Source organism: Neolamprologus multifasciatus, chromosome 13 (assembly GCF_963576455.1).
Source record: "Neolamprologus multifasciatus chromosome 13, fNeoMul1.2, whole genome shotgun sequence".
Lineage (NCBI taxonomy): Eukaryota > Metazoa > Chordata > Actinopteri > Cichliformes > Cichlidae > Neolamprologus > Neolamprologus multifasciatus.
This window is the reverse complement of record NC_140451.1, coordinates 18134792-18206880: the sequence shown is the minus strand read 5'-3', so window position 1 is coordinate 18206880 and position 72089 is coordinate 18134792. Positions and strand designations below refer to the sequence as shown.

General features: G+C 40.4%; 2 protein-coding genes across 5 annotated transcripts; one reads left to right on the top strand and one right to left on the bottom strand.

Moving 5' to 3' along the window:
- The first annotated feature begins 19042 nt into the window (after positions 1-19042).
- On the top strand, positions 19043-39235 carry golga7bb (golgin A7 family, member Bb). The gene is made up of 5 exons (XM_085182540.1): positions 19043-19173; positions 27098-27223; positions 28035-28187; positions 33042-33143; positions 35200-39235. The coding sequence occupies exons 1-5, from the start codon at positions 19162-19164 to the stop codon at positions 35281-35283; spliced, it is 477 nt and encodes a 158-aa protein (XP_085038666.1). The 5' UTR covers positions 19043-19161; the 3' UTR covers positions 35284-39235.
- Positions 39236-39306: 71 nt separating this feature from the next.
- crtac1b (cartilage acidic protein 1b) lies at positions 39307-68004 on the bottom strand. 4 transcript variants are annotated; one of them, XM_085182537.1, is made up of 15 exons: positions 67844-68003; positions 64805-64995; positions 63292-63488; positions 62787-62923; positions 60257-60413; positions 58207-58341; positions 57434-57576; positions 54488-54624; positions 52976-53058; positions 52592-52692; positions 52330-52498; positions 50589-50734; positions 50322-50364; positions 50071-50214; positions 39307-49800 (listed from the first exon to the last, which is right to left on the bottom strand). In XM_085182537.1, exons 2-15 carry the CDS (start codon positions 64987-64989, stop codon positions 49673-49675), a joined length of 1905 nt encoding a protein of 634 aa, XP_085038663.1. In that variant the 5' UTR covers positions 64990-64995; positions 67844-68003; the 3' UTR covers positions 39307-49672. The 4 variants fall into 4 exon arrangements, with proteins under 4 accessions (XP_085038663.1, XP_085038662.1, XP_085038664.1 ...); XM_085182536.1 differs by having other exon boundaries at positions 64805-68004; XM_085182538.1 differs by lacking the exon at positions 50071-50214 and having other exon boundaries at positions 39307-49795; positions 64805-68002.
- Positions 68005-72089: the final 4085 nt, after the last annotated feature.

Here is a 72089-nt window from a genome sequence, read left to right as displayed (position 1 = left end):
TTTTTCCTCCTAGCAAGGAAATATAGGTGCAGCAGTCAGAGTATTGCTGGAAGGAATCTCCTGAGAAATCTCCAGAGGCCCAGTGAGAAACAAGAACCATTCCGGGCATGGCTGACAGTCCAGGCAGTGGTTGAGGTCAAAGGTCGAGCTGTTTGGGGCCCATCATGAGATCAGACTTTGGAGCCACAGCCAGGACCACGAAGCTGCGTTGGAATGAGAGCTGTGCCAAGGGGGCTTTCCAGAGGCCAACAGAGGAGATTGTGGACAACAGACGGGCACCTGAAAGATGAGGGGAGCGTGCCAAGCTCCATCGACAGTGCAGAGGGAGTCTAAGGATGGCATCATGATTCTGTGAAGAGCACAGGAACCAGAAGCTATGGTGGTGATGGCAGCAGTTTCCTATGAACATCACCTAATGCTGTGCCACTGTACTGTGCATATGATGACACTCTGAAGACTGCTGGGATCTTAACAGCAGTAAGATAACTGGACCCAGCACCCTTTCCACAGAGGGGTTTTTCTGCAGAGCATGGACAATGGAGGAGTCATAAGTATCCCCCTCGCAGGACGAAGGCCTGAAGTGAGGTGATGGGGGTTGGTAGAGGACATGAAACTAGAGTGCTGAAGAGGTCTGCAGCTTTGGAGATAACTGAGACCCATGTTGACAAACAACAAAACCAACTGGTATGTTTGAATGTCTATTCTACATACATTTGGACTCTGGTCCTATGGACAGTGATGGAAACAACTGGAAGAGACATTCATGACGCCCTGCAGAACTTAAACCACTCTGCAGAGAGACATGTGATTTGCATGCCCAGAGGAGCACCACCAAGCTGAGATGTTGTTGAAAATCTTACTTTCTTATTTTAACTATTAAATTAACAATTCATTTGTTTGCTCGTAGGATGCAGTTTGCCATTGGATGAGATCAATGAGGAATGGGATAACTGCTAATACATTTGTTAAACTGTGTACTTTTACAGTAATTTAGGGTGATTGACATATGCTGTGTGTAAAAATGTTTGCATTTACACTGTCAGGCATGAGGTGATCATAACTGGGAACTTTTCTAGCATAAAGGTCAAAAAGGGGGGAATGTTAGGTTTTGTATTGTTGATTGTCATTTATGCTCAGAAATAGAGCTGGGCGATATATCGAGTTTTTAAAAAATATCGATATATTTTTATACGAGATATAAGATGTGACAATATCCTTTATATCGATATAGTCTATGTTACGTTATAACTATACTTGTGGAGCCGCAAGTTTGCCTCTCTTTCGTCCACTTTTGTCTTTACGCAACATTACTCGGCCTCACCCCTCCCTCACTGAACACAACTCCCCCTCCTCCCCCATCGCTTCACCTGCAGGAAGCGACAAGATGGACACGGCAAATCTCCGTTAACGAGTTACTGCGCATCGCCCCGTGCGTGGGGCTGGACGCCGTCAACGTGTTAGCTAGCTAACCACGCTAACGCCATGCAGCCCAGAGGCGCTGCACAGCCTAAAATCCTTTCATTTTCTCAAAAGTTGACAGCGCGCCTTATGTATGAATTCTGGTTGTGCTTGATGGCCGCGAAGCGATTTTATGTGGTACACAGCGCTCAGCAATCTGTCAAAAAATGTTTTAGTACGACTTTGGTAAGCTACGTGCTGCACCGGTTGATGGATTGTCAGAGCATTACGGCTACCGAGGAGCCTCGCGGAGTGATACGTACTGTGCTTCAACGTAATATTACCCTACTGTGTATAAGGACCATAAATGGCACCTGTTAAGAGACGTGGTTACGAAGAGGATTTCAAACTCAATGCTGTCAGTCACACAGTAGAAGTTGGGAACAGAGCAGCTGTGAAATCTGTCTTTGTTACTATGCTCTGCATCTTTTAGTTTACATTTTGACTGCACAATTGTGAGCTTTTTGTTGTGCACAAAAACAACATTGTTTTCTTTTATTTATGGAGCATTATTATTTGCATTATTAAATGCTCATAATTTATTTTTGAGTAAATTTTATGTACATCTATGCTCTATGTTAATAAAAGTGCCCGTGTGACATCTGGGACACAGCTTTGACTAAGAACTCTCTTTTTGTTCTTACTTTATGGCTTAAAAAAATATCGAGATATATATCTTATATCGCCGTCCAGGTAAAATATATCGAGATATGAATTTTGGGTCATATCGCCCAGCCCTACTCAGAAATATCTACTTATATATGCTTAGAGGTGTATAATCAATTGTGTAGTGATAGGATGTGTGATCCTTAATAGTCTGCAAAGGCTTGGTGTAGATTCCAGAGTGTTCTGGAATCCACACCTACATCCTGGGAGCATGGGAGAGGTCGTACATTGTCTTATTGTTTTATGGTAGGATAAACGTGGCTATATCTGTTTTAGGCTAAGTGCCTTTTGTTTATGTGAACTGCTGGACTTTCCAGACCAGTAGGTTTAGGGAAGTCTTTATGGGGTCACGCTCCCCCACACACACACACACACACACACACAATCCTTTGTTCACATGTTTACCTATGTAAGATGTTATATGTTAATGACCCTATGCATATTCATGTAACCACAATAAAAGGAGTGCTATGGGGAACCTGGCTGAGAGTCTGATGGAGGTCAAGTGGTGGAACGACACTTGGCTCCAGGCAGGTCTCCCTCATGCATGAGTAACATGAAGAACTTTGCCTACTTTGGGTCTTGCTTTGCTGTGTAATTATATTGTCTTCAACGTTCCAGCGAATAGGTTTAAGCTACAAACCTATCAGAGTTGAATGAAAGATATTGCCCCATATGTGCTGGATGCATAAGCTACTGGTCCTCGGAGGTTCATCTTATCAGCCTAACAGGGGTGTAACAACTCTGAAGGCCACAATTCTAATACCCACACTATGGTGCCCATGTGGGACTGCTGATAGCTGATTAAAGCACGAAAGCATAAAAAGAACTTTTACTTCTAAAAAAGAAGTGACCGCTTGGTGGACACATGCACACATGCAGGGATTCGGTGTGTCCTCTAGGAGCTTAAGAATTTGTAGGAAATCAAGACTTTAAAAATATATATTTTAATAAGATTTCTTGATCAATGGTCTTTCTGTTTTCAGCTTATGAATTGTTGCCATTATTATTGTGATTGGACTGATTTTATACCTGTCTCCCGTGACTCATATTGCCCCTACGTCAAGGCATGACTGATTGTTTTGTGGTCACACATGCAGTTGATATTTATACCGACAGGCACATTAACATTTTCCTTTTCCCCCAACGTGGGTGACCTGAATAAGTTGTGACTAAAAAGAATTACCACCTGAAAAAAAAATCAGCTTGCATATTTGAATTCATGAAAGTGTTCTTGTGTGCATGCCCTGTATGTGGTTATACTTAACTTGAGCCAAATGAGACCACTGTACATGTACAATGTTCTATACTTGAGCCTACGTTCATGAAAAGGCCATACTATGTTCCTACTGGATGATTAGATGTAGAGAAAGAGCTTCAAGTCGCAGAGGTCCTGATTATAAACATAGCTGTTCCCTGTCAAAATCATATCATAAGCTGCTTTAAATTGAATTACAATACAGCCTGATTCTGGCACTACTGCCGTTTTGCAGACAAACCTCTGTGATTCTCTTATTCTCTCTCTGTGTAACATCATTTTAGATTAGCAAGCTGAACGTGGTCCTTGTTGCAATTCATCTAAATCCATCCAGATGGCGTACGGTTTAAGTTTCATCCGCTGCAATGAAGAGCTATTAGCTGATATGTTCCTTGGATCCGTTCCTTCATTTGCCCTTTGTGGTGATGGGACAAGTGTCGTTCCAGAGTCGCAAGACAACTGTCCTCCACCCTGTAATTATTCAATTCCTTTCTAGTTGTTGACAGGTACTTTTTCCGTCGCTGTGTGCATCATTTTGTTTTATTGGGTGATTAAAAGCTTCTTTGGTCGTTGTCTTCACCCTCATCCCTGATCATATCCTTCTGTGATTGTCTCTGTGTTTGTTTCCTGTGAGAGTGCTCTAATTATCGTTGCAGTCTGGATACACTTTGTGCCACATGACAGCTGGAATTTCTCCTTACTTCCTCTAAAAGTCTGCTGTCATCTTGTACATATGCCACTTTTTTATTGCTGTAATTGTTTCCATTTGATGCAGTAATTTAAACATTACCCTGAATTATGAGCATGGACTAACTATATAGTTCATATGCCGAAAACCAGAAATAGCCAATAAATAATTTAGTGGAAATAAACATGAAAAATAAATATGAAATCAGGGCCCCTTTCTTGCTTGTTTAACTGTGGAAATTTTCATTGATTCGCTTGATCATTGGTGCTGTAAGCCCAGCACTGACCTCAATAAAAGCTCATTCTTTGACTTCAGATGTTTAAAGTGGAATCCTGGCAGAAATCAAACTGCCGCACAGCTACATAACCGCGCACAAAAAGAAAAAAAACTCTTTTCATATTCTCCAAGATCCCAGACATATTTATTAAGGTCCCAAGTTCTCGTGTGCACTCCCAGATCAAATGGTTTCAGTCCTGGCTCCAATAATCAAACCATCCAACATTTTCAGAGCATTATCCTGCTACTCTTGTCCATAAAATGCAAGCATGTGGACACTGATGTTGTACAGCCAAAGTATTTCAACACAAATCCGTCTCCTTCTCACTGTATTGTACTTCTCCTTCTCTCTGCTCTCACCCCTGCTGTGGTCTCACACCTCATTCTCTTCCTTTATTCCCTGTAAATGTCAAATACATTTCTGCTGATGTATTTGACATGTCTGCTAGTTTGTCTCTGTCAAATTTTGGAGATGATGTGCGATTTGGAGGACAGTTAGGAGCTCATGTTCCTTTGAGTCAGAAAACAGGAGAAGGTGTAATTTCCTGAGTCTAAAAAGCTCTAAAAAATAATCCAGGCTCACTCTTACACTTTGGAAAAAATGGCTGCTTGATTAAAGATATCTGAGCCAAGAAGTTCCCAGATCAGGGCCACCCTGTGCAGCGTGGTGCTAAGAGAGCCAGGTTTATGGATCATAATAACAGAAGTACTCCAAAGAAAACAAAAATATAGAATATTTTGAATATCAAGTGCACTTCTCGGATAATTCAAGAATCATAATGAGTGGAGAGTGACGAACGAAGACATCACTTGGTGTAATTAGATGGAGAAATGCTTGGGGGTTTATGTGCAGCCTCACACACAGACACACTAACACACTCCGCCTTAATTAGCGGCATATCTGTATTTGGCCCTTCCCCGTCAGGACCGGGCCAGAGCTCAGAACAGGAGAGGAAGGCTGTCTGAGTGTGGAAAGCGCAAAGCACTTCAAAGCAACAGACGACTGGCAAAGACAGCAAGATGTCTGAGGAGATAGAGAGGGAGAGGCAGCACCCGAAGAGAAACACGGGAAGGAGAACGTGTCTCTAAATTGTTCTCGGTGAGAGACAGAACAACAGACACGAGAGGAAATGGAAGAAGGAGGGGAAACTAAACACACAGCACGTCGAAGCTAATACGCTAATCCACTTCTCTCCACTTTTCTTCGTATCCCATTTTTATATTTGTGTGAAAAATAATGCTTCTAATTAGGGGAAGCATACATTTTTTTTATCATTAAAAGCAATTGAAATGATCATAAATGCTATTGTGCATGTCTAAGTATCTGCATGCCTCTGTCTTTGTTGTTCTCACGCGCTCACACTCTTCAGCTCCTCTGATTAAGCTCAAATAAAGTAGCCAACAGTTCTGGGAAGACGTGGGCAGGCTTCTGCTCTTTGTGGCTGCTTCCCAGTATCTGTGATAATACAACCCTGTGTGCCTTTGTGTCTGTGTGTGTGCGTTATTACGTGTCTGCACTTCTTCATTCATTTGCTGATGTCTATCTTTCAAAAGACAGTGCAGCTAGTGTTCATTATGTGTTCAGCAGTTGTTGTTGTTGTTGTTGTTGCGCTATCATGTCTTTAAGGACAAGATGTTGATGAGCATTTGTTGTTGTATTCTCCATCCCTGTTTAAAGCCGAGTTAATATGAGCTTCCTGTATGGTCAGAGAAGTGGCTGACTGTGCAGCAGAATGAAAAATAGGATAGCAGATTCCTACACCCATCCTGGGTTTCTTTCAGAATAAGTTTGATTGAAAATATGTGCTGACTTGTCAAACAAAGTATTCAGTGTCCTTGGCTGACTTACTACTCCCTTTCCCTCAGTACCACAGAACTGTTTGTATTTAATCATTCTAAATGTATGTTTTGATTAAGTAATTAAAACATTGTCTGTGGCACCGTTTATTAAATACAGGCAAAAACAATCCCTTGGGATGGATTAAGTTCCTTCAGCAACAACATGAACCTTTCATTCTTTCCATTCTATGCTGTTTATTTGCCAAATTTGTTATTTGGAAAAGAATTGCATGCATTATGTATCAGATAATCAGTCACTGATTAAGTTTCTCTTTGGAGAACTATTTTTTAATAAACACCCAAACCACAGCCCTAAATATTAGCATTTCTCCTGGTGAATTGAGTTAACATTGGATTTATTTTTGTCATTTTGGCCTCATTTTTCCTTAATGCCTGTCCACTAGAGGGGGCAGTGAACACATGTGACCTTTGGCCTCTGGTTAACCTGTTGTGCTAGAAGGTCTGATGTTTTTGTTTTCAATCCAAAATCACCACATACCTCTATAACTGTGGAGGAAAGTCACTTTTATAATACAGCTGCAGCAAATAATGAAATTTGCTTTAAAAAGCAGACAGGTACTCTGGGTTCAGTTTTGCATTTAAAACAAACAAAAAAAAAACCTTGCAGTGTTCATAAGAAACGTTAAAATACACTCAGTGAAGGTGAAACAAGTGCTGCCGATGGAGAGTTAGATTACTGTACTGGCTCTCAGGACTCTCAGGCCATCTGCTTAACCATCTGAAGACAGGAAACCGAGCTGGCTCTAGCTTACCTTCCACTACAGACCCCAGTAGTCTGTTCTATACTTCAGCCAGAGCAAGAACTAAGCTTCCCAACAGCCTGGAATTCACTGTGAGCTATAACAAGGCACACTTGGCTTTCAGCCTGAACCTTCACTTTCATTTATGATGACAGCCACTTTCATATGTTAAGAGTGAAAGGGGTGTTGCTGTCTGATTTAATTTAGGAAACATGCATTAGTTTGTTTATCTGAAAAATGATTACTTGCAGCTATCACGCTTATGAAGGGCACATTATTGTGACAGTTAAAATTCCTTCTGGTGTACACCTAAAACATGCGTCCTTGTTGCACGCATGCCACAAGTCCCCAGATCAGCATAGACCTGCTCTCAGTCCTCATTCTGAAAGGCAGATTCTTCCACCCTGTAAACAAACAGCAGCTGGATAAGTGGCAGGTTGCTTTGCGGGATGTTGATGGAATAAGTGCGTTTTAATCTGTACAGAAACTTGGCTGCGAAAAGCAGATACAGAGCCAAACTTCAAACTTTGAGAGGGCATTTTTTTTAATTCTGTCTTTTTCTTTTCTTTCTCCTGACAGGCTCATTTTTCTTCTCTCAGTAGGATGGCTGCAGGTAGCGCTATCATTACACTCTACTCCATTACAGAGCACTCTATCATGGGGCTCTGTCCAACAGCTTTCATGCTTGTTACTGTCAATATCACTGACGGAGCTTTGCAGTGCAAAGTCCTGAAAGCTCATAAATTCTTTATGTTTAACAAGTCAGCCTTTTGTGTCTGGTGTCCTATGGTGTGCAAATATTGTCAGAACACCACACCAGGACAGGAGCTCTGTGTGTACAGAAATGCCAAAGACCCATGACTGCTTTGAAACAATTTCAGTTTCAGAGTCCTCTGCTCAACCAAGCATTCATTCAGGGTGGACACTGGAATCCCAGTGCTCTTAAAATCACCTATTATGTAAGAAGAACAGAGTCTTCTCTCTCCCTCTCCCTCTCCCCCATCTCTCTTTCCAGGCAGAGAAGACTAATGCAGCGTCATCTACCTTCTGGCACGACCCTCTCTCTTCATTATTGGAATAAGGCCCCTTTTCCTGTCATGTTTTCACTTCACTGTGAACTGTGGAGCTGAATACAGATGTGTGTGTGTTTGTGTGTATGTGTGTGTGTATGAGTGTGTGCATGATGCACTCACTTCCTCTCATCATAATCAATACTGCAGACCATAATCTGGGTTAATACCAGCAGGAGAACAATCACAGATGCAGCTTTCATGTAAACTCTGTTTTGCTTTATTGAAATGATTTATATCTGGTTTGAATCTTTTAAGTTGTTGCAAACAATAGTTAGAAGGAAAACAATTCATTTAATACAGTAAAAATTGAAAAAGATGTGTTTTGTTGGGCTGAGCTACACAAGTCATTCCAGACACACACTCCTATATCTTTTGTTTATTCAAATCAGCAATGTATAATCTTAGCTCTCTAATCCAGAACAAACATCAAGAACTTCAAAGCAATCGAACCTGACTGTTTTAAATAGATCAGCTTCTGATCTAGATTACACAGCTCTGTATACAAGAACTGCGTTCAGCTGACATCATCTCTGTAGAAATGAAGGGGGGAAAAAGTTTAGCTGTTGCCTTCATTAAGAATTCTGAGTTTTGGGTTTCTTCAAGCACAAAATGAAATGACATCATTGAATTTTAGCCATGAATGTGCCCTTTTGTGAGTCCGTGGCTGTTGTTTAATAATCATGCATGGCAGCTCTGGTGCTTTGCCCTAAGGGAAGCTGATACTGAATTTGATCAAACAGTACTACACAAACAAAGGCGGGAGAAAAAACGAAACAAAAGACAGTTATTTTGGTCCAAATGGTTTAAATCAAACAGTGCTGAAAATAGATAAACATCAACGACAAAGAGACAGAAACGCTATCAAGTTGGAGAGCAACAGCAGAGTGACTGTTTAGTGAAAGCTACCTCATTGATTATTCATAAATACAGTTTACATTTCCACAGGAATATGAAATAAATCCCCTCATGCCTTAGAAATAAGTTTTATTTTGGGGGACTTTTACAAGGCACAGTAGCAGGCTCTAAGGTGAGAGAAACCACCATAGCAACAAACCAGGCATATTTGAGTTCCACTAGCTCAGTGGGAAGCTCTGAGTGTGTGTCTCTGTGTCCCAGCAGACTGTTTCAAATATGTGGCCGTCTCAAAGCAGCTAGAGCTGAAAGACATGTTGATCATTTTTTTTTAAACAAGGTTTCAGGATTGAATATAGCATGAACGTCACCACGACTGTTGATCATCCTTTAGGATGTCTGTGTAGGTTCTCAGTCATTCAGATCATGGTATTCTAGGAAACTTGGAAAGAAAAGCGAGTTTCTTGATGACTTCTTCTTCTTCATTTCTAAGACCAAATGGTGGAGAGTCCCAGGTATTTAAGCCCTATTGGGAGTTGTCCCTTAAAAGAGTTGTTGAACCACTATTGATCATATGCCTCATCACATGAGCCAAGATGTGAAAGAGAGTGGGGTTCATTATCAGCAGAGGTTTTGGGTAAAGCCGCTGTGAAACCTCGCCTTACCCTATCATGTGACTTATTGAGATTAGCTGATGAAAGATGTGAGTGGGCATTAACGTGTCTGGGAAGGGATCTCACAACTGTATTGTAGTTGGCAGATAGACCTTAAAGGTGCAGATGTACAGCTGAGTCTTGTCCTGTCAAGGTTGTTCTTCTATGTTGTTCCATGCATTAATGGAGTGACGATTTGGCTTCTCCCGTGTAGAGGGCTCAGCACTCCTCACTGCACTAAACAGTATACATTGTGTGGTTTAGTTTGTGTTTGGGAGTGTTGTCCCTGGTCTGAACCAGTTTTGTCTGAGTGTGTGGCTGCGTCTGAGGTACACTGGAATGTCGTGCTTGGAGAAGACTCTCCTGAGTTTCTCTGATAAACCTGCTACATATGGGTTGATCTGTTTCTCCCTAGTTGGTGTCTGACCTTCTTTACCGTGCATCTCTGCTAATTTGATGAAAGCCCAATTAGAATAAGCAAATTTAAGAGCTATCTTTAAATGTGTGTTTTTCTTCGTTTTCCCTTCTGGCTTACAGGGAACGTTTTCTGCCTGTTGTTGCAGGGTCCTGAATACTCCAAGTTTGTGTTCCAGAGGGTGGTGGGAGTCAAAGAGTAGGTACTGGTCTGTGTGTGTGGGCTTCCAGTAAACTTCGATGTTGATGTTTCCATTCTCCTCAATGTGCACGGCACAGTCCAGAAATGGCAAGCTGTTATCCTTTGTGTCTTCCCTGGTGAACTTTAGGTTTCTATCCACTGAGTAGACAGTGAAGGTTTCTACTTCTTGGATTTTGATATTGACTCAGGTGTCATCCACATATCTATAAATGCTATAAATGCTGAAGCCAAGAGCTTTACTTTTCACTTCCTCCATGTAAAGGTTGGCTACAGTAGATGATACAGGGGAACCCATGGTATTTCCATGTTTTTGTCTGTAGAAACCCTCATTGTATTTAAAATATGTGGTGCTAAGGCAGAGGTCTAAAAGTGCGCAAATCTGATTGGGGGTAAAGCTGGTTTTGTTCTCTAAGGAGCTGTATTGCTGTTTTCTGACCTTTTCTGCTGCCTCAGTTGTAGGTATGCAAGTGAAGAGTGAGACCACATCAAAAGACACTCTGGTTTCATCTGGATCCAGTGTAAGTTTCTGGACCCCACAAGGAGATCTTGGATGGTGGCAAGGTGCTTGGAAATGTTGTAGGTGGCTGAGTTGATCCTGTTAGGTCTGAGTGGGAGTCCTTTGTGTAACTTCAGAAGTTCATATATACAGGGGGTATAGCATCACCTGGGTACAGTTGGTGGTATGTAGGGCAGTCAGTTTTCCTTTCCCAGTTCTTGTAGGCAACTGATGACTTTCTTTTTGTAGTTGCTTGTGGAGTCTTGTCTTAAGGCTTCACAGGTGTTGTTGTCACTGACGAGTGTGGTAATTTTTGTGTGATAATCAGATGTGTTTAAAACAACATTGCACCTCCGTTTGTCAGCTGGTAATATGTGGATGTTTCTGTGTTTGCTCAGGGAAGTGATAATCCTTTAGGATGTCTCTAATTAGCATCTAGAAAACAACAATTATGGCTGGAACTGTAGTCTGCATCCTGTTGCTAGCATTAGCCAAAATGGCTTAGGTTAAACTGTCCTACACTTTTATGTTGAACTATTGTACTGCATATCATGCATATTGTAGTTCAATATGCTGATCTAGATATACATGCTGCATGTCTGACTTACTATTAGGTGGTTAACCAACCTTTCCTTTGCTAGGAATTGAACGTGATTTATTAATACACAAAATTCAATCAAGCTATTTGGCAATTAGACTCGTAAAGCCCATCACAGCAGTCATAGGAATTACAGCAGACTCCCTGGACTCTAAACACTGGTGGTGGGGACTAAGATGGAGACTTTGATGGAGCCTGAGTAACATGGAAGAGGAAGAAATGAAGAGGAGGTGGGTTGCACGAAGGCATTGCAAGGGAAAATGACAGATGAACTGTGAGGTTTAAAATACGTGGAGTGGTTGCCTGGCAAGACGCAACCTGCCTCCAAACATTCACGATCCCATTTAGAATGACTGCAATCACTGATTGCAATCTCAGGCAGAGAGTAAATGTTTGCAAATAACTGCCATTAAATATATGAACACAGATTGCCAAAAGTTGCAAGCAATCTGAGCCACCCTGCATCAATGATCATAAGTTGTCAGCGACACATTTCTTTGCAATAGGGGATTTGACTCAACTGGTGGCCAGCTAATTGTATTCCAATTATATACCCATAAAAGTGAGGCTTATAAATCATTGTGTCATTTTGCAGTTAAATCACTTTCCTGAATTATGAATTTCTATTTAATATCTGTGAGGTTCTAGTTAGACTCTGAATCTAAACAGTGAATGAGAATTTCTGTTTAAGGTGTTGGTAGAATTTTCTGATTTATCTTGGATCATCACCACATTATCATATAATTGCCAACTTTTCCTCATTAAGTTGCAAACTTGTAGCAGCAGGCTCTGGCTTTTTGTCATTTTATCGCTATCAAACTTGCTTTGAGGACAGCAGCTGACTTTGAGTGGTCGCAGACCTCGTCCCATTCTTCAAAACAAGCATTTCAAAAGCAACAAGACTGCAAGTTAATTACACACAGTTTACACTGATCATTTTGGTTGCGCACCAGTCTCCAATTACTGTTTTCTCTAGCATGAACGTAACTTTAGCCAGCTAGCTATATTTTATCTGTGGTAGATTGCTCTGGTGATGCTTATGACATTTATGCAGATGAGCTATCATTAGCTAACACCAGCCTGAAGCTTGCGTAAGAACGATTTGATCCCTAGCACCATCCATTCTCTTTCAGGGTCGAGGAGGGCCTGGAGTATATCCCTGCTATCATAGGGCAGGATGCATAAATCTAAAGCCACCCTAATAACTGCATTTGTCCAGATGGGTGTCAGTCCTTTCATTGTATTTCATTCTTGCTAAAATTAGCTTGCCTGCCAAGCTAAAAAGTAGCAGCTGTAGCAGCTGGCTAACTATAGCTTGCTTCACCTCCTCTGTAGCAGCCTTGGCCTTAGACCTTCCCATGGATATCAGTCTCCAAATAGAGTGAGTCAGGGGACATCTCTATAATCTTTTGGCACATTGGCAAAAAACAAAAGTGCCACATTGTGCACTCTGAACACCAATCCACTATGAGAGAATAAGTTTTGTGAATTTAGGATTTTGCAACCAGTAATCTGTTTACAAATCCAGCTTCATGTCAAACAAAGCTTTGGATTAAAGCTAGACAACATAAGCACTCAATAACCATGCGGTAAGGCTCACATGTTAACACTCTGACTCTGTGCTTCAACAGGAAGGGACAGCTATTCTCTGTGTATGTGTGTTCTATTTAAACAAAGCTGAATATGTCTTTATATGGCAGTGCAGCAGTGTGCATATGAAGACCTAGGCAGGAATCTGTTGACTCATCTTTCCTCCTTCCCTCTGGCAGTGGGTAGACTGAGGAGCCACAGTTGTCACCACAGCATACAGTGAGAATAGTAATATCTTGCAGGACGGCGGAAAGCAAGGGAATGCAAAATACAATTTGTGGCATCTAAGTGGGAAAAAGATGAAGTGTTTGTGTCAGTCTCTATCGAAATATAGATATAGAGAGTCTATCACAACCATTGCTTGCCGTTTGTCATTAATATGAGCATGCCATCCTTATGCCTTCATAGTGCCTTGAGTAACAAGCATTACAGCAATGTTTCTGCGCTTTACAATGGAGCCCAGTTCATGACAAACTCATTTAAATCTCCATCGTCTCTTGTCTTATTCCATTCTATTTATTCTTACAAGAATTTACATAGCACTCCTTTGTGAAGCCTCTGACTACCTCAAAGTGGCAAGGGAATTTCATTTGTTGCATGTTATTATCTTCCTCACCGCTAAATTAACTGTATTGTTGCTCATGCGGGATTACATGCACAAAAATGCATCCTCTCTACCTTTCTGTATTCTGTTTGACTTCGCTCCCTTCCCATCACTCACCCTTCTTTCTTCCTTTGCAACCTCTGTGTCGGATAGCTCAGAGCACCTCAGTAATGCTGATGTGTTTCCCTTGATCTGAAATATATTGCATGAAAATCTTTTGTATGCTTCTGGCATGTCGTTCTCTCATCCCAAATGTCCTATTCAGTTCTATTCTAATAAAGCTTACGCTAAGTAAGTTCAATAAGGAAGATCTGTAGTCATACACCTGTCTGTTTCTCAGGTGCTGGCGGCTAATTTAAACTTTACATCACTTCCACTTTTACACACTGCCGGCCTTCTTCGGGCCAATTTGCCTTCACTCCACGTATGTTAAATCTCACTGCGCATCTGTTTTTCTTCCTTGCAGATGCAACCCACTTCCTCCCCATCACCGCCTCTTCCTCATCATTCAATCCGCCATCTTCATCTCCACCAAAAGCATCTAGACTCCTGTCCTAATCTTTATCACCACTGGGATTCTGTTCTGCTGTGATGGGCCATCAGAGTCTAAGCGCCAAATACCTCATATTGAATTCTATACATCAATAAATCACGTTCAGCTCCTTCTTATAATCTCTCCTTATTGAAATATTTTTAGCCTGTCTGGGAATGAATGCATATCTCTATACAGATGGATTATTTCTTTGTATTGCCCCATTCAAGCCCTTGAGTACGACATTTTATGTTATTGAAGATTCTGCATTTTATAACAAGGATGTTCCTTATTTCTTCTGTTTGTACTTTGGCTCAAGCACGACGTAATTGGGAACATGCAATGTTGTCAGCCTCTTTCGTTTATCTGTCTGCCACCCAGTTCTTGCTATTTCTCAGCAAGAAGAAACAAAGGGCTGGATACTCTGAATCACAGCTTCCTCCCCTCTGTCTGTAATAATAAGCCTCTTCCTTTCTTATAATTCTATTCATCAGCTCCTTTCTTTTAACTTCACTCAGAATAAGCATTTTCCTCCTGAATGTCTGCTTAGAGTTGTGTTACGACAATGACATGTGAATCTCCCATATACTAGCTTAATATGCGGGAGTTACCTAGCCAGCATTGACATCAGATATGAGAACATCCTCTGGCTTTAAAATGGAAACGTCTTTGACTCAGATCCGATTGCTAGCAGAACCAGACCAATTGCTGAGAGGCCAAAAAGACACTACATAAGCCAATGGGTTCTTACAAAAGATTGAGGATGTGTGGCAGACTGAAAAAGACAACTTGCTGAGCTTTATTTCATTTGACTATCCAAAATGTTGGGAGGCATTTGAGAAGATGTTTATTTGCTTTTATAGATTCCAAGTTAATACATTTTTTTGGGTTGAGTGTTCTCATTTCCTGTCATGATGGAAGAGAACAGGATCTCTTTGACTGTCTTACAGCCCAATTCTGTGCATAAGTGTGTGTGAGAGAGATTCTCAACTTGTGGTTAAGTCAACAGAGAAGGGTGTTTGCAATGGCACTGAGCCCAGATGTGCTGGAGATACAAAATACGGCATGCATGAGCGCAAGTCGCATGCATTACACCCTTGTAGAGGTAGCATGAGAGACGCACAAGAGTAAAGTGAAAATCTGTACTGACACTTTTATGTACTGGCATTTCAGGACAACACAGTCACAAATCCAGTGACACACACATGCATAAAAAGGCACAAATAAAGACAAGACTTTCATGACAGCAACCAAGCACACCGACAAACTGATTTGTGTAGCAGTGAGCCAAACATAATGCTCAAGAACAGTGTTATTCAAACTGGGATGTTAATAAGTGCATGGGGACTAAAAATCCTCAGTGCTTATTTTTTTGTCCATTCACATGTCATGTCATATGCAATGTACTGGTCACTCTTCCACATTGCAGGTGATGATTTGATTAACCTGACAAGTCAAAACCACTTTAACCAAGAAACCCTGACAAAGTGTTTAATTCTACCTTAACACTGCAAGTTTAAGGACATGGGAAGAGAAAAAAAAATAGCTGATGTTTTCTTAAGCTCTTATTTTCCTTTTCATTGCAGGGTCAGTATCACCATCTTCAACATTTCACAGCACAGGGTCCAAATAGAAACTGGCAGTTCTGGAGCGAAGCAGAAACCAAGAATGTTTTGCTGAAATAAATATTTCATGAAATACGAAAAGTGAAAAAGACAATATTTGTGTGCAGTCAGTGTGTGTCTATGTACAGCACTATGGGTCATTATGATAATTTAGGGCTGTGGCAACGTTATTATTTTCTGCTGAAGTGTTGATTTAGACTCACACTGAAATAGCAGAGTGAGATATTATATGAAGATGTCTTCTTTCATTACTTTCTCAATATGAATAGGAATGCATATGTTCAGCCATGATGGAAGGTTTAACGCAACAACCCTGTAATTTTCTACAGCTCGCTTATATCCGCTGAAAACCCAAAAGATAGCTCAAATCCCAATACCTTTCCTATCTCAGTCATCTTAGCATATCAGTACATATGTGTCAATCCTGTGATCAAATATAAATGCTCACACAAGCACAAAATAGCCACCACAGCTGTCCGCAACAACATCACATCATCTCAGCCCCACCTTCCTTCTTAGCCATGGCACAGCATAGTTTGGTTATGTTAGACCATTAATTCAATGCTTTAGTTCAGCATGAAATTTCTCAATAACTATCCTATCCGGGACTGTGTGACTGTATGCTAGGAATATTTATGGTTAACTAAGCTAATCAAACCCCTCGTCTGGGGATCCTCAGCCCTTCCCATGAAGGTGGCACGGATGCCCCTCCGGTGGTCCTCCTTGGGCTCTTGCACTCTGGGGCCTCTGGATGTCTGGGGCCTGGATCTCCTCCATGCCTGCTTCATGCCCTGGGGGACGGGGCTATGGCTCTCTACATCCTCTAGCAGACCATTACATGGGGAAACCATTTGAATACAAGCGCGCCGATCCACACAGGTGTGTACATGGGTGTTCACTGTTCGTAGACTTAAATCACACCTTTCTTGGCTGCTACTTCAAAGCACATTGTGCGCTGTCTGTCCTGCGTGCTGCACAACAACATTCAATATTTAGTATTTACTGCTGTTCACACTTAGCTAGATTAATGCGATGGTGTTGTGTATAGTATGTTGCTTTGTTTTGTTTTTTTTGCTTGTTTTCTATTCTTTTTCTCTCAACAGGTGATCCCGGAGATATTTTTTCTTCCCCCCTTTCTCACTGTCCCTCTCCCCTTCTGTTTTTCTTTTCCTTCCTCTTTCTTTCTCCCTTTCCTATCCCTCACTCATGTCTGTCCCGTCTGTAACAACTGAAAATAAAATAAATAATAAAAACAAAGGTCGATCAAATGGACCAATACGGCAATGCCATGATGATCCATTTGGCAAAATAAATCCATTGGGTATCCTTGTTGGTCTTCAGACAACAATTCTGATGGCTAAAGAACCAAATGGGACAGGCGAAAAAAAAAAAAAAAAAAAAAAACTAAGCTAATCAAAAGCAAATACTGTAATCGATTTAGGTGTGACCATCCAATTCAAGATCATCGAATGAGACTTTCCAGCTGACTTTAGTCAGTCCAACAGTCGGGAATATGCACTACTTAAAAAGAAAAAAATATAAATAAGATAAGACTTCATCACAGGTCATTACAGATCATTAGAGATGATGTTGCAAGCAGCATAATGTTTGCCACAGATTCTTTGATGTCTATCAAATGTGCTCAGAGTACATATGCTCTCATCTATAAAGAAAGTAAGGCACCACTGGTAGACCTGCAAGTGCCAGTGTCTGCGAGTGAATTCAACTTGAGCTGCACAGTACTGGTCTGTGAGCACAGGTCTCACAAAACATGGGATGTTGAGCTCTCACGTGCCCCATGGAGTCTGTTTGTCAGAAAAATGGTCAAGTAGCCCATCAGAGGTCATCGTAGAGGACTCTGCCAGCGCTCCTCCTTTACTTCCTTTTACTGAGGCGTAGATACCGGTCCTGCTGGTGTGGTCCCTCTCTTCCACGTTCTTTAGACTGTGCTGGGAGACCTTCTTGCAACGGCACATTTGGATCTGCCATCCTGGAGGGGCTGGACTACATGGGGGTGCATGTACCATCATCGGGTGTGTGATGGGCATTTCTTCCTGTTGCAGTGTAGGAGTTTCACTGCAATGTATTCCACTTCAATATGCACATAAAGTTTTACACTAAAACCCACATCAGCTGAATAATAGGGTGTTTCAGCTCAGGCAAATGGTGCGGTCAGTGTGCCTAATCATGTGTACATGTGACTGAGCTTAAGATATATCAGAGACTGTCATATGGAGAACACACACACAGATTCACATGCAAACAAAACATGTGAATGTGGATATAAATAAACACAGCCCAAAGGAATCTGTGCCAGTGTGTGATTAGATACGCATCTTTTCAAGCAATCTGGAGCAAGCAGTGGGATCTTGGCAGATAATATTAGTTTTGCATAATTTTCATTTTGCTAGAGCACTCCTGTCTTATTTTTGGATTCTGTTTCCATTCACAAGAGTTGCTTTCTGTTGTGTCTTTCTAAATATAATGTGTGTTTGCATTGCCTGTGTTTGATTTGAGGGAGTTTGCCAAGGATGCAATGTAAGCCTTGGAGAAGTCGTTCATTTCAGCTCACTGCATTCATGGTGTCAAACAAAGTCTTTTTACTCCCTGCAGTTCTTCATTCTCTCATTTTTATGTAAAGAAAAACATTTTCAGTAGCACAAACATATAAGTCTTTATCATGCTACCACATTTTAGTCGCATTTTTGAATTTTAAGCCAACCTTCTAAATAATTCACCTCAGGTAAGACCTTGGTGTGTCCATGACCTGGAAGAATTTTCTGTTTCTTGAAGGGAAAAATGCAGCAATGCGGTGCATCTGAATGGGCTCTGAATGAGAAATGTTGAATACGAGTATATCTTGATGGTGCATTTGACATATGGACTACAGTATGATTCATATCTCCATCATAACCAGTCTCCCTTAATCAGATAAGAGTATAAGAAGTGCCTAGATATGAAAACACGGTACAGTATGACTGAACAGAAGTATTTCTGCATGCTAGCAGTTAGGAGTGAGTCATCTGTTTAAAAAAACAAACTTTGCTGTAATATTCCCAGTGGAATCACTTTATCATTCAATGTGATGATCTAATACTCAATGACCATTTTTATCATCATTATTAATAATACTCCACGCTGTAGAAACAGGACTGAGATAAAGTGATTGTTGGGCATCCTGACTGGTCACAAACAGAAGCAGCAGCCAGGGCACTTTGTTTGAATTATTGATAATCAATGTAATTATTAATATAGCCCTAAAATAAAAGGGGGGCAAAAAAGGAAAAACTAACCCAAATAAACTGCTGATGCTTCAAAGTAACCTCCGTTTGCTTTCTGAAACTGTGACTGAATCTGAAAGCAGATTATTCTGGATAAACAGAAATTCAGATTAGCATAACCACCAGTGACCGCATCCCGCCGTGAGTCTCCAGCAGGAGCGCGCGCAGTCACGCACACACACGTGCATGCGGGCGACCGCTTACCGGCGGGCTGTAGTTGCGTTGTCCCAAACAGCACGCGCAAACGGTTGCCGTTTTCAGCACGGGACATATCTCGCAACCCACTCACTGCAATATGGCGACAGAGGTAAGGAAATTCTTTACATTTTCTGTGAGTGCTTTATGAAAAAAGCTCCAAGATGTATTGTGCACCTCCCGTTGCTGTTTTTCTAAGAAATCCAGCTTGAGAATTGCCGTCTTGTAACTGAATGTCTTACCTATTGTGCCTCCGATTTCTGTGTCTTATCGTGTTTCGGGTGAACGCTGTTTTATTTCAATCAAATCAGCCGACTGGATCTTGAGAGCTGTGTGAATTTGAAGTCGTGTAACATTGTCCTTACGTCAGGACATTTTTTTTCCTTCCCCGGCTTCAATTTCTTCTACTTTAATCAGTGTTTAGAAGCTGTGACTAATATCGTCTGATAAACAAGTGTTTGTTTTCCTTTCCCCCTCCAACACAGATACTGCTTTCTCGGGCATTGCCTGATAAGAAACAGAAACCAGTATCACTCAGACAGCTCCAGTAGGCTCAAAGCGGAGGAGGCTGATGACAGTGGTAATGATGATGGAGCAGTCAGCACCATGGACAGGGACAGCCTAACCATGTCTTTGCCTTGGTCATACTTTTAAATCAGCTCGATAAATCTTTATCCCTGCCACACACTTAACTCTCCACTGTCCGATTTCCTTCACGCCCACAAAAAACATAGAAATTATTTATTCAAGAAAATGCAGAGATCCCATAACTGTTAGTGTTATCGGTTAATATCACAGAGCACAACTGCTGGATAACCAGCCAACTGCGATGACTTATCAATCCCCAGCCTTGTGTGTCAATGATTATATGTTTATGTAAAGATACATGGAAGTCAAAAATATATTAAACAGACACACTGTGCTGTGTGCGAATTAAAGTGTCATTTTCTCAGTACTCATGGATCAGACTAAACATATCCACAACCCAACTACATACCTGTAGTTTTGTGACTATATGTAGCACAGTTGTGATGCTATTGCACTCAGAAAATCAGTCACAGAGGTACCTGCCAAAATACCCCAAAAGCCATCAGGCTGAGCAGCACGTCTTCCTCTCCGTCAGTTTGCATCACCATATTGGTGAAGACATTATCATAATCATGATCTCAGGAGACAGCACATTTGGTTATATTCATACAACAGTGTGTTTGCATGCGTGTGGCTGTACATACATGACCATCCAACTTATTTCTGAGTGAAGGTATAATTCTTAAATAGTGATTCTGCAGGTAAAGGTGCAGGGGATAAGAAGCTTGGCAAGATCGATGCATATATTTTTTTCGGAGCCTGCAAGACCCTGGCAGAGTGTCCCTGACTTCCATTGGTGGTCTGCCAGTATCCCTGTCCAAGCCCCATCAATTACACACAGACACACACAGGCACACACATGCCTGCACAGGAACACAACATGCACGCGCACTTAAACACATGCAGTGTATGCACCTAGGACAGATTTAATGTCCAAAGCCCATCAATTATCCATGCCATATTTAATGCGAACAGGCTGCTGCAGTTTGTAACCATCGGTGATTTGAGTCTGAGATGAGCACCACAGTTTGCTTCCTATCCATCTGCCTCTCAGCCTGTCTCTACCTCCCTGTCACATATTATATTAGAACTCATTCTATGACATTTATTGTTTGCCAAGTCAGCAAACGACTGCATTAAGTGTTGAGTAACACTCCGCTCATTCTGCAGACTGTTTATGCTGCATGGACACTCTCTGGATCCATTAAGTCCACTACTGCCAGAGTTTCCTCGCAGACTGTAGGTTTACTCCAGCTTGAGTATGACACTGTTAAGAAATAATGTGCAAAAGCACTGAAACCCCCACAGAGACCTGCACAGACTTAGCTCCCCACTGAGAAAAGGAAAGAAAAGTCGTCCTTTTTCCTGAAAATTATTTCTTCTGTAAGCTTTGGTCCAACAGTTACTGTTCTTCGACCTAGATATCATGACAGTGTCACAGTTTTGTCAACACTGTCTAAACATTATTGATTTGTAGACCTCTGGATAACCCAGCTTGGCAGCAAGCCTTAAAAACTCTGCTCTCAATGGCAGAGAATCACTTATATTATGAAGGGCTGAAAAGGGAGCTGACTGTAACAAAACATGCTGAAAGGCTGCAGAAAACAAGAATGAAGTGAATGAATTTGGGTGCATTTACTGTGCTGTAATCGTCTGTTTGCAATGCCTGCCCACTGGCAACACTCACCCGTGTCGTCTGTATGCGCTCCCTGAGTCGGAGTGACTTAACTAGGAAACACGTCAGAGCAATGAGGCTCACAGATCTACAGATGCAAACTGCAGGAATTAAAGTGTGGGTTTAATTCTGCATGTAGGACTGAAAGAATATGACAGAGAAAAAATGATATTTTTCTCAGTCAACAGATTTCACTGATGCATTTTGCGTTTGATTTAAAAAAAAAATTGTCTGCTCAACTTGGCAGAGTATGCTCATAGGGTATGAAAATGCTCTTTTTTTGTTCATCGTATGAAAGTCCTTCAAGAAAATTATTCACAATAAAATTGAAATGAACTGTGTATAAGGGGACAGCAATTTATTATTTAGTAATTTAGGATATGTCTGTCATTGCCATGCAGTAAAAATTATCTATGTGGTTTTTATTCATCCTTGTTTACTTGATGCAGTACCTTTCTATGCGCTTGTTACCTGGTGATGCACGTTTTTCTGAAATCTAATCAGTGTGCAGGCAAAAAAATATTAAACATAACGTTAAAGATGGGTGGGTGGAAATAGAAGTCAGACAGCGTAGCACCATGCAGAGCTTCTTAACAGAGGCCTGTGTGATCAGTATCACACTTTAACATTGGTGTCTGCTTCTGCACTATATTTAGATGCAGGAATAGACCAGATTCGAACCCTTGGCTACCATAGAGGAAAAATAAGCAGTCGACCAAGACAAACCTGTTTGTGTTCAAGGTATAAATATACAGAGATACTTCTGCATTTCATATCACCACCAGAAGACTAAGAAATGTTTTTTGTGTTCAGTAGTATAAATGAAAAATAGCTGTTTTATCAACTGGAAGTAACTCTCGAGTGAGTATAAAACTGTCATAGATAACGAGTCAGACCCATCCACCTGCGTCCTACTGGTCCAGGTACTGGACGCTGTCTTTAGGGGTCAACACAGTAACTTATGTGAGTAAGTCATCAGCCCTCATCTCACCCTACCCCTAGCATCCTCTTCTGTCACACTAACCCTCCTTCCCTGCATCCATGAATCCTCTCTGTGGTCTTTCCTCTGTATATGTCCAAACCATCTCATCCTTGCCTCTCTAACCTTGTCTCCAAACTGCTCAGCCTGAACCGTTCTTCTGATATACTCATCTCTAATCCTGTCTTAACGGTCACCATGAAAATCTTAGCATTTTCAACTCTGACACCTCCAGCTTTGCTTCTTGTTATTTCGTTACTGATACTCACTTGAAACCATCCATAAAAGCAGATCTCACTACCATCTTTTAAACTTTCCCTCTCACTCTCCCTTCTGTCCTTTTATTACAAATCACCCCTGATACTCATCTCCACCAGCAGACTTGGTCTAGTAAATGCAGGTCATAAAATATCAGGAAATATGGCAATGAGTTTGACAAAGATGTTTTATTAGTCTGATTTCCCAGTTTGACGGCATAATTATGATTATTGATGTCACTCAGTCTAAAGGAGCTTTGGCAAGAAGACAGGTTAAAAGGTTAAATATGTAGCCTCTTATGAGACTGAATTTGCGAGTGTTTCTCCAGCTTTAATCTCATCGGCCTTAGTTGCATGGAGTGCGAGATTGGGATACTGTGAAGCCTCATGTTTAGACAAATCACAGGGAGGGAGACACCCGCTTTTCTTCTTTTAGTGTAAGTTATGTGTAGTACAGAAATGTAAGGCAGAGGTCAGTTGGTCAGGACGGGGCCAATTGTCCTGCTGGCCTGGATGTGACAGTGTGAGGCAAGCCAACAAGGTTTACTCAGATGACTCGTGACTGGGTGACTGGACTGCTCCCAGAGAAACTGTCAGTGAAAACATGGTGTTACCCTGGTATTCTGTGCAAGTGTTCAGGTATTAGCAGGATGAAAAATCCGATGTTTCTATTATTTTTTCAATTAAAACCACAGGATAAGCATTGAGTCACTCCTTTACAGGGGTGTTTTTTTTTATGTGAGTTTATTTGCATAGTAGCTTAATAAGTTGCAATGTTTTAAATCTTGTTTATTTCATACTTTTTCCATTTTATTTGTCATTTTACATGTTCTTCATGCCCACTGTTAAAGATTTTTTTTTATTTACATATGTGTTTAACCAGCCCTGGTATGTGCATTTAACAGAACTTTTCATTTTGTTCTTTTTTGATTAGTGCACCACATCACAGAGGCCACTTGACAGTTTTATTTATATAACACTGATCATTATGCATAAATTCAACGTGCTTAACACAGAAGATAAAACTATAAAAAGCTGTGTAGGTTCGCAATGCTTTAAGGCAATGAAAACAGCAAAATACAACTGAACACACAACCACACACATAGCTATTGAGGGTAGACACGTGTGAGCAAAGAAGGTTTTGAGTCTGTGTTTGAATGTCAGTACAAATGTAATTGATCTCAAGTCAGCAGACAGTAACTGCAAGCACCCTCAACATACTTGGATCTGATTCTAGGACCATTTAAAAGATCTCCACCTGATGACCAGACAGGTCATAAACAATGAGCAAGTCAGAGATATACTGGCGGCCAAATCATTGAAAACTTTGTCAACTAATAGAAAAAGAGACCTTTTGGACCAACAACAAATATTTCTGCCTTGTCTCCATTCAGTTCTAAAAAGACATCTAACGTATGTACATGCATGCAGTGCATGTATGTATAGCATCACATTCACATGCACACGTTCAGAAAAGACGGACCTGCGTGATGTTAATGAGTCTCTCTTGTGGCCAGCTGATTCTGACTTGGATAAATGATGCTCAGCTCTGTGCTGAAACTGTAAATTGCTTCTATTAATAGAAGGACTTGTTGTTCATCATGATAGCCTGAAGATAACACTAGAAAGAGTGAGGGCTCCGTGGTGGCGAGAAACAGGGAAAGCAAAAAAAAACCCAAAACTGTGTGTGTGTTTTGGGGAGGGGGGGGGGGGTGTATTGAAAGCTCTGGCTGTGAGATGGATGACTATGGCTGTTAGCAGACAAAAATAGCAGCTTGGATGCTATTCCTGCTCGTGAGTGATACACCATATATAGAGATGAAAGGCTGGCATTGTACTAGGTCTGGCTACTACCAAAAAGATGCAGTGTTTTTAAAGTAACTTAAACTTTATTATTTATCAGTAAATACTATACTTAAATACTAAGGTCTATAAGATAAGCTCTCTTGCTTGACGTATTTCAGCTCCTCAACAGTTTGTCTTCTTTGTCTTTTTTTTTATGATCCAATGATCCAAACTGCAGACGTGGAAACATCCTGATATAATATCAGTAGAATGTGCATGTCCACAAGGCAGCATCTGTTGCTCCAAAATCTCAATATATTATTTAGCATTCATAGTGTGCACAGATGTGCAAGTTATCCTGGCCATGTGAACTAATGCACTATGGCATCATTAAGGGAGGCACTGATAACAGGCTGGAGGGCCCTTTCCTTCTTAACTCTGAGGATTCACCTTAATTTATTTTAAATTATCAGAGGCTTAGGTAAGACAGTAGTGTTTCCTGGATATTGTTCATATATTTCCTGTTCTTGGTTACATGTGTTTTGTGGATGCACTGACATGGTTCTGAGACGTGTTCATGAGCCATGTAATTACAACACCAGCATGTAATTAAAAAAATGAATGTTTTAATTAGGTGTAGTTCCAGCTACTCAGTATTGTCTGTGACATTTTGCTTGATTTATCATCCACCACATTACTGACCACAGATAATGAAATCCATGAATTCTTTCTTGCAGTTTCATGCTAAGAAGTGCTATTGTTAAATTGTAACTAATCTAACTATTTCCATCTGCTGCCTTTCCATTTCTGGCAAAGATTTTTAGCATGACATATCTTTTCAGTCTTTTGTGGCCTCCATTTAAACTTTTGTACATTTTTTAGACTTTTTTAAAACTCAGTATCATTAAATATGCTCTTTTTCTACTATTTACAAATAACTGCAAGGTTGAAATGATCTGCAAATTGATTTCTCTAGTGACGTATGCACTGTATCCCAAATTTTTGGAATGTCTTTCTCTGCCTCATGCATGTACAAGCATGTACTTGGATAATATATAGGTCACAGTGACACTGCTGTAACTGGCCGAGCCTTTAAAAAAAAAGAAAAAACTTAACAGCTGCACAAATGTTTAGCTTATCATGTGAACCATAGTGTTTTTATAAAATGATTTCAGGTTCTGTCTGAAGTGAACACAACCTCATATTTCCCACCTTATTTTCTCTCCTTCTCCCTGCCTTCTCCTCTTCCTGCATACTTTTACTGTATCCCTAATTACCGTCCTCTTGAGGACAGTAATTTAGATCAGCAGGGGATAAGTTTACAGTGCCCCACTTGCTTGTTGCTGTATGCTTTTAATGTAAATGACTGATTGTAAAACATACTGTTCACCAACAAAGTGCTGTAAAGACCAGTCTTTTAATGTTACAACATCAATTTTGATGTTGGAAGACAGCAATGAGAGTGCCAGCTACTTTAAGTCAAAGATGTTGGTGCATTAACGTCGCAACAGTTCGAACTTAAACTTAAATTTTATTGTGCAGCAAAAGCCTTTTTACACTTTCATTTATGCAGTCCTGTGAAAAACTAAGAACATTCCATGATTCAACAGCTTGTAAAGCCACCTTTAGCAGCAAGAACTTGAAGTATTTTGTCTTTTTCTTTTGTGTGACTTTATCAGTTTCTCACATCATAGGAGAGGCATTCTGGCTCACAGTGTCTTCATTTCACTGAGGTTTGCATGTATTCACTTATACACAACTCTCATGATGTCCCACTACAGCATTTAAGTCAGATTGTGGTCTGGACTTCATCTGAACCATTGCAACATCTTGATTCTTTTCTGTTTCAGCCATTGCTGCTGTGCTTGGGATTACTTTTCTGTTGCACGACCCAATTTGGGCCAAGCTTTAGCTGTCAGACAGATGGCCTCACATTTAACTAATGCTTTGGTAAACTGAGGAGATCAGAGGGCAAAGGAGGAGATCCTGTTGCTACAAATCAAGCTCAAATCATCAACCCTACACCACCGTGCTTTACAGTTGGTATGAGATGTTTGTGCAGATATGCTGTTTGTGCTTTTGCTGTCATCTAACCTCCAAAGGACATTGTTCCAGATATCTTGTGGTTCGTTCAGATGCAGTTTGGCAAACCTAAGCTGCACAGCCATGTTCGTTTTGAAGGGAAGAGTCCTCTTCTTGGCAACCTTTCCAAACAAGCCAAGCCAACAAGGGTTGCAGAAGACATTAGCTTGCTCTAAAGAGTTTCTGAGCCCAACTTTAGAGGCAGATTGAGGAGCCCGAACATGGTGTCACGGTTCGATATTTTACAAAGTACAAAAAAATACAAAAAAATGTTCATGCCTTTTTAATTTGTCAGTGGATCTGCGCTCGACAGTGCAGCCTAGGCGGAGTAGTCGAACACAGATCAACTGAGCGCTCAACACAAAATTTTGTATTGTTCGATACATATGTGTACCGAACCGAAAGCACTGTATCGAACGGTTCAATATCGATACGAGTATTGTTGCACCCCTAATATATATATATATATATTATATATTATATATTATTATATATCTTATATATATATATATATATATATATATATATATATATATATATATATACATATACATATATATGTATAATCTTCTCTTATTATATCCATAGAGTACTGTACATGAATTGAAATGTATTCTTGACCACAAAATTAATTTTTCTGTTTTTTTCTTCTCTTTTGTAACTTCTTAGTTCCACAACCTTCAGGAGCTCCGGCACAGTCCATCGCTGGTCACCAAGGTGTTTATACAGAGAGACTACAGTGAAGGAACTGTGTGCCGATTCCAGGCCAAGTTTCCCTCAGAGCTTGACAACAGGGTGAGTCCAAACACACACTCAAATACCTAGACAAAGGCAATATAACCCCCCACTTCATATAACTCTAATTTGACTGATACAGAAAGATTGATGGCCCATACTGTAGACTTGTCTATTAAGCTAAACTCACAGATAGATGCAGATACACTTAAAACAACACTTATGCATATGGGATGCTTCTTAAACCAGGAAACTTCTCATTCCTGTAACGCTGGTCCTCAAACGCAAAAAGCTAATACTTGAAATGCACACATTATGCATAATAATTACAAGGGCATCATCCACAGATGGATGCAAATGTCTGTTGTATAAGTAATATATATGTTTCTCCCCATCTAACATCTCCTGAATGTATGCATGTGTGAACAGTTAAAGCAAAAGTAGATGCCTTTAGTTAAAGACTGTGTGAGAGAATGTGCTATTTATTTAAAGAGCAATTTTACTTTCTTTACCTTGCTTTAATTAGTGAATGGCCATATGTAGGAGTATTATTGCATATTTGTCTAACAATTTGCATATGAAGCAGACAATCCACACAAAGAGCAGAGCAAGAAAACATCAGTTGTCATCAATTTACTGCAAATGTTCTCTGTCAGATGGAAAAAATACATTGCTGACGTAGTTATAAGTAATTGTTCATCAGGTTTTCCATATTCTGTAATCAAAGTTGTTGTTGTTTTAATTCCTTGAAAAAATTGTATTTTGGTTTGAGTAGAATCCAGGCAGCATATTTGGCAGGCTAACAGAACATATTTCACTTGTGCCATTCTTACAACCGCTGTTGGTCTTGTTTGTTTTTGTTTATAAGTAGATTGAACGAACTTTACTTGAGGAGACGGTGAAGACCCTTAACTCTTATTATACTGAGGCTGAAAAAATTGGAGGTCAGTCGTACCTGGAAGGATGTCTGGCTTGTGCAACAGCTTATATCATCTTCCTCTGCATGGAAACGCGATATGAAAAGGTAAGAAGTCTGTGTACACAAAATATTACATTTTGAGTGGAAATACTGTATAATCACAACTTTTTTGTAACTTGTCATCTTTTTGTTTCAGTTTGCTGCTTTTTATAGCAGTTGTAGCTTTAAAATGAGTTAAAATTAGCCTTTTAAATATAAAAATACAATTATTATTCCATTAACCATCTTTAAGATGGTCTTTAAGATGGTCTCATGCTTTCTTGCTTTGTGGTAGATCTTTGTTCTGTATTCATTGAGATATTTGAATGCTAATCAATAAAATCAAAAATCAAAAAAATCAAAAGATCTGCTGTAGATAAAACAACAGACTTTTGCTGTAAATTTAACCATTCTTTCAGTTTACTGCACAGTTCGATTCAGCCACCATCTATTCCTCAGGCTCACTTTATGAGCTTTTTTTATGTTTTGTATGGAGTTCAGTGAGCATCTTCTATACCTGTCCCCCTTTTTAAACCTGAAACCACATCTTGAACTAGAATGTGTCTTTAAATTGCAGCACAAGACAACCTGTATTGCACTCTCTTCTCTGGGTATAGCGAAAACGCCATGCAAACCCAAACACAGTTCACAAGTGATAGCACATTATTCATGCTGCACGTATCCCACATGCCTTGGTAGGAGACTGAGGAACCTGGAAAAAAAAACAGTAAAAGATGCACACAAATGCCTCAGTGGACAGAGCCCAGAAATTCAGAATTTGAGATGAAGGTGAACCTTTTAATGTGCAGTGATGAACTCCACTTACAGAAGTGTTATTTTCTCCTCTGTGTGTCAATTTCTATTGAATTCAACTCTTTCCCACTCAAAAAAACATTAAGCCTCATCCGGCTCTTTAAGAAGAGAACACACAGTTCTAGGAGATGCAATCTCTCTCTCTGTCTGTCTGTCCACCAGAGTTTAAAACTCACTCTAAAGGCCACACAAGTGTGCCGCTGGATAAGGCATGGCACGCCAGCTGTCGCTTACCTAAAGTGCAACCAAGATGCCCATCTTGACAAAGGGCAGGTGGTTAAAGCTCCGCATGGCTGTGTAGCTGCTTGTTAGTCACTGAAATGGAACAGGAACACACGCACACATAACACAATCGCATAGGCAGACACAGCGAGCGTGATTAATCCTCTTGTGATTTTGTGTGTACCTGCTGCCGTTTTAGATAGAAGTGGAGCTGCATGAAGTTTTCAGCATTCCTCTCTGTTCTGATCTCTGTCACCCGCGGCATTCATCTCCCTTGTCTTGTTGCATTTTGTAAACATTTCTTCATCAAAGCACTATGAGGTACTAGGAGCTTGACCAAGAAGTACAAAAGGACTTATTGCTGAGTTGAAGCCATGCAGAAATTGCCTAGTCTGAGGCTCTTTTCATGTCCCTGTCAGCTGGGTGCTGCCCCATTAAGATCCTGAGATTCTATCAGTTTCTCAGGAGAGTTGTTTATTTGCTTGCTTAACTCAGCCATCTTGGCTGAACAACATTATGACTGATGATGATAAAGTGTACCCACCCAAGTTGATGCTGCATGTTCATGTGCGTCCGAGTCCCACAACACAGCGCTCGCAGATCAGGGTGCAGATTCACTGGAGTCCCTTGATGCTTACATATCACACCATCAAAGGACACTGATTGCTCCCAGCATGTCAGAACAGATACATGTGCGTAAAAACATTCACAAGACTTCCCTCATGCATACTTTGTGCCCTCCATCTTCTACTTTTCTTCTCGTATTATTGACAAGAATGTAGCTGAACATACAGTATGGGTTTCTAAAGGACACGTGTACACACACATAAAATCCTTTATATTGCATTCAGTAGCATAAGCAGGGGATTGTGCGTATGCTGTCACAAACACAAAGCTTTTCCCAGAAGGGCTGTCACACACACATGCCAGTACAACACAGGCACAGCTTGGATACTTGACTGTCATATTGTTACACCGAAGAGGATTGAGCTGCCCCGAGAGCTCGCTAGCAAGTGAAAGGATTGGCCTTTTCCCTGAACCACAGTAAACTGATTAGTCAGGGCTCCTCTGTGTGTCTCTCTGCCACTTTACCGCGATGCTTGATTCTCTTGGAGTTTGTAGCAAAGGAAATGGTTTGTGTTGCGTTAAGAAATGTGTGGATATCTTATAAGTCAAATATTGATTGCTTTGTGCTCAGCGCTATTTCACATGGATCTCACTGATTTAAAGAACAGCGGGGCAAAACCGCTGAATTTCGATGGCTTCAGTTCAATTTCTTTTCACAGAGAAACGCAATGTCCTAATGTTTTCCAGACATTTTATTGCAAAAGTATCTTTTTCCAATGGGAGACGAAAAAATATTTCTTCTGTTGTTTAGTCTCCACTAACAAGGGTCACTGTATAAGCAGCTGGGCCTGCAGCTGTATGAGGCCTTTGACATACTAGAGGAGCACAGTGCTCAGTGAACTGCTCAGTGTTGTTTTAATCGCTCTAGGCTGTGTGCTGCAATGACCTTTAGCTAACTCACAAAAAAGGATGTGAATTTGTCATGTTCAATAGAACCATTTTCACACGTACTGCAGCTCGGAAACTTTGAAGTCATTACGCAGCAGAGCTGTACTTAGGAATGCAAATGTAAGAGTTGTGTTGAAAGAGTCAGTGAAAATAAATTTCTGGGGGTAATAATAGATGAAAAACTTAACTGGTGAGCTCACGTAAGATATATTCATTCCAAAGTATCACGTAGCATTGCAATACTAAGCAAGGCAAAGCAGGTATTCGACAGAACATCACTTCATATTCTATACTGTTCACTGGTTTCACCATACTTAAGGTATTGTGCAGAGGTCTGGGGCAATAACTATAAAACCACATTACATTCACTTTTTACTCTTCAAAAAAAAAGCAATTCGAATCATCCACAATGCAGGTTATAGGGAGCATACAAACTCACTATTTTTGCAGTCTGAAATATTGAAAATTGACGATCTAGTGAAATTCCAAACAGCACAAATTCTATTCAAAGCAAAAAATAAAGAACTGCCAGGTAATATTCAGAGTATGTTTTTTTTGAAAGAAGGAAGTTATAATTTAAGGGGTTTTTGTAACTTCAAAACAATGAAGGTACGTACTACAAGAAAAGGCTTTTGTGTTTCTGTTCATGGAGTGAAACTATGGAACAGTCTGAATATGGAATTAAAGCAATGTCCAAACATAAAACTGTTCAAAAAGAGTTATAAAAATATGATCTTCTCGAACTATAAAGAAAAGGAAAATATTGAAATTAAGTGAATGTCTCTATTTAAAAAAACCCAAAAAACTCATGATGTGATATTATAGTATATAGTATATCAGAAATCTGTTCACTATTTTTATTACAAATTATATCAGTAAGGAAGCTGACTAAATATTAAATGATAATTTATGGCAAAGGGGTGGGATTAAATAAGTGTTTACTTCTTCCCACTCCCTTTCAACATGTAAATTAATCAGAACGTTTTTTTTGTATGTATTTTGTATAGTATTTTTTTTCTCTCTTATTTTCTTTTCTAAATGTACCTGTATATTGTTCACATGTTGAAATAAATTACCAATCAATCAATCAATGTCTGAATCAGCAGCACTGGACATTACAGAGTCTGCACCCTGCCAAATATTATAAAATCTGTGCAATGCCCTTGTTAAAACAGGGCGGGTAGTATTTAGGCGGGTAGAAGAAGTCACAGCAAGCAAATGCTTCTCCTGTCTCCTCCTCAGACCTGAGGAAATGTACAGCATCTCTACAAAGTCATAAAGAATTTAAATAAGCTCTCTTTAATAGAGTTGTACAAATCGGTTTACATGTGTAGTGGCAGCAGCTCTGTGGGTGCAAATGAGGCACAGAGGAACACGGCGCTGGCCGACATGACACTGGCAGAGTTTAGGCGAGCCGTGGTACATCAGCATGATTTGTTCCCATGGAGGCATAGCTAAGGCTGAATAAGCCGTTCTAATAAACCCACTTTAGCTAATAGCTGCCTGTTTGGCATTACTGGCCATCAGTCTGCAGACATTTGGTTGCTATCAGGTTTCGTAGACACTATTCAAATCTCCAGATAAAACGGTTTGTGCGCAGTTGCAATGAATGAGAGAATGTATACAGACATGCTTGTTTGAATCTGTGTGCCAAAGCATGGCCTGAACCGCACAGATTCACTCCACTGCTGCTCTGTGGTTTTCGCACAGTTGCTGCAATGCTCACTTGCAAAACCGAGAAAAACGTCCACTGCCAGTGCAATCTAAATAAACTGTCCACTTCATATTTTAGAGCCTTGACAGTTAACCAAGGCATGACATTTAGCCTTAAAGAGAGCCATCTTTTGAATTAGGAACTCGAGCTTCCAAATGGAAAAGTTCAAAAGGAGAAAAGCTCATTCTCATCATTTTTAGTAATTCAATTCATGCAGCCCTGCTTGACATGAGTGGCTTGGAAGTATGCAGAAAAAATGGCTGCTATACTTGGAGCATAATGGAATTACTTTAAGTTTGGATTTTAATGCGCAGGAAAAATAAAGCCAGGCAATGATTTGACAGAGCTGGTATCATATGCCGCATGCTAAGTATGCGCAGGAGGACTGCAAATTAGTTTCTTTCATTTTTCATATTTTCCAGAGGTTAAAGTAACTTGGGCCAATTTAACCTCTTTTAGATACCACGTGTAACACAGAACGCATCCTGAAAAAGTAGTCTGCAGGTACTGAATCTCAGTTCTCTCTTATTATTTTTTTATGGGAGCCTGATTGTCCTGCTTGGGTTTTCATCTTACCTCCAACATTTCTAATCAAATCTGGATTACCTCCAGAGGTACTTGTTCTAATACCTCTCTGCCCCCTTGTTTTATTCCAGGTGCTGAGGAAGATATCAGGTTTCATCCAGGAGCAGAATGAGAAGATCTACGCTCCTCGAGGTCTGCTGCTCACAGACCCCATAGAGAGAGGAATGAGGGTTGTATCCTCCTCCCATATGTTACTGTAATCTCTGTGCAACAAATAGATAGTGGATAAAGGCCCAGACAGGACAGCTCAACATTTATAAGACAGTTTAAAGATGGCGTGGAAAGACATTGGTTAGAATTATTGAAACTGATGGAAACATCTGGATTTGATACAGCAAATGGATGAAAAAAACTTCTTCATAAATTACCATCAGGATGCCCATGAACAAGACACTTAAAGTCCAGCTGCTGCAGAGTAGCTGTTCAGGGGCCAACTATTTTTTTATCGTGAGTAAATCTTAAAAAAGCTCTGAAAAAAACAGAAACCTCTTTACTTTAAAATGGAAATATGCAAATAATAAATAATATTAATGCGGTCAATCGGAAGTAAGGTTTTATATCAAGGCCTTTTCAATGATTTCCAAGTTTTCATGTGGCTGTTCTTTTAGAGATGAATTGCTACATTTTCAGGAGTGGACAGCACTATATCTCCTTTTGACAGCTGGACTGATACCAACACAGACACATGGAGAGAGTGAATGTGTCCAATAGACCATCACACAGTCCTGGCCCACACTGGCCCAAAGAAAGAAAAAAAACGGGCTCCAGGTCAACCCATTACCAAATATTAAAAGACTGAGTGGTTATGCAGAGAACGAATGGTTGGAATTAAAAGGTGATATTAATAAATGAAGCAGACAGTCTCAAAGGAGAGAAAACAATGGAAGCAAAGAAATCAGAGACATACAGAGAAAGTTATTATCAATAAAAAAAAGAAGAGGCCTACAAAGAAAGTAATACATAAACAAACAAAGGGAGAGACGCAGACAAGAGGAATTCTGGAAGGAGAAACCCAGAAGGAAGAAATTCATGGCAGACTATTGTTATGTTGTTTTTTTAATAAGCTCAGATTTCCTTGATGCAGAAGGAATTTTTCAAGAGACTCTGATGTGAGTTCATATGGTTCAGAAGCTGTCCTCCTATTGGGGGCATGCTTACACTTTCTAAATATTCTGTTATCTCTTATTTCAGATATGGTACTGTCTAATATTTTCCCCACTGCTCAGCTTCCTCACCTTCATGTAGCTACAAACACAAGTAAACATAATATAGACGTGTGCCAGAGACAGGCCACCATTAAAATCCACTGACTACATTAAAGAGTAGAGCCCATAGGCTTGACTCTCTCTGACCTTTTCAATAGAATAGTAGAAGCCTTCACAAGTAATTAAGTTTAGCCTCGTGAACATTTTATTAACAGTAAAATCAACATATGATGATAGTAGAGTAGCGCTGTCTAGTAAGACCATTGCCAAGGTTTATGAATGTAAGCAGAGAGTTCAGATAACTTTGATTCATACATTTCTGGACAGTGACACGCTTTTTGTCGGTACACCACCACAGTGGATTTTAAGTCAATCAACAAGATGTGATCAGGGAACAGAGTTTCTGCTTTAACTAAAAAGCATTAATCCAAAATTATTTTTTAATCATTGAGGAATTAAAAGCAATTTTTAAACATTGTCTCCCATTCTCCGTGGCTCAAAAGGAATTTCACTGTTTCCTGACAAGCAGTTCGACAGCTAGATGTTCCCTTGTTATTTTATGACAATCTAAGCAGATAAAAAATCTGGCGTTGAACTAGCGTTTGTAGCCGTTCACTGGAACTCGCTGATGTGCAAAGAGCTGCAAGTTTATGCAAGAGAAGGAAGCTCTTATTTAGATGAAAAAGAGAGAAAGCAAAATTTCTTCTTTAAAAGTAGGAATCCACTGGCCAGCACAGTAACAGGAGAAGGCCACAGAAGGCTACTAAATTATAAGATTGCAGAGTTCTTTCCACAATTAAGAAAAACAATTTCTTTGCAGTCTGCAAACAAGAGAACCCTTCATGAATTGAAATACAGAGGATTTAGAACAAACCACTGGTTACACTGAAGAACAGTAAGGTCAGATTAGGCTTGCCGAAATTGTTGAAATACCTTACTGAGGTTTCTAAAACTGTATTGCTTTAAATTCTCATGGAATTTGTCGACAACGCACAGTGATCCTTGACATTCATCAAATTTTCAGCTTGAGATCAGCGTGTTTGAAGACCGGGGCTCGGGCGGCTCCAGTCCCAGCAGCACCATGTCGTCGGGCAGCAGCGCTCGGTGACTGGAGGGGCAGCACCAGGCTTACGGATACCACCACAGGGGCAGCGGCACACTTACCAACATCCGCATGCTGAAACATGAGAGCACCAGGTTCTAGGACGAGTGGAAAGAAAAAGGCGAGGAGGTGATTCACAACATTCATGCTCTCTCTGCTGGGGCCGACAATGTATCACCTCCAGAAGAAGAGCTGGCTTAAAAACACACCCTGGATACAAAACAGAATAAACACAAGTGCAACAGAACCCACGCATACTCTAATCGTTAGACACGTAACAGCAACCAGAGTTTCTGTGAAGAAATATCCTACACTCTCCAAGAGCTATCAAACTAAAATACTCATTGATTGTTTTTGCTCAAATTTTTTTCCATTCACATTTTCTCTCATTCCATCACATCTGCTACTATGAGTCACACCATCTCTGCATTGTAGCTGATTCTGCAGACTTTCACTTCCTTAGACTAAATTTCAGTGCGAGACTTTTTCAAGGAGAGGTCACTTTGCCTGTCTGTTTATGCACTGACATTGCAATCTTAGGTTTTATGCAACATCTCTGAAATCTGAAAGGAAGGAAACGGCCATCTTACTGGGAGAATCGTAGCTGTCTGTTCTTGCTAAATGACTGCATTCATCTCAGGTGGTTTAGGTCAAGCTGCTTTGAATCCTGGCAAATTAGGCCAGCTGTGGGACTGCTTGGTTCTCTGCTCCGTTCACATACACTTGGCTTCAATATCAAAAGGCTAACAGAGAGCACCTTAAATTATTTATTCTTCTCATTCACAACAGTGGATACAAGTGATCCACATCACAGCTGTAGGTCACGCTCAAACACACTCTGTTTCTCACTTTCTTTCTCTCGCTTCCTGCATATTCACATACTTTCACATAGAAATGCACACAGCCATGTCATTTACTGCACTCGAAAAAACACATATTAGCGAGGGGGAGTGCACACGTGCATATACACAAATACACACCTGTAGATTGTGGCCAGGCATCGCTGCATGCAAGCAGATTCTGGTAGACTTGGAGTTGGAGTCGACCTACGCCTCAGCTCATTTAGAAAACAAGCAAACCTCATGCCCTTGAAGGCTGTGCCATCTATTCCAGCTTAGCAGAGATCATTAAGAAAATATCAAACATCAAAGAGCAGTACCTTTAAGAAGCCACATAGTCAGTCTGACATGTTTGGTTCAGAAGAAGAAGAAATCGAAAGACATCGGTCTTTTATCTCTACACCTGTTCCACGCATGAAATAGCGTGGATGTTATTGGCAAATGCATATTTATATGTGAGTATAGATGTGTGCAAGAGAAGTTCAATACCTAAACCCACACAAAAGCAAGGATTTAAAAAACTGTCTATTGACTTCAACTGATAAATACCACAATATGTCGATGCAGAATAAAGAATTTTGTAAGATAAAGAATAAGTTGTAGATCCTTTTAGATTAAAAAAAAAAACATTACGTTTGATCACAAAATATCCATCTATCATCTATCACATCTATCTAACTACTTATTCACAATATCACACTACAGTACAATACAATGCAGTGCATAAAAACTATTTCTCCTTTGGGAAATGAAACACTGTATGACTAATGTGTATGTGTGTGTATATGTGGAGGCTGTTAAGATTAAATATGATGCAGCGAGCATGCTGATTACCAACAGACAGCAACAATGCCCACACATCTTCCAACAAAAGACAAGGCCTTTCAGAAAAGTTTGTCTTGACCATGGTTCATTTTCATTTTTTATTTCTTGTTACCATAGTGTTGGTCTTCATCTTTTTCCGTCTTCAGTCTTTTTCTCTATAAACACATACATGTCTCTTAATAAACCATGAGAGTGTAGGTTTTGCTTATTCTTTAACACAGTGGGCTAGAAGCAAACTGCTCTGCAGAGAGCCCTTGCATGAAAATAGCCTTGTGCACTTTTACCAGAGCCATGTCGAGTTAAACTAGTCACTGGACAGTCATTGCAGAAACGATTACACGTTGGCTTCATTCCAGTAAGTAGTTTAATTTCAACATAACATTTTATTAACTAGTTGATTGAGATTTTTACCACAGCAGTTGAGTTCAGTTGTGCTTGTGTTAAGCCTCCTATGCTTTTTGATGCCTTCATGTTTCATCCTGGTGGAATGGATATCCAGCCTGGGGCTGATGGACTGACCGACTTTAAAATGACTCAGCACTGCCAATAAGCAGATAAAGGAGCTCATTAGACAATGTATAAAGAAAAAAAAAAAAGAGCGTGCAACAGAGTGTAAATGAACTGTACAGGAGATGAATTGTAATGTACATGCTTGTCAATGTTTACCCACACAAACAAGTGGATAGGGATTGCCATGACGCCGTTTTCTTCCCCCCCAAAATCACTGATGTCCAGTATCAATACACGTTTTCACAATCTGTCTACATCTGGGTATGAAGTGGACGATCAAATTGTCTGTACAGCATGAGCTGCTGTATAGTATCATATGTATCAAGTCTTAACAATGTAGCTTATGATATTGTTGGTAATTATAACAATATTGTCACTTTGTGTAGGAGGTATAGAAAAGGGTGGTGTTAAAGATCCTCAGGGGAAATGTGCAAAATACATAGGCTAAGGTTCTTGGAGAAATCACATTTTCTTGGAGCTTTGGTGAGACTATTGTTGATGTGTGGGATTACAGACTAGTGATGGGCATAATGACTCTTTTTTAGGGGAATACAATTTGTCAGTTCACAGAAAGGTAGCCTGACAAAGTGTCCATTCACCCTCTGATTCCCAGTTCTGTCATTCTGTTTGCTGTTTCTCAACTCCCAGTAGAACTTCAGTGCCATATGCTCTCATTTAGTCTTTGGCAGTGCATTCATGTGAAAAAGAAAGTACACACTCTTTCAGTTTCACATGTCAGGATATAATGGAAAGTTTTATCTTTAGCAGGTCTTAAAATAAACAAAATACAACCTCAGATCAACAGAAATACATGAGATATTTTACAGTGTTATCGTTTATTAACAGAAATATATCCTTAATGCAGACTGTGTTAAAAACACAGCCCATACTGCTTGCATAGAATTCAGAGAATTCAGATCCAGGCGCTGCTAATCAAATGTACATGATTAATGGATCATCAGTGAGTGTGAGCAGCAGATGCTTTGGTAGTTTGATGGTCTGAAGCATTCAGGTATGTGTTAACGCAATGCCAAGAAGGAAAGACATCAGCAATGATCTTGAAGAAGTAAATGTTGCTGCCAATCAATGTGGGAAGCATTATAAGGCCATTATCAAACTATTTCAAGTCCACCACACTACAATGAGGAAGATTTTTCACAAGCAGAAAGCATTAAAGACTGTGTCCAGTCTTTCCAGGATTGGAGATCCCAGCAAATCTACTGCAAACTCAGAGAAACTACAGAAAACCAAAGAGTTACACCTCGGACACTACAGCCATCAGTTAGCATGTTATATGTTAAAGTTCAGGAGAGCAAAATTAGACAAAGGCTGAACAAATATGACTTATTTAGAAAGGTTTCCAGGAGAAACACTCTTCTCTCTGAAAATAATTTGCATGGCTTAGGCTTGCAAAGCTGGATCTGAACAAAGCCTTCTGGATCAATGTGCTTTGGATACATGAGACCAAAGAGGAACACTTCATGCTAATACAGTGGAGGAGCTTGTAGCTTCTTGCGTGAGCTTGTAGCACCTTGCTGTCACTGAGTTGACAATGAACTCTTCTGTATATCAAAAATATTTTAGATTCAAATGTTGGACAGGCTGTCTGATGGACATCTAAAGCTTGTTCAAATTTGATTCCCACTACAGCCCGTTACAACAGAATGGCTGAAAAAGAAAAGAATGAAGGTGTTGCAATGATTCAGTCCAAGTCTAGACTTTAACCCAATTGAAATTATTAAGAGAGCTCATCTCAGTCAAATGAAGCAATGTGAAGAAGAGTGGGCTTCAAGTTACTTCAAGTTGTTGCTTATTTTTCCACACACTGCTTCTGCATTTTGGCTTAATTTTTTTAAATAAAAAAAGTCACAGTGTAATATGTCATGTGTTGTTGTGAGGTTGTATTTATATAATTTTAAAACCTGGTAAGGAACAGATGTTTGTTTTGTTTTTTAAATTTATCCTAATATGTAAAACATAGGAATCAGCACAAATAGCTTGGAGATGCTGGTTTATAGCTTTACTGATCCTCCAGCAGTTGGTCCACTGTCACAATATGGCTTTGAATGAACAGCTTCAAGAAATGTCAGATTTCCATCAAGTAAAATGTTCCCCGCAAGATGAATCGTAATAACTTTGTGATAAATGAACTTTTTATTTAGCACCATCATCGGGTTTCAATTTGTTCATGAGAAAACACTAACAGAAATCCCATCAACATCATCTCTTCTTTGAGATTAGTGTAAATTACTAGATGTTACTGTGGTAAGAATTTTACCTACTAAAAATTAAGCGCTGCCATTGTGGGAACGTTACCATGCTAACACTGGTAATTAGTTTAACCAATTAAGTGCTGCTAAGCACAGCCCCACAAAGCAGCTAGCATGGATGTAGGCTTTTGGTGTTGTTTTAAGTGTGTCAGTATGTGGGCATGTGTGTTGGTGTAGAGTGATCAAAAGTATTGCATTTATTTTCAAGAAGAAGCACTGTGTGCTATTTTATACTTAATGTAGCTTGTCCTTTCAGGAATGACTGATTCATGAAGACTGCCAGTGGAGTAAAGATTATGATAAAGCATTAAATATATTATTGTCAAAAGATGTCCATTGAGATACAAACAAATGATCACAGGCGCGAGTAGCCTTCACTTTGGATCCTTGAGCCTCAGTCAAGCTACTTATCAAGATAACCTCAGAAAAACAGCCATCTAATGATGTACAGTTCATTTCAGTATGTAAATTCTACCATGATATGTATTTATCCTGTACTGTATGTGGGACTGCAGCTAGTTCATTTAGATACACGGGCTCATCGGCAAGAAGTAACATGTGTGTATTATGCTGTTACAAGTGAGAGATTACTCAATAGTGCAATATGATGTCTTCCTAAAAATATAAAGGACAATAATGATGTGTAGAGTCTGGCACCAGCATCTTTGACTTGCTTTGAGATGAGTTGTTTTGCTTCAGGGAGAATAAAACCGCATTGATGTTTAATACTGCATGATGTGTGTGTAAACAAAGTGAGACGACAAGAAGTGAAGTCCCTGATCCACAAAGTCTCCAGCGGTGCTGCTGCGAAAGAGGAATTTATATCTTATCTTGATGCTAATTGTGTGTTTACATTAGCTTATTTACATACTAATTAAAATGGATTTATGTACTTTTTACATGTTTTTTTTTTTTCAAAGCTGATTATTATTCAAAGCCTGCTGAGTGAAGTTTTAACTGTCTCCAAGAGATGAATAAAATATCTGATGAAGCTGATAAAAAGAACGTTGCCTTTGACTCCAGGCTGCTGTTTGTAGCTACAGTTCATGTTGTTTATAAGATCAGTCTGTGCTGTGTCTTTGCTTGTTCGTGATATACGATCTCTCACTGTCTCTCTTGTACGCATTGCTGAGAATAGCAACAGGAAGAACTTGAGTTGGTATAGGATACTCTTTGAGTTTGGTGCAGTGGTCTTGAAATTTGTTTTATGTGTTTTTCTAAATGTCCGTGCATTTGTTTTGACTGAATAACAGAATGGAAAGTAAATTTTAATACAAAAAGTAGTTCACTCTACTTATTTAATCCTAAAATTAACTCTTATGGTAAAGGTGTGTCTGTGTGATAAAGTTATTGTGTCCTGGTTAGTTGAAGCTCCAATCACAGTCAGAGTTGTCTGAGTATTTCAGAACAGGGATCTTCTCTACAGTTTGAAAAAGCGTAAGCTGAAGCTTGCTATGTTAAAGTGCCTCGTTTATGTCAAAGGTCAGAAGAGACTAGGAAGACTGCTGCAAGCTGATAGAAGAGTAACTCATAATTGGCATATTTCAGGCTCATAATTGCCTATAATTTAAACACCACAACCTACCTCAGTATTGTTGCCAACCATGTCCGTCCCTGTATTACCAGAGAGTGTTACCAAATCTCAATCTGACCTTTGGGATGTGAGCAGCAACTGTGCGATGCTATCCTGACCAACATGTTAACAGAACCTTGTTGAATCTATGCCATGAACATAGAAGGCCCAGTGCAAGCAAGGTGTGCCTAATAAAGTGTCCAGTGAGTGTATATGTATATTGACTTTTTCTGTCTCCCATGCAGTGCAGAGTGGGCAGTGAACAGAAAGCTGTAGGCAGCATAAAGTTCAAAACTGAACCACGAAGGTTAATCTGACACTGAATATTCAGCTGGTAGGCTGTTTTGTTCACATACCACCCAAACCATAACCTAACCATTGTTTGCATAAAGTCGACAATTTCTATAAACATTAGTCTTTATTTAGCCAAAGAATTGTTCGATGGATGCGTGACTAATGCAAAATTGTCCGTAACTAATCGACCCTTCTTCATTACAACAGTTCAGTAACAGAACAATGAAACATTGAAACATCTGCAACCATCTAACAATGAAACATTAAAAGTTTGTCGCTTACCAAAAATGTCACGGTTTTCTTAAAATTGGTATTAATTTATGAAGAATTGTAACATCAGTTATCAACTAAACAGCTTGATTTCAAATTTTCTTCCTAACTCTCTCCCCTATAAAGACGGCATTTGACAAACTTCCCAGCACCATTAATCATGAGCTTTGACACCTCAGTATGTATCAATAAATATGTGGTTTGATTACCATTTAAATGGTTTTATGGATTTTTCCAAGGGTAGCTGCACAGGCAGAGACCACTCTCACTAAGTTCAGATGCACACCCAGTCATTTTGTTCAGTAAGCACGCCTGAAATAAGACAGAAACCATCAAAGGGTTGTTCCTTGTAAGCTTTCAAAGTGCAAAGAGTTACCTATTTATATTTTCAGGAAAATGTGCAGTGCTTCATCATAAATAAGTAAAAGGATTCCTGTGCACATCCAGTTTTCAAAGTTTTCAACGATCTAATGAATATTTTTTTCTTTCATCTTTTTTTTTTTTTTGGTGCGCACAGCTTTTTGTATTAGTGTCTATTTGTAAGCATGATTCTGTGTGTGTGTGTGTGTATAAGAGGTGTACAGTAGATCCATCATAGCCTGCTCATAAGGCCATAAATGAGCGATAACATCCTGATTGACACTGAGGCTTAGTTAAAATCTCAGGAGTGTAGACAGAAGGAGGAGCGGCGAGAGTGGACTGATATTTTCTCAAAGACAGCAGAGGAGTGAAGAAACATCTCAACACCTGCGGACAAAGGTCAGCCTCACACTAACGAAGCGCAAGCAGCTCTTTCCTTCAGCACAGATCCCCCTTTTTCATCAAACTTTTAGGTTTTAGCTAAGTTTCTTTTGTCTTTCCAAGTTTAAACATTTTTTATTCTTCGGCTGCACAACGCTGTTTTTCTGTTTTATTCCTTCTACCCCCCTCCTGCTCATTCCTTGTTCTCCTTTTTTTAAAAAGGGGGGTGGAGGGGGTCTGCTTAATCTTTTCCACTATTTCTTTTCTGTCTTAGTCACAGATGGCGAGAATGGAGAGTCGCTTTCCGGCATTGACTGGTTAAAATGTTTATTCCTGCAAATGACAGAAAATCTATATCCTGTGTTTCAGGCATATTTTGACTGGCACCGGTGCCTGGCAAACGGAGTGCACCGGTTACAGTGAAGTTTACAATTGTGTGCTTGCATGTAATGCATGTAATGTGTTATATGTGGAACCCCTCGAGAGAGAGAGAGAGTCTTGGCCTCAGAGAAAAGTCCTGCCTGTAGTGACATTAAAGGATGTTCACGCCTATTTTCCGTTCTTGACATTGGTTTGGGACCGGATTACAAACAAATACACGTTTATTTCAGTTCAATCACAAAAACTGGCATAACAACAGGAACTCAGTTAGGTAAATTAACCCTGGCAGTCCATCCCAAACATCCAACTGTTGGCTGGCACACTGGGGCCTTCCAAACATTTATCCGCATCTGTCCAAATTTCAGGATCACAGTGACTTGCTATTCTGAATGAAAACTCTGTGATGCAATGCACAGAACGACCCAGTGCCCAGTCTTCCTTTCAAAACTCAGACATTTTGTACACAGAGTCCCACCCACGAGGACTCTCTCAGCTTATTGTTTGAACGCCGGATGTTGTAACTGATTTTTAACATTTGTTTTGAGATTCTGGTATGAAAACCACAGCCCTTCAGGAGCTCTTTGAAGAGTGGAAAGAGGTAAAACACAGTGGAAATGGCAGGATTTGTCTCTGTGTGTTTGGCCACACTTGATTTGCTGTGTACTCTTTAAAGTCGATTTTTCTGTTTTTTTTCCTCACCATACTGCTGCCCCGCCTGTTGGCTTTGGCACCAATATCCGCTCGGTTTATTTAACCTCAGTGTGACTGACAGCTCTTGTGTTGTGTTTGCTGCTGGGCCTCCCCCAAGCACAGCCCAGAATGCTACATAAAAACACAATGTGAGAGTGGAAATGTGTGGTTCCAGTTAAAAATGTCACTTAGGATCACATTGTTTAATTGTGAGACAGCGCTTATTACGAGCACTCCTCCTTAGATCTACCGCTAAAGGAAAATAAATGTTCCCGTGTCAGTCCCTGCCCTCCTAATAGCTTTTAAATGAGTCAGGGATGAGATCCCGCCGAGCGCAGAGTTGAAACACAGATAATCGCTGAAAGAAGGAGAGCTGTGAAACACATGCATCTGTTTTCAGCAAACTCGAGGCCAAAAGCAATGATGAGAAAATACACAGAGCAATCGCATGATCGGTGTTGTGAGTTCAAAGCCCTCCAGGGGTCATTTAGTAGACAAATGATTAGGCTAGGAGAAACAAACAGGTAAGTAAACGGTGCAATGCCTGAAGAAGTTTTGTTTCCTCACATTACACCAGGACTGACCGATGTGCTCCATCGCCTGTGCTGCCGATTACGGGGATTGGAGACTTATTTTTGTTAGTTTGGACCTTTGATGAGTACTAATTACTAAGAATTGCCATTTAACTGATCTGGAGAAACACTCTAATGTTCAGCAGTGTGAGAAGTTTGAGGTAAAAAAAAAAACCTAATCACCTTGTGCTACAGTTACACTAGGGAAAACAGTGATTATAGAAAATGCAAGAACAAGAACAAAATTACTATGACCATGTGAAAAAAAAAACTTGCATTCTTGTTACCTTTGAAATAGTTACTTCGAAGATGGGGACCAGTTGCTGTCCTCAAAGTGACTTTGGTGCATCAGGACAGCAGCAAAGCCAGAGTCAGCCTGAGAATCCAGCTAGAATGTCATAAATTTGAAAAGAAGTTCTGAAATTCTTCCAAAAATTGACATAGACGCTCAACAAGACATGCATGACATACAAGTTACTCAGACTGATAGCGATGTGTCCATTTATAGCTTGTCTCCATTTATAAACTAGATTGTAATTATTTGAAAACCTTTGCCAATCTGTCTGAGAGTGACCGCAGTTAGTTGGAGTTGGACCGCGTTTGTTTGGAGACAAGTTGCCTCCCAACAGATGACCTGTGGATCCGCCTTGTGACCTAAATGGTGGAGGGTGATGGACGCTCATTGATTGTTGCAACTACTTGCAAATGATCGCTGAAAGAGGGAAAACATTTTTTATTCCAGCCCCACTGAGATTTTAGGTTATCACAATTTATCCGAAGAGAGGTTGAAGCAAAATCGAATACCCAGTGTGTTTTGCTTTGATCTAATGTTGCTATAGTGATGTGGCCCCAAGGTTTCAGCAGTAACTCCTGTGAGTGTATTATCATCAAAATGCAGAGACAAGATTAGAAAAACAGATTTTTAGCCATTACTTATGACTATTGTGCTATGTAAGAAAACCTTTTCTAACCCTTTCTTTGCAAATTACCTATTTTGCTCACAAACGGGCTTTTATAATAACCTACAACCTCTTAACAGTCAGCTGCTGATGCCGTTCATGCTCAAGTGGTTGTTCGAGTGCCTTAATCTGTAATGTCACTGACTTATTTTAGTGTGCAGGCTTGGTTAAATTAGTCGAATAAGTTTAAATGAAATGACCTGAGATGTGCTCGGGCAATTACAAGCAGGGTTGATAAAGTTTTAATTTTGATCTCAGGCTGCAATGAACCGGAGTGCACCCTTAATGGAATGAAGCTTGTGCTGGCCTGAGGAGAGTTTGCACACAGCATTATTATACTCATGAAGCTCTGAGAAGGCCGGCCTGTTGTTTGCACTAGGGATAAGAGAACATAAGCATACATATTCTCTGGCTGCAGCTAAAAACAAATGACCGCTACAGTGAAAACATCCACATTTATGCAGCTTTTTCCGTTTGCAACCTTCCGTTCCTTTTTTCTTTTTCTATTCATTTCGGTGCAGTACAAATGTTTTCTTAACATATCACTCCATATCTGATCTTCTGTCATTTTCTGGGAAAGCTTCCTAGTGTGTGAACATTGTGCATGTACTGTTTGCAGGGTGTTTCGGCATTGGCAAGACTGCGGAAAAATAAGGCACTTTGGAATATGTTTCCATGTGGACAAAATCCCTGCACACAAACCGACTGAGCACATGAACACACACACACTGGACTCCCCTGAAACACACATAAGCGAGCATTTTGTTCCCGGTTTTATTTTGCACAGCGACATCTCTACTCTCAAGTTCATTCCTGCAGAGAGAAAAACAGCTGGAGCCTCTGGGATGTAAATAACGCAATGGCACTGACCATGCCAGATACCACACACACACACACACAATCACACTCAGCTTCCTCCCTCAAGTTGTTGGATGTTATTCACAGACAATCTCTAGACACATTTTGCAATTTTAAGACTCACAAAGTGATTTTTTTTCTAATTACATAGTTTCCCACTAAACACTATGCTCTAAGTGTATCTGATGAAATCATGTGTGCATGTTCATCCACTCTATCCAAAAATGTTTTTGCTTCCAGGTACATTTGCAGTGGTTGAGCAACTAATTCATCACAGTGAATAGTGTGCTTTTATTTCTTTCCAGTCCTTCCATACATAGAATAAGCTGTGAATGCAAAGACACCCTGCATGTTAGAGTAGATCGAGTAGACACAGTAAATACGGCACACAGCATATTTTAGCATGTACATGTCGACGGGAGTTGCCATTTCTATTTACCAGAATCCTAACTTTTCTCTACAAACTTTCCAATGAGCTGAAATTTTACAACCCACTTCAACACAGCTATAGGAAAATATATATACTAGATGTCTTTTTTTGTTTTGAGCACTGTGTACTTTAAATATGATAAACGGGGTTAAAAAAACAAAAATATATTTGCACGCTGTCCTTTGAAAGTGTGCAAATATAATGAACACTTTCCGATCCTATTATTTATGCAAACTGTGAGCTTACACAAGTCCTTGTTCTGTTCAAGTCAGACCCAGCAGCGTGCAAGAAAGTAGAAAAAGTTTTGCGTTCTCTCCTTACAGTCCAATAACAGCTCAAGAGGAACCTCAGTTGAACCTCTGACATAATTTTTGAGAAAACATAAAAATGTTTAAGTGGACTTTGTCTCACTGAGCACTCAATCTCAAGGTTCTTTGGCTTTCATGAAGGGTGTCACAACAATGTCAGCATAGATCCAATAGGGATCTGTGGTGATTCATTTTAATTGCTTTAACACATCCATCATCATTTGCTTATTAGTTTTTCATGCTCCGAAGCCTCCTTATTTTCATTAAAAAAGAGAGAACTGAGTTCAGCTCCCAAAACCTCTGAAATGTGTGATATTTACAGGTGGCATCTGGAGTTTGGGTCCAGCCCATTAAGAGGCTCAAGGACAGATGTCACGGGGCAGAGAGTAGCGCTGGAGCTTCAGTGGAATGTGTGAGGTTTGTGGTTAAGAATTTCCAAAATATATATAACACTTGCCTCAGCAAGCGAGTAGGGATGAATCCATGAATCATACAAAGACATTCGCTTCTCTGGAGAATTGCACTGGCCAACATTTAATAAGGAACATTATCCCCTACTGTGACACTGATTGTGGTTGAACACTGGATGAGTTGAGGGTTGTGTTGCAACAAGTGATGTGCCCCTGCAGAATTATATGGAAGCAAAAACCTGTCAGTCAACGCGCTGTCATCGTGGAGTGGAGGAAAATGCTTTCACTTTTTGGTCGTCTTTTTTGTTTTTGGCCAAAGTATTTATTCGTTTCCCAAACGCTTCAAGAAACATGGCAATAAGGCAAAAAGATCGGTAGCTTTTAATAAAAATGAAGAGCTCCATATGTTTTATGTATTTTAGTCCGCTGTAGCGAAGGTTTCACGCGGAGCTATGTGAAACCTCACTGTGTGCAAATCACGACTCATCAAATAGCCACTTTCTTCCTTTTTTCCATATATTTGTTTTTAATGTCATTGTCAACAAATCCTTTAAAAACACCAAAATAAAGAATTCGATCGTATGCCTTTGTAACTGAGCTACACATTTACCAATGTGCCTTCATTTTATGTACACGGGAATTTTTTTTTTAACAAGTCAATGCCTCGTCCCACTGCAAACCAAATCTGCATTGTACAGTCAGTATAAATGCCAGCATACCACCGTTTTAGGAAATGATATATTAAGAAATTCATTTTTAAAGCTAAACTGTATATTTGACCTTGAGCCACAATGTCACAGATAGGGTAGGGGACTTGAAACGTAATTGGGGACATTAGGGATTTTGGTCTTGTAAGAGCAACAAAACTACTGAATGCCACTGCAACTTGTCAAGCTTTATATTATGTGGAAAACTATTAGGAATGCTTTAGTGCACTTAAAACTTAAAGCGGCAGTCTCAAAGATTATTATTATTACCAACCAGGTGCCTGTGGCATCATTAGCGGTGAAAAAAAGCTACCTTTAAGCAAACTGAGAATTTTCTGCTGCCACATCAAAGGTAGAAGGTTTGCTTTAATGCTTTCTGTCACAAAGCCTCTGCAGGACACGGTTCTTGTTTTTGACAGGGTGTAATTTAACCCAAACTAGGATTTTATCTACCCCTAAAACCAATGTAAAAGGAATAAAAATATTCAGTGACTGAATATTTTTGCTCTTAAAATGCATTCGAAGGTGGTTGCTACGAAAAATACTCGGCAGTTGTTTGGATTAATCATCTATCTACTGTCAGAACTAAAACACACAAAGCTTGTCTCAGTAGTTTCTCGATTCCAACTGCTCCAAACTGACTGTGGTCTGGCTGTGAGCACTGGCATGATGGATTCCCTGTGGCGGTGATATTGTACAAATATCCGGTTGCAAAAGAAGACCTGTAGGAGTCCCAAAATCAGTCAGGACTGAAATCTTGAAGACTGCTGCTTTATTTTGAACACTTTAAAATGTAAGAACAGCAGCTTTTACTGCATGTTGAGTTCATGATTGTAATCACAGTGTAACAGAAGGAGAAACACCAACATAAATTAAGGTCACTGTTCAGTTCAGTTTTAGGTGTTTTCCTTTTGCCATCATGTTCTTTGCACATGCCTATGGTGATATGTTTTAGTACACTTTCCAAAAAATGTAAAATCTGCCTCATCCTGTGCTCACACGCACGCACGCACACCTACACACACACACACACACACACACACACACAAACACACACATGTGTTTGCCTTCTTCTCTGTACTGTTGTATAATTCATGTGTAACAAAATGTAACCAACCATCGGAGACAGATGGTCTGGCATATGTTCCCCAATGCGACTGCCTCTTTGGACCCAGTACACTGAGGCTCACTCAGCCACGCAAACACATTAATACACACTCAAAACATACAGTTTGGAGACCTGGTGTTCCTCGGCATCCCAGTAAGCGCATAATAAGAATGAGAGTGACATTGTAAGGATTACCATAGCGGCATTTTGGATATACAGATGGGGCTCAGCATGTCTCTAATGAATGTGGTCTGTGGAGCCAGTAGATCTGTTTGCTGTATGCGCAGCGGTTTCTATGCCGAAGCTCCTCTTATTTACTTGGCCTTGTTTCAGGTCCCACTAAGATAAGTGCCAGGTGATGACGTGAGGACTCTGTGGCACAGTTAGTTCTGAACCCTGTAGCTCCCAGCGAGCATGCTCCCTGTATGTTTCTTTATAGTCCAGAGGGGGCCGGGAGCCAAGAGGTGACACAAAGCAGCGGATGACCAGGAGGCGAGACTGTAAATAGCTGATGGGTAAAGATAGCATAGATCCATAGAGGAGAAGGTGAAGAGGAATTTCTCTTTTTTTGTTAAAAGTTTGCTCTAAGAGTTTCTGTACACCCACTTTTAGTAGTGGAAAGAGTTAGGAAGGGGAGAAAGCAGTCACAGCTACAGCAGTCCAGAATAGAGATGAGTAGAGATGAGTGGTAGCAGAGAGACGGGGAGCAGCCGGAAAGTAAGGCCCGAGCACTTGCGCTCCCCAGAAGACCGCGTTCCTCCAAAGTAAGCCACCTGGGCTGCCGAGAAGAGAGAGAAACAAAGGGCAGGGAAATGTTAGCCGACATGTGTGTCTTTGTAGTTGGAAGACAGCTCATTCACAGGAGGGTCAGTCATGCAAGACAGTGGGGTGCAGAGAGAGGACACGGTTGGAGGAATGTAAGCACCTCTAAGCCTTTTATTCAAAACCACTGTAATTAAGACTTAATGCATCTCGATCTCTGGTAGTGCTTCTTTTGTTCTAACGATCTTGGTAATCCGGATACCCTGACTCTGCCAGGACCACTCACCCACACAGGCTGACCCATCGTCGTTGGGCTCAAAGCCCTGGTTGCATCTTCTCTTGGCACGGCACTTATAGCTACCATAGGTATTGGTGCAGACAGGGCGGTCAGAGGGACACACAGAGGGGAACTGGGTACACTCATCTTGATCTGAGGGCAGGGAGAGGTGAGGAAGGCAAAGACACTTGACGTGTGTGAGGATTTTTAAACAATAGACAAGCACAGAGTTTGAAGGTGGATAAAGTGCCTCAGCTTACCCGTGCAGCGGCCATTCTCATTCAAAGCAAACCCGTGGCCACACTGTAAGAGACAATTAGTAAGAAATATTATTTTTAATGAACTCTCCTGTGAAAGATCCTTAAAACTGTTGCACTATCCCAACAATTTACAATAAACAACTTGATGTCGATTGTTTCTTGAAGTTGGTGTTGTGTTTGTAGTAGCTTTGTTATTCGGACAAAATGAATATTTAGTTTATTGAGAATAAAAAACATGCTGAAACCCACTATGAAGCACTTGTGTACCTCTATTTCCACAGTAGGAGTAACTTCCTCCTCGTCTCTTGGATAGTGGATCTCCTGCACTGAGTTGATCTCTGACGGCTCGAGGGCCCGGGCTACTGAACGACCATCTGGCCAGAACACCTCCACACTGGTGGCCACATCCTTGCCTATTCAGAGAAGTAGAATCTGAGGTAGTTACAGTGCATACAGAAATATATGACCACTGATCACTGAACCTTACAGTGTTGAGGTTTGTCAGACACATGACTAACCACATGGCGGTAACTTGTCTGTCATTTTAGATGGATAACAATCTTGGTGACAATGTATGGTCAAGACATCAGTCCACAAAGGAAACATTTGTATTCTCCAACCAGTTGGCAGGTGGTTGCCTAAGGTTGTTGCTAAAGCCCCAGTCACACAAGCCTAAAGACTGCTCCCTTAGCAGCCTGTCTTAGTCGGCCATAGTCTGTATGGGAGATGCAAACTTGTCTGCAAACACTGTCCAGTAAGGTGTAGTAAATCTGTGCAAACTGTGACACAAACTGAGACTTTTCACCTTCAAAGTAAAAGCTGCACATTTTGACAGGTCAGCTGAGGCACAACTTTTACTTGGGAGGAGAACGTTCTCCATTTTCCAGTCTGCACTGCACTTTTCCAAGTTTCACTACAGCACAGCTAGTAGTTAGCGAATGTCTGCAAACAAATCCCCATCTTTCATGCAAATTATGGGCACCTGCAGCAACCAGGTAACAACCACAGCAGTTTACAATCACACAGTTTTCTGTCCCAACCACTGGTTGTATCACATCCAATACAAGAGACAATTCTTGAGCAATGTACACATGATGAAACGTGAGAAACCTCTATATATTGGTTATCTCTTTCCTTTCTTTTTTATTGGCTCATGTTGTACATGCACTCTCCCCTCTTCGCTCTATTAACTGTTTTCATCGGGCATAGAGAAAGCCCCTCTCCAGAGGCCCTCTGTAGCCCTTAATTAAAGTGGCATTTCTTATGTAAACAGATCTGGAGTTACCTTGCCAGACAGACAGTCCACTCAGCAGGTGTGCTGCCTGAGAGCCAAAGAATATTTCACCTGTTCTATACCCACGTGACACCGTCTCATTTTGTTGTGGGGAACAGATCTCACATGTCTAAGAGTACTGACACTTTTCACCCTGGAGAAGGGAGGTCTCTACTAAAGCCACAATTGTCTGGATAGTTTGCTGCTGGAGTGTATTATGAGGGCCACCAAAGGTGATGTGAGCTTGGACAATCCTGATATTGAACAGACTCAGTGAGCAGAGCCAGGGAGGAGTAGTGGGTGGGTGGGCTGTACAGCAGGCCTGTATGGTAACCAGCTGACTGTCCTAGGGAAGAGCGGTCAGAAAGAGACAGAGAGCTAGTTCCTCACAACCATGGCTGGCTTCCATCTGCAGCACCTGTCCTCCTCCGCTCTTCATGTTTTGCCCAATCAGCTCCCTCCCACAGAGAACTTTTGCTCCCGTGGGTGCCTAATCAGGCTGAATGTATTAAGACAATGCTTTCCACATGCTTTTGTTTTCTTCCTTGCTGCTACTCTCTGCAATGTTTATCTGTCTTACTGCCCATTCAAACCTCAGAAACCAATTTGAGAACAAGAGAAGCAAGCTATGAAGAAATGCTTTTATTAATTTATATTAGACTGAATTAACATTAGATGTTGCATCTGCGGATCAGATAAAACAAGTTAAGTGTGTATTTTCTGATATTTCCTTACCGAGGCCAAAGTGGGCAACAGGCTCCATCTCACAGAGGTACCCTGAGCCGCCATCAATTATTCTTGTGTGTGGGCCGCTCTTTTTTGTATATACAACCACTTTAGCTCCTCTGGCAAAAGCGCCAAATTTTGTCCGGGGAATCACTCGCAGCCATGAGTTTGCATTGCCCTAAGAAAAAGGCAGAAAAAGGGGAAAAAAAAGAGGGAGTAAGGCTTAATGTCACACTACCTATCAAGTATCACATGTCTCACAATCGCTCACCTGGTTGACTTTGTAGACAGAGAGAGGCTGTGCTGCACTTTCACCGTGAGACACCAGCAGTTCCAGGCGCCCATCCCCATCAAAGTCTGTGGCTACCGCTCCTGGAGATTCATCACAGTAATGATGCGTCTAAACACTCGAGGATACATTCCTCATAACATTTATTATCCTCATGCAGGGACATAATCCAACAGTCATTGAACTAATAATGTGGAACCAATTCTATTTTTTCCTATAATAAAGTGCATGAGGAAACTCAGATTCTAAGTGGAGCTCTAGTGCCATCTAGAGGTTTGATGTTGTAATAGCAGAGGAGATATGGTGTAGTGCTGCTTATCATTTTTAATAGAGCTGTATGACAGCTATCTTTTCTGCCATGCTCACCGGTTCCTCGTCCTTCAGGCTCTGCTGCATCCCCGATATTCAGCTCTTCTATCTGGGGGTCTCCATGTTCTCTCCTGCTCACCCTATCGAAGTAGCACCACAAACATTACCCTGAAATCACTGCAAAAATTCTAAGCTGCTATAAATGTAGTTGCAGTATAGGAAAGATCCAAATAACACAAGGCTTTTCTGAAACTCGTCACTATGCTACAATTCACTGTTTTGTTTTGTTGTTTTTAAACTGACAACTGGAAACTCTTTAATGTATAAATTACACAATTAGATTAAAATATGATAAGTTTATACTTGATTTAATAAAAAAGACAATGAATTGTTCCAACTGCTGATATGCGTAGTGATAATGTCAATAAATTAGTACATAGTACATATAATAGGCACCACTCAGACTACTGACAATATTCTATTATGAGTAGATTTTGAATAGACAATTACTGTAGTGGAATACTTTACAGTGACCTGCAGTCTCCTAATCAGAAGATATAGTGCATAATACTACACATAACACAGAAAACTAACATAAATAATGCACATAAATCTCAGCAAACACAAATACAACAACCAGAAGACAAGAAGAAAGTTAGATATTTCCAAACTTACATAATTACTGATTTGTATTAATGAATTATTGACAAATCAATTCGTAATTTGTCATATCTCTGTGAAGCACATTGGTAAAAATGTATTGAGTTTACAAACCTGTATCCTTTGTTAAACATATGCACATTATCACCCACCATGAACCTGCCTCCTTAAAATAATTAGCTATCTTGGTACACTAATCTGCTGATCCTGACTATTAAACACTTCAGCTAAGCTAAATATTGATTAGTTGTGTTGAATTAATTAGTTTGGGCTTGTTTTTATTTCAGTGCCAGAGAATAGAGTTTGAAAAAAGCTGATTCATCTTCGGAGCAGACAATGGCAGAGCCACAGGCCATGGAGCTGTGACCCCTGTCAGACTATGCCCAGAAAGACAAATTTTCTTTCGATGTCCTGGTGTGGAGGAATATTCAGCTCCAGGAAATCTGTGGGGCTTAAATTGATTATTGATATTCAGAATAAATTAACCCAACAGCTCCTGGCAACGTTCATCATGAGTTCTGCATCCTGTTCAGATAAATATGCCAGATCAGATTTTTATTCAGGAAGATGGGTTCATTCTACTATTAAGTCCTAACAATTGATATGTATCATATATTACATTTTAAGGGCTGAGTTCATTAATATTATCAAGAGAGGAAGCCAAACCACGAGCCAAAAAGAGACCTAAAACTGTCTTAATGAAAGATTCATTCATGTGTGGAGGAGGAGGCGGGATGCCAGACTAGATAAGTATCCTTGGCTGGGAATTTTAAATTCTTCTCAGCTTCCATGCTCGGCTTTAGAATATTAAATCAAGACACAAGAGTATTCGGTTAAGCTTCTCATCAAAGTGATGTTAAAAACTTACTGTCATACTTGAACAAAATCTGAGAGTGTTGGTGCGAGTACCTAAAAAGTCTGTTGGCGGAGGGGCCTCGGTAAGCGATGTTATTGAAGAACACCTCCAACTCGTTGTCATTGTCAAAATCTGCAGCGATAACAGTTCGAACCGGGGAGGGCATGGAAAACTTCTGGGATGCTATGTCCTGGGGAAAAAGGTAACATCACTGAAACACATGCATGCATTTAGAGAAGCACAATGCATGCATAAGTTGAATGCATTTCAATTATTTGGATGAAACTGGATGCTGGATACTGCATTTTAACTATTTGGATGAATCTGGATGAAACCTACTAGATAAACTGCCTAGGGTACCAGAATTATCAGGATTTATATATCTTTTTCCGTATTTATAGTTATATATAGTTATATAATATATTATATAGCATGTAGCAGCTGATCTCAATTCTGTTCTCAAAATTCTGTTATTCAGACTTAATGTACTTGAGTTGGACCAATTTTATTAATTAATAATAAATCAACTTATTTACTGCAGTTGAGTCCAACCCATGCAAGAGTGTTGAGGCAAAGTACACCCTGGTGGACAGGTCGCCAGTCAACCACAGGGCTAGCACAGAGAGGGAGACAACCATTTGCACTCACATTTACATATTTATGGGTAATTTAGAATCACCAGTTAACCAAACCCCACTAACTGCATTTCTTTTGACTTTGGAAGGAAGCCAGGGTACATGCAAACTCAACAAAGACAGGCCCTGGCCTAGTAGTGGATTCAAACTCAAGACCTTCTTGCTGTGAGGCAACATGGCTAATCAGCAAGCTGTCACTCCATACTTAAAAAAAGTAGGAAAGCTATGATTACAAGGTTTGATGTTGAATTTTTGTTATATTTTTGTCCTTGACAAGTTAAACTGCAATAAATAGCAATAGCATACACGTGGTGCATGTGTATGCTTTTCTGCCTCTTATAACCACAGTGATTTTCCTGTCCTTTTTTTTAATCTTGTTTAAAAAGTTGCTCAATTCCACTGACTAATCAGGGTTAAAGGGTTTTCCTTTTCTTCAACAAAAGAACTGTCTAGATATGAGAACAACTTGTATAAGCAGAAGAGGTTTTCGAGGTAAAAACATTGGAAGGATGTGTAATTTTACATGAACTTGTTTTTACATGAACCTGCTGTGATTACATCTCGTGGTTCCTTAGTCCATTTTGTTCAATGTTGTGTGACCTGATGCACTCACTCGAAAGACCGTTTCATAACCTCAAGGTTCAACCTTCAAAATATAAACATGTCAATCAGTGTCCAGTGCTTGTGTCCGGGCTCTTTTTACATCCTCTGGCATGGGGCAAGTCGACAGCAGCCCTCGTGCCCCACCTCTGAAAAAAGTCTGCAGCAGAAGAGTTTTTGCATGAGAAAGTAACAGATATCTCCCCGCTTCAGTGACACAGTGATAAGTCGGGAAAGAGTTATAGAGCAGCCCTTCACTCCCCCCAGTATTTACTCCCTGTTTTAATTATAAGGCTCATAAAGCTGCAGGGGTGGGGGCCGCCCACAGTGACCTTCTGCTTCTCAGGTGAAGGAGAGGGGATGGCCAGCTGAGGCCAAGAGTGAGGAAAGCAGGGACAGCTCCGTAATAAGTGCCAAAGACAGTAGGCGCATGAATAAAAGTGCCTTCAGGGAAAAAAAGGGCTCTCCCCAAAACTAATACAGGGCTTCTAAAGATATAATCTGCATGGAGTTAATTAGAAATAAATAGTAAAATGACTAAATTTCCTTACACTGACCAATTTTTATTTCAGATTACTGAATGCAAAAGAACTCCAAGAGAACTTCTACTAAAACCTTTCTTCTTTTTAAATATATATTCATTGTGTGTATGTGTGAGCACAAGTGTATGTTAAACCTATTCCAAGGAAACTCTCTGCAATAGATTTTAATTAAAGCACAAACAGGCCTAATCGGCACTTTCCACTGCCCAGGCAAGCTGCTGGTTCAGCCCAATTTAATTGGTGGTTTACTGAAGTGATACAACAGCTTCATTATGCATGCCAAAGGTCAACACGGCTAGTAGGAGTGTCAGCTTGTGTGGGCGAAGGGGGTCTTAAATATGTTTTGGGGTTGTGATTTAACAATCTTGGTTCAAAAAAAAAAAAACCCTTGTCAGGCTAATTCAATTTGTCTTTTGTGTTTTTGCACGTATAGGCGTAACAGGGTTTGAGTGTCTCAGTGTGTGTGTGTGTGTGTGTGTGTGTGTGTGTCCTGCTGATGGAACTATCTCTGGGCAAAGCATCACACATTAACCCCTTACTCAACCTCTATAAAGATGTCTTGGGTGACATTTATCCCCTAGGTAAAAGATGCGAGTGCAGGTGGTGGCAGATAGATCACCGAGCCCGAATCCTCTACAGATTTATGCAGCAGGGCCTGTCTCTGACTTCGCCACTCTAAAACTTAGTACCCAAACAGATGCGTGCTGCTGGCTCCCTTGCACACACTGTCTGTAGAGTCATTGATTGAGTAAATCACTAACCTTGCGTCTTTAAATACCACTCAAACGCAAAGTGGGCAGCCACTGAGTAGTGTTAATTCACTCGCCAACCATTTGGATTGATAGTACTTTGATTCACAGTGACAACAGGTCTGATTTGTTTTATTTGTGCTCCTTGTTCATTAGACAGAAGAACAACAACCTCTCTCTGAAACTCTCTACAGTTGACAGTGACAATCTGAATGGGCTTTTTGGGTCCTTCACTAAGTAAAATCATATTATTCAATCGATTATTACAGTGAAATCACAAGCACAGCAACTTTTGAGCACACTTTCCTCAGCAGATCACATGTGGAGTGGAATGTGTGGAAATGTGAGAATGCCCATGCTTCCACTTATCATATGTGATCATCTGAAGTAGGTCTTTATAAGGTATCTGGCAGTCGTGTCGGTTTGATGCTAACTGAGCTGATTTTCTTTGCAAAGACCAAATTCGGGCCCACCTTAAACTTTTGCTTGCGGTTACTGAGCTGCATGTACAACCGATGAGGTCCGTTCCAGTTCCCGTAGACGATGTCCGTCTTACCGTCACGGTTGAAGTCTGCAAGAGCCACCCCTCTGCCGTGCTGCATGGGGTCTTCTACACCTAAAAAGATTCGAGATGTTCCCAATCTGTTTCCATCATCTGCCATCAATATTTTCAAAACCAGGTAACCCTGACCAGTGCTGCTGCTGGAACTGTGTCATTGGGTACAATACAGCACTTCAGTGTCTGATTTATTAAACAACAAACTGGTGACATAAAAACGATGAAGTGCTACATTTCTAATGTTTAAAATCAATCACTGAATTCATGACAATCACTTTTTTGTCATCATGAGATGATGGTAAAAAAACAGCTTCTCTGATAAGCTGATGGCTTTGCGCTTCACCTGCAGAGATCAAACACATACTTTATCACAATGAGTCATTACAGAAAAGGAGGCCTCACCAGTTATTATTACTATAGTGTATTTAAATCATCTTGATTTATTTATTTTTTTAATAAACTTAATTTATTGCTTTCTCATTCTGTGAGGTTTCATTGCAGTTGACAGCTAATTAATCATTAAAAGCCACAATATTAAAATATATGGTTTAACAAACTTAGATTTTTATATTAATTAGGTTGAAATATTTTAGGAATCATGCATGACTGATATTTATTCTATACAATAACGCCTCTCGCATTTATGATCCAGGCTATGATTTGGTAAACTGCACGTGATCATCTCACCAGCCTGCTGTGCCACATCCGTGAAAGTTCCATCGCCATTGTTCCTGAACAAGAAGTTTGGACCGTACTCATTGTCGCAAAACACATCAGACAGAGTCTGACTGACAATGGGCCCCACCACGACACCTCTTCCTCCTGCACAGAGAAAGACAAGGGAACAAGACACACAGCGGTGGGAGAATTAGGCAGCTCAGAAGAGGGCTAGCGCAACATTTGGGAGGAAAAAAATGAAGCAGGATATGAGGAACAACAGAGAGAGCAGAGGGAGAGAGATCACCGCCTTAACAAAAGTGAAAGGGAAGAGATTATTACTGTCTTTCCAGGTCATTTCCTCTGAGTAGGGCAGCTCTTTCTGCTGACGCAGACACTGACTCTGATGGGTTACATACACACAAACACAGGTAAACACACCTAAGCACAATAAGAAATTCAAAAACACAAAGAATCTTTTGCATTAACCAAAAGCAAACAGTAATTTTCTCCTTATGTAGTGATTTTTGTAACTGTTACACTTGAAGGTACACTTTTAGCATCACCCCAGGATTCTCCAGTGACATTCTGTAAAGTGTAGTGCTTCATCTCAGACCAGCAGAGTTTAATTATGGAGTTGAAAGGGCTTTGATTGTCCTTCCAGTATGCAAAGTCACAGCTGCAAGTCATGACTCGCTGCTGATTTACTGGCCCGCTCCATCAACCCAGACAAATACCACTCAACCCCTACGGCCATAAACCACTAATGTCTCTCTGGAGATATGTAACCATTAGATATACAACTTCACCGACTGCCCCTCTCCTCTGATTAACGGCAGTTTGATGACAAAGCCATCTATCGTACATCATTCACAGCAAATGTGAGCCAGCTCATCTTCCCCCCTGGTGGATCAGATGATATCCTGCACGTGAAAAAAAAAATCCATAGATGATGAAGATTCATGCCGGGGCGCTCACATACAAAGTCACCTCGTATTTCCAAAACTCACCAGAACAAGGACTTTTCAGTGATTATAATAAATTATCACAGGGGCAGCATTTTTTTTCATCATGACAGTCTCTTTTATGAAGAAATTAATCATGGTAACATTTTTGCATTTACTGTTCTGTTCTTCTATATATCACAGACCTAAATTGATGCACGTGATGACGCGGGCTGCAGTGACACATTTCAACATCCTTTAAGTGAAATATTCATTTTGTTTCAAAAAACAGTTCTAAGCAACACTTTTAATGAAAATAGGGGGTTGATTTGCAAATCAGTTACACCCTTAACTGAAAAAGGACCAAAAAAGAAGAAACACTTGAACACATGATTTTTTTAAGCCAGCGTCACCTTTAAAAAGAAATTTAAAAAAAACATTAAAGCTGGATTTCGGATTTTGTACATTGTACAACCTTAAAAAATGTATTCTTTTTTTCTTGAATGAAATGTTTTTGGGCTTATTTCAAATTTATTAGACCACCATCTAAGGTGGTGGTAAGGTTTACGCCACAACTGTCCTAAATCAATAGTGCTGCTAGTTACCAAATACAATGTTTTATGTTCCTGTAATGATTATTCTGCCAGTATGTGAAAACCCTTTAATCCAAACAATTAATGCTAAAATATAGTTAATGCCATCCATGAATTTTCTCAATTACTGTCTTACTAAAACGGAAACTATTTAATTTGATTTAGATGCCAAGATTAACAGTTGAATTTCATGGTTAGAATAGGTATGATATATGTGTTTGCCGCCCTTTGCCTTTGATTCCCTGTGACTTTGGCTGGAGTAAATAGCTGACAGCGCCAAAAGAGCCTTTACATCCTCTTTCTTCTTCTTCCTCTCAAGCCCTTTTTCTCTTTCTCGCCTGGCACTTCTCTAACCCCCTCTGACTCGCCCCTCGTCTGGTTCCCTGTGTGTCGCGAAGTCCTATATTTCAACCTCTGTGAGTACAACAAGCACATGCCCCTTCTGCAAATGTCTGTATAAATCAAACTGAAGGTCCAGTAGTGCTGGGTGATCTTAAAGCAATCGTCTATATCAAATACCCCCAGTCAGTGCTTCATACCCACCAATGAATTTGTTGACTCCAGCCCGCTCTGCCACATTGGAGAGGGCAACGACGCCCTGCGAAAGGTCACTCGCTGCCTCATCCATTTCTATGAGCGCATGAGGGCCCACGTTGCCACTGGCGTAGTTTGCTATGTAGATAGCATAACGACCTGTACCCTGTGCAGAAAAATAAAGATTTACGTGTATTCATATTTTCATTAATATAAATCAAGAATATGCTGCAACCCGATCAAATGCACTCATAGCTACGAAATGAAAGCAACTGTAAATTAAAAAAAAACAAAACATGTTTTATATTTCTGCATTTCTGTGTTTACTGAAGAGCTTTTTAAGATGTCTGTAGTCAGTAAAACAGACTCTACGGTGCTCATGTCATATATAAAAACATTTACTTTTCCTTTGACCATACTAAGGATTGGCTGCATTTTCTCTTATTTCATTAGTTCTTTAATTACATCATCAACACAATTTTCTTTTACTCTTTTGAGCGGGAGTGGAGGCTCTAAGCTCAATATATAAATCTATGTTCTACCTCTTGACTGCAGGACAGGACAGAAAAATTGTAGTCAGCTTAAAAATGTCTGAAATACTATAAAGTTCCTTAAAGCCAACGGAAAAAGCAAATGTTTTGAAATATGCAACCTCTTTCAGACCCTCACGTTGGAGTATTCATCAAACAAAAATAGGATTAAACAGGTTATTTGTAACACTGTCTAGATCATCTTTTTTTATTATTAATATTCTGTAGTATGCTTATTAATATTGTTTACTTTCCCAGTCAAACCTCTCTTTCTCTTTAGCTCCACCTACCCCCATTTCTTACCCCTTACCCCTTATTCTTAGCCCTTTCTCCCTACTCCTTGCTCTGCCTCCCTTTGGAGATTAATTTCACACTCCATTATCAGTCAGAGTCCCTGCAGACACAAAATCACAGACGGAACCACACTAATAGACTACACACTCGATTCCAATGAGCTTTCCCACCAGGCCTAACATATTTCAATCAACACAAACACATGCACATATGCAAACAAATGCACACACGCAATTTCACTATTTCTGTTACACCATACTGTATCTTTACAATGCAAGGAAGGTAAATGAGTCTGGTTGATATAAATGTCATTTAGTGTCACATGCTGTGGGAGCAGTGCGTCGCGCACACACCGCATGCCGGACACGCAAGCACGCTCCGAAGCTGCCAAACATGAAAATGAATTACAATGAAAGAGCTAAAGGCAACTGGCAGTTACTTAACCAACTTAAAAGTCAACGGTTTTTCAATAAGTCTTCACCCAAGGCTAATTTCTGTCACTGGGATTGGCATTGTGAATAGTGCGCTATACATGCCTGCAGTGCATGTTGGTCCAAGGACTGCACACCCTTTACATCAATCAAGAAGTGTGAATAAGCTAACTTGCCGCGACTGCAGCATTTTTATTCTTTTATTGTCAAGAACTGCATCTTGTACTTTTTCACTGAGCTTCATTTGAACAATTTTTTAATTATTCTGGCTTTTAAAAGTCGTTTATTTTTTCATGCCTGCCAGTTTAAAGTTTTAGTGAACCAATCTATCAGTTCAATGTGAAGCCCTTCAATATGTCACCTTCATCAGTTTGTGTTAGAATGATGATGGGATGTCACTTTCAAGGAGACCGGGTAGAGACGAAACGGTCGGGTGGTAAATCGATCTTTTTCTCTTACAGATAACACTTTATTTATGAGTAAACAACATCGAAAGCATTAGCTACCCAGCTGACTATAAAGCAATGCTTTGCTTTTGGCCTGTGCAACGTTCTGCAGCTGTTTCTTTTAATATGTTCTAATAAAACCTGTTCAGCAACAGGAAAACATGTTCTCTCTCTGCTGGTCAGCTGGAACTGACATGCAAAAGCACACATCGGGGTTTTGGCTCCTTCCAAAAGAATCGTGCCATTTAAAAGCAGATATCTTTCCAATCGGTTTGGCAGCAGCACAACTTATCAGTGCTCAGTGTGATGGGACAGTGGTTAAAAAAATCTATTGTAGTCTTTACTTTCCTCTTCCCGCTATTACCTTCTTTAGCCCGTCCCTGATTGGAAGTGAGAATTGCATGCGTGGGTGTGAGATAAGAGACAAAGAAAGAGGGTGAGCGTGTCAGTCAGTGAGAGAAAAGAGACTAAAAAATAAAAGTGGAAACAATGGAGAAGGGACTGAGTGAAAGAGGGGGAAAAAAATGCTACGGGCAGAAAGCAGTAGTGTGCAGTCATCACTCCTCCCCTCGTACGATGTTCTATAAAACAAACGAGCCCTGGCTTCTGTAATTACACTGGTGCGATGGACAGAAGAGAGAAAATGGCACACCATTCCCCCCAAATGAACTGTCATAGCACATGCTGAGAAGGGCGGCGTAGGCAGGGCATGAGTTATCACTGGTAAACAAACAGAAGCACCCGTGCATGTACGGAGAAGACACTCTAGGGAGTGTGCGTACGGTGCAGATCTGCATATAGTGCACTTGATGTGTGTGTGTGTTTGTATGAGAAGTACCTTTCTGTCCACACAGGCCACTGAGCGCCCAGCCATAGGGTTGGCTACGTCTCTGTGTTCGTTAATATCATCGCTCAGCAGATCTTCAAAGCGCCCATTACGGAACTTAAACAGCTTGTCAGAGTATGTTGCCCGACCTTGATGCAGAGAGAGAAAAGGTTCAGGAAAGACAAAGACAGCGTGGAGAAAAGAGGCATTATGTAATGCAAAAACTGTGGGTGAGTGAAAACAGGCTCCTGTGGCTGGAAGTGAGCAAAGTGATAAAGGAGTTTAAGAAAAATGACAGACGTGAGGTGTTGCAGTTTTGGCAGTCTGATCTCTGGGTTTCTCACAGATTAATAGCGGCACAAAGCTTATCTGTTATCTGCTGAAGACTCAGCTGAGATAAGCTTAATATCTGCATACCGATTCTCCTTCTTTGTCTCTGTGTAAAAGGAAAAAAAAAGAAAGAAACCCCTGTGTGTGCCTTTGTAGTTTTCCAAAAGTGTATCAGCTCGCACTGTACCAGAGAAGGCGTTATTGGTGTTGAGGACATAAATCTCTTCCCGTCCATCTCCATCGATGTCACAAGCTGTCACTCCGATGGCGTTGCCTTGACGGTCTCTCAGGGCATAGAACGGGGAGCTACGGTTGTCAACAGCGATGTTGACAAGCCTTTTCCTCTGTTTGTCGTACTTTAGCACCAGGTTTGGGCCGTTGTAGCTGTCACGGGCAAACATAGCACGCTGTTATAATGCACATGACTGACAGTATGACATTCTTGTTTTACAGTTTATGAGCTTTAGCAAGTGCTGGCTGAACATGCTGAAAGTTTAGTTTGAAGTTTAACTTTATAAAGACTTTGATGACAGCTGGACTCCTGCATCTCTCTTCTATTCTGTAGTTGCAGATTTGATCAGAGAGATTGATTGGCAAGCAAAATTTTTAGATTCACATTTTATTTATTTATTTTTACTTATAACAAATCATTTTGACCATTTTGCCTCTTAAAAATATCCGTTACATGCAAACGAATTCTGTTTATTGCGTAATAAAATCACTCATGTATTTTCATAATTTGGATTTTATGGCATGTAAGTCCAGGATGAGTCAGTCATGTAATCCTTAGTTTACCAGACACAGAAGCCCTTTAGGTTTATGTTATGGAGACGTTTCACTGAGATCTTATGCTTGTCACATTGGAGCTCATGAATTTTGTTTACCCATAAGCCTCAGGTGCCATTGCATTGGGGAGCAAATCAGTGAGAGGTGTAAAACAGAACAATGGATAATTTTGATTGCACACTGATGTCATTTGTTTTTCAACAGTGTAATCTCTACTCATGGTTTTGATTTAGAATCCAAGCCTCTGATGTTTTTTATGCCAGTATGCAAGAAATGTTGTAAACTTACTCCTGATAGTGCATTTTGCTAACATCCGGTTTGAAATCAAAATCTAAATTTGCCTCAATACTTAGAAGTAAAAAAAATATAGTCTAAAATGTTTGGATATACACTACAAAAGCTTTCTTGGTTGTCACCAAAGTATATTAGAGAAGGTCGGCACTGTCAGTGTAATGTATATAAAAGCAATTCATCTGAAGATTCTTTTAATTGTAAATTAAATTACACCCTCTATGAGGTTTTGGGATGAGCTCCCATCCAGGATACCTGCTGAATAGGATGTTTTACCTAAATTACATCTAATAAGCAGGGTCATTTTGGTTCATCTATTTCCTGTTAAGCACTGGGAAATGTATTCATGCTCAGTCATTGCTGGATTGAGGCAGTCTTGTAAAGCTGTTCCCATCACTGGCACTCTTTTCGATCATATCCATTTTTCATCAGTTGAGTGAGCCCCAGGGTGGCCTTAGCATCTCTTATCTTTTAGCTTTTTTTTGCCTTTGTCTTTAACCTTTATCTTTTGGAAGTTGTGTTTTTATTCAAGCTTAAGAGTTAGACTAGTGGGAGGGAAACTTAAGGGATTTAGGGGGTTTTCATGGTGATGGTAAGTCCATCTTTCTCTGCACACTCCTCACCCAGCTACAAATATCTCCAGGTCTCCATCCCCGTCCACATCAGTGACAGCCACGCCATAGTTGAGCTGGGTGGGGTTGTTGTCGTAGTCTGGAGGAAGGACGGTCTTGGTTATAGCTGAGAACACGGGCTCTGACCTCTGAGCCACTGAGAGGGCGGGCAGGAACAAAACCAGCCACAACAACATCCTTACCTGAAGGGCGAAACACATTATTTGCAACATGACTCGACCATTTTTGTTTCAAAGAATTCAAGTGCTGAATAACGCCAACGGACATTGTACAGACATATACACAGTCTGAACAGCAGAATTACCATTCATCCAATCCACAACGCTATTCACCTGAACTACTGCACACGTGACCTGCTAGTTGATGTGTAATGAGAATCCCATAAAAAGATATGAGTCATTCATCTGCAATTGCAACACATCCCCCCACTTTTTTTTTGCTAGTTCTTCAAATCCATCATAAGGCAAACATTGCTGGCAAAGCTTCCTGCTATACTCAGACATAAAGATGAAGATATACCACTGCAATCAGCGGCATTCTGCAGGGTTAGATCTGAACAACCCATCACATGCAGACAGGCTGAGGAATTACAAGACAGAAAATCCATACATGGAGCGAGGGCATTAGCCAGAGGCCAAGTGAGTACGGAGGAAACCAATACGGCCTGTTATAACAGACCTGAGGTGTTGTTTCCTTAGAGACAAGGACCAACACTAAAATGGAAAAGATTTTTTTTTCTGTTTGGATAAAAGGACTCAGTGATGTATTAATGTCCTTTAAGTAGTAAGCAGATAAAAGGTGAACATTGATCCAATTTGAGTTGTGAATTGCAGGCAGGTAAAGGTGAGGTGGAGTTTCTGACGCTCAGGCTGAAAAGAAACAAAGAGGAATTGGCAAAGAGAAGGGTCACCTTCTTAACGTTGAAATAAGAAGCTCATCAGCAACAGCCCTGCAAAACATCACACACACACAGACACGCACGTGCACACATTTAAGTGGCATTCTAAAGGCTGACAACTTGATTTTCTCTGCCTGTGGATTTATGAACATGTCCTCCGTCATTCCATCTGTAATGCCGCTGAGACGCTCCCATCTATACTGCTGCAGATTCTCCCTTTCTGCTGAGTGTCCAGGTGATGTATGGCTCTTTAACATCTCCCTCAACAATTCAATTTAAGATAAAACCACAGTGCTGCTTGAGTAATACTCTCAAAAGCACAAAAAGCAGGAGAGGAAGCACCTCTGCTGACACCTGCAGAAATATGGCCGGGGCCAACGCTAGCTCCCTGGGCAGGCAGCGCAGCGATAACGCCGGCAGAAGAGCCGGTAGTAATGTAGACTGTGCCTGTTAGCAAGAAGGGTTAATTAACAACACTGTGAGCTTAAGATGAGGCAGTTTCTCCCCATTAGAGCAGGATGTGATGACAAATGAGCTGGCCAGTTCCACACTAGAGAAAGGGACTTTACAGACTTGCTAATAAACTCCATATTAGATAGGGGGAGTGGGCTATAAATTAAAAAGAAAAGGAAACGGAAACTTGGAAAGTCAAAAAACAAAGTGTTATGGAACAGCACACAGTCTCTTCAGATCTTTTTAAATGAACTGCAAATCAGCCAATTAGAGGACAAGATAACAACGTGTAAATGATGCAGCTTCTACTAGAAAGGTGGACAGGTTAACTTTAATAGCCATGCATACAAGGTTATATTCATATTTCAGTTGAACACCAGCCTGAAAAAGACAAAAGGAAAAAAAAAACTTTGGTATCCCTTATAAGTCACCCACACAAAGTATTAACAACATGAAAGAGGATTGGCGATAGGACAGATGAGTGCATGAAATCACTGGAGACTTTTCAGTTTGATAAAATCATGAGGTACTATATTATCCAGCCAAGGACATGAAGTCTCTTCACCCCAGATTCACTGCAGTAAAAACCAAGACATCCTTCTTCAGTTGTCAAGCAAAGTTGGACTTTTCTGCAAGCACATATCCACAAACCATTTTTGCCCTCATCTGGGTTCGGTGATATAACATCTGCCGAGGTCACCGCCCAAACAAGGGAACATCAAGCAAAGTAATCTCCTGTAAACCATTCAAAGACAATGAAACGGCCCAGGAAACGAATAGTCGTTTCAGAGCAGAGAAATGCTTTCGATGTGGTTATTTATGTTGGCATTAAGAGGTCATTACCACAGCGTGCAACATCAGCATGTGCTTTCTGGAGAATTCCTGCCCAGCTCTGATCCTGATAACACTGCGACAAAGAGCCAGCAACATCTTCACTTTCAAACACACTTTTGCAGAAGCTCTTTTCTGTGAAGGACACCCTCACTGCAGAACACACACACACACACATACACACACACACACACACACACACACACACACACACACACAAAGTACTCTACCAGTCACAGTGAATTACACTTCAATCAACACCTGACATTAATGACAAGCTCTTGTTCGTCTATCATTTACCACTTAATATAAGGCAACAATAAATACGGCAAGGATTATTGTTCATTTATTGTTCATTTGACTCACAAAACACATCATATGAGTAGTTTAAACCACCACATATTCATTTAAACAACGTTTAATAATTTTTATTGGTTTTTGATCTATCTATCTATCTATTTATCTATCTATCTATCTATCAAATAAAAATACTTCTTTTAAAAATGAGAAAAGTTAAAAAAAAAAAAAAACGCACTCGGTAACCTTGGTAATGATAACTCCATTTACAAAACAAACCTGCTTTCATTTAACTACCTGCACATCGGCGTTTTTAAAACTATGAGCATCATTTAATCCGTGACAGCTACTGTAACCAAAGGGGATGACCGTTTAACAGCATTACTGATAACAAGCGTTTCTGTCTGGGTTGAGGTTTTGCTCTGAAAGTTACGTTCAAATCGTCAACTTTCTTTCGCATCTTTGCGCAGCAGATCCCAGCTGAGCGCCACAACGATCCTGAACCCAGCGGAAGACGGCAGCTTCAGCAGCGGGCAGACTCAGGTACTCACAGATGCAGAGACGCTCGGGAAACTCCGACAAAATCCTCCAGCGAACTGACACCAGGGACGGTGAGAGAGAGCGAAAGAGAGAGAGAGAGCTAAACAGCCTTTATCTCAAGGGTTTTTCCCCACTTATTCCCTTTACACAACTTCCAAAAGATTTGCTTTATGAAATCGCTTGTATGAGATTTGAGCCAATCTCCGCGCAGCTTGTTGAATATCTAAAACGACAACCAATAGGGAAGCTGGGTAACGGCGGGTGGGCGTGTCGGCAGGTGTTTATTATAATCTGGCAGTGGGGCGCAGCTGGGATGAGGATGCGGAGTTTACTCGGTTCAGTTGGGATGCTGTGACTTCTGTCCCATCCACGTGTGATTATAGATGAAAGTTATTAGATATTTTTGGATGTCAGCCACCATTTTTTTCCTGTGTTTTTTTTTTACACACAGGCAGACTGATTTGAATGAGCCATTTAACAAATTGGAGCATAAGTTCGTTTAAACGGTGCCTCCAGGCTCCATTCATGTATACTGAAATATATTCCCACCATATATGTTATGTGTTCATAAAGGCTTATTATATTTATATCTTCAAAAGGTGCAGGCTTCGATTTTTCTTGTGACTCTATATCATTTATATTTATAAAAGAAATATGTTTTTTTTTTTTCATTTCAATATGTTTTTTGCTTGTTGTAGTAATGCCATTGAAGCAAAAGAAAGCAAACTTAAAATGCTTAAAATGCTTCTTTTTCGTTATCTTAAGATGCCCAGAAAGCTGCTTCAGCTGTATGTGCAAAGTCATAAAACTAGAAGCTCTCAGGGAGTTCTCCAGTGAGGCTCCGCTAATGCCCTGTCTTGCGGTTTAAAAAAAATAATTGGAGAAAGCACTAAAATTAAGCTGGTGCTTTCTGTACCCACGCTCGACCATGCTTTGAGAAGTTTCAAGAAATTTGGTGCATTAATTTTTGCACAATCATGCTGATTGACAGGGAAATGGTGGACTGATCACCACCTGCACTCATATATATATATCTATCTACTTAGCACTTTTAATTCTTATTCTTATTTTTATTTTCATGTCTATTTAAGCGTTATATGACAGTATGTTTGCACTAAGTACCGCAGCAATTTCCTAATGTTGTAAACCTGCTCAACATTTGGTAATAAAACCCTTTCTGATTCTGATTCTGATTCTGATCCTGCTAGGAGGAGGAACAACAGCATCATATCCACACAGAGCTCGTTAGAAACATCAATATCAAACCGCAATAATAACAAATAGTTCCCTCTCAGAGTGATCATCAAAAAGTTAGTGTTCTGCCTCATACCCGTGAAAGAGAGAGAGAGTTTGCAGGTTTACTGCTGCCAGATGTATAATTCTTATGTCACGCTCTGCTGAGTCCAGCCTCCCAGAGACCCCCCCAATGAAATGAGTTGTGTGTGTGTGTGTGTGTGTGTGTGTGTAGGTGTGTGTGTGTGTGTGTGTGTGTGTGTGTGTGTGTGTGCGCGTGTGCGTGTGGTTGCGTACGGCATGGTGAAATGAGATGTTCACATCCCAAGGACGTCTCCCACCATAATTTAAACTCACTGGTGCTGGAAGACTTCAAACTGAAAGTGCTGAAGTCATAAACCAGTGCACTTCTGTCTTTACTGTTATTGTCAGTGATCTACTGGTGTAAATCTGTAGGCAGGTGGCTGTGACTCAAACAATGCAAACATGAGGACAGAAAGCTTTTTCATGTTCTGATTACTGCATATTGGCTCCAGGCTATAAAATTAGTTAAAGACCCAAAGAGAAGTCCTTTTACATACTGTGTCTCATTGCTCTTTAATTGGAGTTTATCTGTCCTGGCTGATTTACACGTTGCACAGTTCTCTGACACGGCCACAAAATGTGAGGGGTTCGAGAAAGAGAAAATGCTCTGGGCTTGATGTACTACTGCGCATGATACCTTCAGCTATTTACACCCTGATCTACAGTCTCTTACACTGGAGATCAGAGTTTTTTGGCGGGGGGGTTTTTTGGGTTTTTTTTTTTACTTATTTACGAGGGACGAAGAGACATCTATCAGCACTCAGCTGAAGCCAGTGACAGTGTATAGTGTGACTTTGAGGCGGAAAGTGAATTGTATTCCTACCCCTGGGGTACGCTGGGACAAACACGAGAAACAATGTTGTGGTCGCCGCCTGTTTCCATCAGCTACACACGCCCATTCAGCGCTCCTCTTCACCTCACTCTTACTTGTCGTCAAGGTCGTGCCCTCCCCTTCTTCCTTAGACACAATGATCCTTAAATAGACCTTCTTTAAGCGACGATGAGGATTGTGGAAAGCTCGTGGGAAGAAATGGGGAAGGGACGGGGCTTTTTACTACAGCATGGAGAAATGTCCCCTTTCCCTTTTAAGGGCTGCTGAAAGATGTATAGTGCTACAGCATCATGATGAATCCCCTCTGCGGTGGATAGAACACTTCTCATATCATTAAGCTTTAGTAATGGTCCCAGTGCTGTGCCCCTCCTGGCAGGGTTGCCTGGCATTTACTCCTCTCTGGCTAACAGGCCCGCTTGCTACCTATAGATTCTCATGGCATTCCTGCAACCTTTAGGCTTCTTCAGGTGTGTCTGATAGCGTTTGTTTCCTAAAATAACTCCTAGTGAGTTGCGAGCTCCTCTGTGTGTTCATGTCAATTCATTATTATTACCACAGAAAAGTTACTTAAACAATATGCACTTCTGTAACCTCAAACTGTGCAAACATAACACAAAATGCACTAGTTATCAACTTTTGTGTCATAGTGAGCAGGGTGTAGTTGAATGATAATTATCTTTTTAAATGAACAATGTATGATAACTTATATATAAGGTTTTGTGATTTGCAAGAGAGAAACTTTGATTGATTGATAAACAGCTGCTGCGATATCATGACATTTAGTCCCCTGTTGGCTCCAAAGCAATGAATCCTTAACATGCAGAATGAATCTTTGCACCATATTCTTTTTATTTCTCTTGACTCTGTTCATGTCTTTAGGTTCCAAATCCTGTATCCTCACTTCTTAAATGCAAACTTTCAGTTTAAAAGTGATTTCACTAGATAATTTTGTCTATTTACGCAACAGAGCTACAGCGAGTTCTTACATACTGGCTGGCCTTAGTCTTTAGTCTTTATTATATCAGTAAGATAATTTCATTTCAAACCCTCCATGTTTAAATCTCATATGAAAATATGAAAATGGATGCTGAAATATAAACACCTATAAATACATCCATTACCCTAATGTGAACTTAACCCCTATCTGGCCAAGACTTTGCACTAAAATTTAATGGTTTATGTTATAGGGACAAAAGGGATGCAAGTCCCCACAATGTCACTGTGTGAGGACATTTATGGGCAGGGAAGTTACACACACGCACATGGACACACACACAGAGTATATGTTTGATGGACTTTTTGTGAAATTGTTTAAAAATGCTTGCACAATCAAGAGCTGGTTCATTTGTATCATGTATGCTTCCTTTCTGTCCTCACAGAGTGTGATATATTACTGAAAAACACGACTTCAAGCTAAACTGCAACTTTAATGTTGATACCCCCCCCCCAAAAAAAAATAAAATAAAATAAAAACCCGTGTTATTTGCAGTTGGGCAGCTTATCCCTTGCTGTTTGCATCCCTACTGCTTTTTTAGACTCATTTGATTTTCTGTGTGGATGGGCTTCAGCGCTGATCTTTGAACCTGTGCACAGAGACTCCACTGTGCGTTAGCCTCCAGGGTGCATGTGTTACAGCATGCATTGGTGCAACTACACTTACGTCTCTCCCCAGCCCTCTCTCGCACTCTCACACACCAACACATACTCACATGCTGGGATATAGGTTTCGCCGGGGTCCTTCATAGATCAGCCTCCCATGACAGCTCTCTTAAATGTCCTTGGCAGCCCCCCAACCCACAGCCCATGTTCCCTCTCTGTTCCTGCACCTTTTCCTCTTCGACCAGGCTTCTGATGGATGCTGCCATACTTCTCTGCCTCTCTCCTCTGGAATGCTCCCATAACCACTGGGCCCTGTAATGCAAGACACAATCTGTATATATCCCATTAAGTGTCACTTTGTGAATGAACCTGTTTCTTCACACTCGGTTCACCTGACAGAATGAGATGCACAGGATGGAGGCTGAAAGTTGACCAGCGCCTTTAAAGTCAAGAGCTCTGACTTTAGAGGAGCTGGTCTCCGATCACAAACGTCGCTGTTACCATAGCTA

Excerpts from the sequence above, each read along its gene's own strand:
- golga7bb (XM_085182540.1), top strand. Across the intron at positions 28,188-33,041 it reads TGGAAACGCGATATGAAAAG|GTGCTGAGGAAGATATCAGG; the intron begins GTAAGAAGTCTG and ends GTTTTATTCCAG. Across the intron at positions 33,144-35,199 it reads TAGAGAGAGGAATGAGGGTT|CTTGAGATCAGCGTGTTTGA; the intron begins GTATCCTCCTCC and ends TCAAATTTTCAG.
- crtac1b (XM_085182536.1), bottom strand. The coding sequence starts at position 65,025 with ATGTTGCAAATAATGTGTTTCGCCCTTCAGGTAAGGATGTTGTTGTGG. Across the intron at positions 57,577-58,206 it reads GGATGTGGCACAGCAGGCTG|GTGTAGAAGACCCCATGCAG; the intron begins GTGAGATGATCA and ends GAATCTTTTTAG. Across the intron at positions 50,215-50,321 it reads TGAGAATGGCCGCTGCACGG|ATCAAGATGAGTGTACCCAG; the intron begins GTAAGCTGAGGC and ends CCCTGCCCTCAG.